We start from the raw sequence: 72,089 nt of genomic DNA, 5'->3' as shown, positions 1-72,089 counted from the left end.
GTGCGCTCTGCACTAATTATTTGACCATAAAATCAGTTAAGGTATAATCGCTGCTCAATACTGAATGACTTCCAGATGTGTGTCTGTGCAGGTGTTACATAAGCTGCTAATCCCACAGATATCCTTACAGTTTGAGCTGTTCTTAGACAAACGTCTGCACTGCAGTCCATCACATTTCACTGAGCACACCCTTTCTCTGTACTTCCTAAACTGCTGTCATAACACCCTGAGCTGCTGGCCTGCTGGTAATTGGTGAGGGTATACCCGCACACTACACCTCTATATGTTTCTGTAGTTGAGGCCTATTGCAGCCGGTTTGTTTAAAGACAGAGAAAGCTGGCGTTGGACTGTGGCGGTCGTGGTCGGCGTTCAGCGACCGGAGAGGTGAAGACAAAACGCTCAGCAGCACGAGAACAAAGTGTTTCAGATTGTGTGTGTGGTGCAGTTTAGGGTACATTTAAGTGTCTTAATACTGAGGTTTGGACTCGGCGCCAGAAAACACCACAGTTAATTCAGTGTCCAACCTCCACAGATACACCTGGATGATGTTTGTACATCTTTTAAAACCCGAATCGCTCAGTTTCTGCTGGTTGTGTTATCTCAGACAGCTGCTCACTGTTTATTTTACTCTCCTGATCTCTGACTACATCTGTGAGATGATATATTTGGATGGTTTTGTAGCCCGTGGTATTTCTTCTTCAACAGATCTAAAAAAAAACTGTTATTGTAGATGTATTAGACAGATTTATGTTTTTATTACCCTCAGCAATAATACCTGGGAATAATATACAGTTATATAAGACCACAGTAGGATGTGTAAATATGTTAAAATCTTTGTAAAGTGATGATTAAGCCCTTTTATATCTAGAAACTGTCCGTAAGCACAATCAGACGCACCGCCTCGAGCTGTGATCCTCCCACAGCTGCAGTGTCCTGACAGCAAATTCAAATTCTCCACCTGCAAAATCCAAACAAAAGCATCATTTAAACTTTTTTACATTTTTTCTATATTTAAAAACTCTCATTTCCTTTGTTTTTTCTTCTATCAGCACACTGAGTTTCAGTGTATTTAGCATTTGTAATAAACCAAAGTTTTTAACCTATTTGTAAATTCAGTGACTTATAATTAAATGATTTCAATGCATTTTTATTTACACACATAAACAGGCGAACTGGCTCCAACTAAAACAAATGTGAACTGCATTTCACATTAGCCTCAAAGAGCTGCTAGAACAGATAAACAGTGACCCTCCAAATCATGCCTGATAGCACCTTTTTTTTTTCTAACAGTTAAGTTGTTATTATTGGGGAAATATTTTAATTATTCATAAATCGATTCTAAGCTAAAGTTCTTCATCTTCAGGTGATCCGAAAGGTCAACAAGCAGCACGCCATCTTAGACGTGGACGAGCCCGTTTCTCAGCTCCACAAGTGCGCCTTTCAGTTCAGAGACAACCCTCACGCCTATCTGTGTCTAACCAACGACGCCATCATAGAGTACCAGGTTCTCTTCTCTTTCCCAGCCTTTGTTTTCGATTCGTCCTCCACCTGCCTGTGTTTATTTCTTCCAGTTGACACCTTCACGTTTGTCCTGTTGACATGTTTCTTCCTTTTAACCATCTCCTCTATCTTTTTCTTCCCTTCAGGCCCCGTTCAGCGTCAGAGATCCCAGCAAAGTGGTGCTGAATGACGGGTCCTGTTGGACCATCATCGGGGTGGAAGTCGTAGAGTTCACCTTCAATCAGGGTCTAGCTTGTATCACGACACCAGTTAGCCCATTTCCTGTTGTCACTGGGTTAGAGGTGAAGTGCCAAGACAAACCATCACATTGTGTGGTTCTCATGTGTTTTATAATATTTTTATAAAAACCTAAATGTGCTGTTAGCTAGAAATGGAGCAAACCACTCAGTCAAAACAAGGAGATCCAGAGTTCCTTTTTTCTTCCTGCAGGTGAACGGTGGAGGGCACGTCGCCATGCTGGAAATTCACGGAGAAAACTTCACTCCTCATCTCAAAGTCTGGTTCGGCAACGGCGAAGCAGAGACCATGTACAAGTGAGCGAGCAATCACGAGTCGTTTTCAGCTTTGAATCATGGAAAGCTGCTTCAGCAGGATCGAAATATAAAGCTGGAAAATAGTGTCACAGGCGCCTTTTACCTAAAAACTTAACCTGTTAAATTTATATGGCCCCTGCAGGGGGCGGAGCTTCTCACAGCTAGAGGGATTTTTCGCAGTTTGTTGAGGATTTTCTAAAACATTTGTTTTTGTTAAAAATAGAAAAATGCACCATATTATTTTCAAGGATAAAATTCAGGACTCTGGGAAAACATGATGGGCATTTTTTTTCAGCAACTTTAACTGGAAGCATTTTTGAAAGTTATGACATCAATGTAAAAAAGTCTCCTCTTTACCCGTATTCATCCGCCCTGATAGTCCGAGCCAAGCCTGGACCAGAGCGATGTATAAAGAGGTTTATGTTATAACCAAACATCAGTAGGAGGAACTCAGCTTGGCTCACAGGGAACAATCCTCCCTCTAACTCTTATGTGGGCGTCTGTAATTTACAGACGGGCATCACAGAAACTTGACATCCAGCCGTGCTCTCACAGAATCTCATGTGACCAAACCGAAGTAAAACAGGCCTCTGAAGTCAGGATCCACCCCAGATCCCACACCTGAAGTGCTGAGGCATCGTAAGTCAGGGTCACAGTGAGAGCGGCTCACCGCGAGGCTCTGCAAACGTCCCGCAGCTCTGCAGCAGCGTGTGTGAAGAACAGCCGTCCACAATGTGCTGTTTGTGCAAGAAGCTGCAGCCAATTAGGAACATGATCCCTCCCTGCCAGGCCAACCAGAGGCGCAATATAGGTTCAAATAAAATATTTTATAAAAGGGCATTCACAGTGTCTGCTGTCTGCTCAGACCTCGTACCAGCCACACGTTTATGTTTAGTTTATACTCAAACTTAAACAGCTTCATTCAAATTCTCAGAAAGGAGAAACTGAAGAAGTATTAGGTATAGAAAAATGTCACATTTGCATTTTTTCTTTCTTTTCTTTTTCTGTCACATTTTTATACCTTTTACTGTATTTATTTTTCTTTTTGCATCTTTCTACAACACAGTTCATACAGATGAGTTACATTTTAAGTTTAATGTCTTTAAAAACTCTTTAAAGGTCTTCACTTTATCTGTTTTATATTTGATCAGATCATTTGGTGCTTCCAGTGACGTCCTGCTCCTTACATCTTTACAGCAGTCAGCAACTTTCGAAGTTTGTCTTCTCATTTATTTTCCAGACCACAGCTCTGACTTTCATGTCCTTGTTTTTCCTCTCAGGTCTCCCAAATCTCTGCTCTGCGTCGTTCCCGATGTTTCGGTTTTCAGCGACGGCTGGCGCTGTCTGCGGCGCGTCATCACCGTCCCTCTGTCTCTCGTCCGACTGGATGGACTGATTTACCGCACCTCCTACAGTTTCACCTACACGCCTGAGCTCCAGCCGCCCCCGTCGGCCCGAATGACAGCCGGAGGAGGGAAGAGAGAAGGAGGGATGGGTGGAGGACAAGACGATGACATCCTGTTGGAGACCATCCATCAGGAGTTCACCAGAGCCAATTTTCACCTCTTCATGCAGAGTTAGTTCGTTTGTTCACAGGAATCACAGAAATCAAAGTGTACAAATAGCTGAACTGGAGACAGGTGTGACATCATAATTACCTTCCTTCCATCTGCTCTGCACATTAAAATTAAAGCGTTTTCTTCAAGCTCAGTAAGAAAGCAAAATCTTATGTTTGCATTGGTACGAGTGCACACGAATGAAAACAGGTTCCTCGGTCACGTGACTGAAACTAACGCGACACTTTTCATATCGGTGATTTCTAATCGAGGCTTCAGCACAAAGTTCTTTGACAGAAATTGTATATTTTAAAAGCCTTAAATAGCTTTAGACAAGTGTTAACAGGAAACAGGAGATGAAATGGAAAAAAAAGAACGGCTGACGCCCCCTGATGTCACTGATGTCTCTCTGTTGAAGCTTCCACGTAAGCAGTTCGACCTCAGCCTCATTTTGGAGCCAGATGTGATCACATCTGTTAATCTGCTTACCTGCTAATTAGTGACAGACTAATAAAAAAAGAGATGTTTCAACACCAAAGCTGAAGCACAGACTTGGATGTACAGCTGTGTTGATCTCAGTGGATCAGCAGTATGATGAAAACACGCTGGCAGGAAGAAGTCTTGACATTAATAAAAATAAATCACTAGATCCTTGCATATGTGAGTTTAAGGAAAATTAGTTTTTTTATACATTTCTTAGGTAATAAAGGCAACCATCCGAAATAAGAACAGATAAAACCTGAGCTTTCATCACATATTTTCATGTGATCATTTAATGATAATGGATTGGATTTATATAGCGCTTTTCAAGGCACCCAAAGCGCTTTACAATGCCACTATTCATTCACTCTCACATTCACACACTGGTGGAGGCAGCTACAGTTGTAGCCACAGCTGCCCTGGGGCAGACTGACAGAAGCGAGGCTGCCATATCGCGCCATCGGCCCCTCTGGCCAACACCAGTAGGCGGTAGGGTAAAGTGTCTTGCCCAAGGACACAACGACCAGGACAGAGAGCCCGGGGATCGAACCGGCGACCTTCCGGTTACAGATACGCTTCCCAACCCCCAGCCCCAAAGAAAAAAAGAAGATCAGCTGCAGCTGCCCACACATCTGAGACAGAGACTGTAGGATGACTTTGTGGTTGGTTGGATTAAAGCTCCTGTGGAACAAAACAGCTGCGTTCTAAAATCAGGTGCTAGTGAAGCTTGACTAACCTTTGACCTCACTGACGGCAGGCCGATAAAGAGACTTTCACCACAGAGTCTACGAAGGACACTGAACATTAAACATCACTTTATCCTTGTTCCTTAAAATCGAATCTCTAAATTCAGTGTTCCTGGTTTTGAAGTACAAATGAGTGCTCAGTGTGAGCAAACACACTGTGAGTTATCACTGAGTTTTGCAGCCACCAGAGAAACACTGTGTGTCCTGTATGATGTGTTCAGGGTCTCTGTGGCAGTAAAACCTTCAATATGATTCAAAAACGAAAAGAAGTGACAGTGAAAGGGAGGATGTGTTTATCTTATGGATGGATGTGAGTTGAGAGCAAAGTAAAACGATGTGCTTCCCATTTTGCCCACTGAGGGAAAGTTTTTGAACCCAATATTCTGTGACAAACAGTCTGGGTGTCAGTGTTTCACTGGTTGTGTGTGAATGTTAATGTTAATATATTAAACCCACGGGAAGAATTACAGTTCAAGTTATCAAAGTGTCAGCAGAGGCGCTGCTCCGGTGAGTGATGGACAAAAGAAATATCTGAGTGTAGAAAAGACAAAACAATAAAACCTGTTGTCAAACTATCAAATAGAACAAGGCCCGTTTGTTCTATAAATCTAAAATCTTGTGAAATATTATTCTGTGTTACATGTCACACACTAGTGATATTTCCAGCATTTTATTCCCAATAGAGCAGCACAAACGGGACTAAGACCAAGGTGGAGGAGAGTGGAGACCCACAGGCAATCAGAATATTAGACAAGAAATCATTTGGTACATTTTTTTACTTCAGTATTTCAAGTTGTTTAGCATTAAAATGTATTATTTTAAATAACTCAAGGAAAGAGTTATACAGAATAATATGCATTTCAATAATGAATTGTATCTTAATGCATAGGTGCAAAATCATTGAGAAATCAAACATGTGGATTATTAAAAATGACATTTCCATATTGGATCAGAAACGTCCAGAGTTAACGGTGATGTGAAACAGCTGGAGATGTTCAGATGTTCACTGGGAGCGAGCAGGATTAGAAATAAGTCCGCCACCTCAGGTCGAGCAAAGTTAGAGGCTGAGATGATTTGGACATGTGCAGAGGAGGGAGGGTGGATACACTGGACTAAACACGCTGGAGATGGAGCTGCCTGCAGGAGGAAAAGACGAAGAACAGAGAGAAGATTCATGAAGGTAGAAAAGGAGGAGCATGCTAAGGGTCGGGTCAGATGGAGGCAGATGATCTGCCGTGGTGATCCCCACAGCAAAAGATGATGATGAGAGAGATGGCCTTTATTTGTCAGTTGCAGGTCTTTTGCCCACGACCGAGATGACAGACCTTGCCGACCGTACATACAATACAAACATCACATTGGGCAGACAGGTCAGGCTAGGTAGCGAGGAAAAAAACATAGAAATGTGTAACACAAAAGGATAATACAGGAATGCACAGATATCAACACACCATAGCCTACCAAAAGAAGAAGAAAGTTAATAATAGACTCTAAGTGGACGTTCATCACACATTCATCATTTATTTTTACCGATTCTGATCCAGTCTGGGGATTTTCTCTGTAAACTCTCCAGCTACTCCACCTCCAATCACACAGATGGGGTAAGGTTCACCGGTGACTCCAAGCTGACCGTAAGTGTGAATGGTTGTCTGGCCCAGCGACAGCCTGTCTGCAGTGTCTCAGCCGGGTATAGGTTCCAGCCCCCCCACGACCCTGACGTGGATAAGCAGACTGGAATTTGACTGTTTTTCAGGGGTAAATGGGTTTATGTGTTCCCTTTTGTAGTTTGAACTGTGTGTGATCTTCTGTTGCACCACACATTAGAGAAGATGTAAGCAGCACGGTGATGACAGCCTCCCTCACACTTTAATCTTCATTCTTATTTTGTTAATCGAGTTAATCAAAGTGTCAGGTTACGACTGAAGTCACCAAACCAGCAAATCTGATTTCACTTGACTTGTTTCTACATTTTGTTCCTGCTGCATGTTTGATTCTTGGAAGTAAAATTACAAGTAATTAAATTTGGGCTGAAAAGAACAACCAAAAGCTCTTTTGTTCCCACCAAATGAAGCAGGTGATCATCATGACAGAGGCATGGCAGGACCTCCCGCATCGCCGTATGGCTCTGTTGAAAACCCTCAGTTCATTCTTTTCAGCCGTCGCATACTTCTCATTCTTAACACGGCGACTTCTCCTCAGTTCGGGCGTTATCTGTGGAAGCTCATTCTTCACTGAGATTAAGCAACAATCCAAAAAACACAAGTCACCTGATTTAATATGCGTGGAAGGGAGATAAGCTGGAGCTTATTCATATTTGTTAAAGCTGCGTCGCTGCAGTGATTTCTCCCCGCCTGCAGTTTCTTTTTATCTGAGTGAAAATGTGACTTCACTGCACCTGTTCTGAAGAACAGCAGGCAGATATTAATCTGATGACCTGAGAGGAACTCAGCAACAATGTGTGTGAGAGAGAGAGCTCCACAAAAACAAGATGTGAAGAGAGGGAGGGTCTGATCGAGAAACTCAGAGACCACCAGACCTTCGTACACGACCAACCGGCCAGTCACAGCGCAGACTGCTCCTACATCATATTCCACTTAAAAATCTGTTTTTATACTAATAATCACCTCATATGTTCCCCTTATAGCTCAGTGTAAATGTCTCCCTGCACTACAGGCAGGAATTAAAAACAATTAAAAAAATTAATTTACTGTTTTTGAATGATTTTCATGCCAAACCTCACAAAACTTTAAAAATTCATCACATAATATTCTCATTTATTTCAATTGGAATTGGAATCAAAGACGTCACATAGGAAAAAATCTTAGTTACACTTTTACTAATCATAAAAACGTATTGCAGGGATGTTAAAGTCATTAACATGGTGGGACACACACAGCCCACTTTGATGTGCAGTGGGCTGGACCAGTGAAAATCATGATAAATGTGTAGAGTTACACAAAAGATTCTGGTAGTCCATTGCTCAGACTATAAATAAATATATTTATAATAAAATATAATTTAAAATATACAATTTATCGTAAAATATTACAATTTTTAATTAATTCACAGAGAATTTGGTGTAGTATGGATGGCAGTGGGTCTTTATCTGTGGGACAAACTGTAAAACTTGTGAAAATTTAGTTAAAAGACCAAAATCTGTGCACTCCTTCACATTAAAGCTGTCCAGTGAGATCACAGTGTTTTCCAGGCTGATTCTGGTCCTCGGGCCTTATGTTTGACACTAGTGTATAAAATGCTGGGACTCATTTTAAGGTAACACCATTGTTTGAAGCTTTTCACAGCTGATGTTACCTAATAACTGGATATTTTTGCGTTAAAATCATTTTTATGTTCAGTAATACCTCAGAATCCAAGCTCGAGACATATTCATTTGTCATGTGAACCTGTTTTATTCAAACTACTTTTTTCATTGTTCAGTCATTGTTGATCTGGCTGTAGTTGTAGTTCTGCTGCTGGTCACACCGACAGGCTGTGTTGTCTTCACAGGGCATCATGTGCAGTGCACACTTTGAGTCTCCCTTCAAAGAGCATTCACGTGCAATATTGTACAGAAAACATTCTTTAATTCAATCAGCCAGGCGAGCGCCAGGCAGCCTTCACCTTCACGCCTCACGTGTCTGATGTTCTGCAGGGAACAGAACGAGTCTTTCATCCTGCACTCTTTTCCCCTTCCTCTCCTCCTCTTCCTCAGCATTAACAACACAAATATGTGTGAGAGAACGAAGGAAGGAGACGGGCAGGAACACAAGACCATACGGTCACTGGCTCCTAATCTCAGTCATGTGGGAGAAACTTCAAACTGAGAGATTCTCGTGCCCAAAACAGTGACGCCCACCACGCTTTCCCTCCATCCTGATGAACTGGAGACTATATGAAAGAGCCCATTTTATGAGTTCCCATCTATAAGAACACCTTTATTCTTCATTCAATGCTCTGTTATATAAAGTTCAGTGACCTTAAACTTTAACACTGAATGAAGCAAAAAGACATCCTGTCATAATATAAAATAAAATTGTAATTAACTATAATTAAGCAGTAGGACAAAAGAAAAGAAAGCCTTTGTTTTTGTGTCAAACTCCTTCAATTAGTGACAGAACGATCAGCCTGTCGGTCACTTTAGCAGCTGGACTTGAGTTATGCTGTTTGCACACGTGCAGAATGCACTGCTGAAATAAGACACAGAAGTCATCTGGATGGTGTGCATGTTGCTCCCTGTTGGCTGATTCACTATCAGAGGCACATAATGCACACAACGTCATTTCTTCCTCAGCTCATTCTGTGATTTCACAGAAACACATCTGTTTGTAATGCAGTGGCCACAGATCGCAGCCACGCAGGGCTGGGCTTCAGCTTTCTTACAGGGACTGACTTCTAATGACCTCTAATGATATACAGTATTACACTTTCTATTGGTTCAATATTTGACAGTTTGCCAATTTTTTAAAATATATAAAGTTTAGCATGCTAACGTGCTAGTATGTGTACATAATAACATTTTTACATAAAAGCTAAAAATAATGTGAATTTCTTTTGTTACTTTCTTTCTATTATTACTAACAGCCCACAAACAGCTCAGGTAACAACAACATCTGTGACCCCAGCAAATAAGATCAGGAGCTCAATTACTAGTTGCTGAATTCACCATGTAATGTAATTTATTCTGCTTATTTAATTCAGGTTCAAGGGTGGCTGGAGACCATCCCTGCCATAGGCTACGCTTTAAATATGCCAACCAATCACAGGGCTCACACACGCAGTTTGTTTTGTAAATCATTGCAGTCATAGAGGACAAACAGCGTTTGATTGACAGCCTATGAGCATGAAGTAGAATCAAAACACCAAGATGAAAACACTCAGCTTGACGCTTCACAGCAGCATATGTGACGAATCTCCCAGCTCAGCTGTTTCGGTCTGGACCAACGTGCTGGGCGAGGACGACCAAGAGGAACAAGTGGAGAGAACTTAAACTTATTTTCATCAGTGCATTTCCAGACTGATTTCCTTATGTTTGAGAAATGTTTGAGAACTGAGGTTCAACATTCAAATTTATCAACGTATACCTTCACATCAGAAACCTCAAAAAGAAATGATTCAAAGTGGCTTTAAGATATTATCTCAGTAAGTAAAGGGGTTAGGATTAGATTAAGTGTCCTGGCTGAGTGTTTAATGTATACATTCATTTCAAGGTGAAAGGTCAGAGAAACAGGATTAGTGGAAAGGTTTGAATCCCCAACAGTAAAACACGTGGCTACAGCAGCAGCATTATAGAGGCTCCTGGACCTTCTCCCAGTTTCAGCATTCATATCCTTCATGCTGTAGCCAAGAGACCCGTATCCCCCTGTTTGTGTATCACAGTGGGATAAAGGAGCCACTGTCTACTTTTACTCTGCTTTAGCACACTCCTCTTCCTGTATGTCATCACCTCCACATCACTGTGATTGACAGGCAGCACAGTGAAAACACAGAGAGAAGATATGGAGAAGAAAAGACAAGCTCATATCAAAATACAAGAGCACATAAAAGACAAGCAAAGATACCAGATGATGCTCATTGTCCAGCCAATACGAGAGACCCTATCAGCGTGTCCTCACAGAAGAAAGAGCTCATCAGTGGACGTCTCCTGCTGCTCACATTTGTTGAGCTGCCCGTGGTGAAAGCAGCTGTCAGGGAGAAATCCTCCTGGAACAGCAACTGGAGAAGTATGAGCAGAATGCTAATTGCTTGAAACTAACAGAGCATGGGAAATATTGGAGGAATGCTAATGATGGTTAATAGAGATTATACCCACAGGGGGCGTGTCCATCGTTTGCTGGATTTAGCACAGATGATAGGATAGCTGTGTGTTTTCAGAGCACCTGTTTTCTCTGTGATTGACTGGAGAGTAAAGACCTGATGTTTGGTATTTAATAATGTTTCAGTTTGTCACAATCTCACACTAAACAATCTTTTAATGCACTTCACCTCTGCTTCAGTTCATATCTGACTGTAGTGTAGTTTACAGTAAAGTGTGGGTAACACTCACGTGCACAAAACACTTACATTTTTTTATTATTTAATGTAATTTATATGTAATTCCTTCAGTGTTTGAGGACTAATTATTATATATAGTGTATATCAGCCCTCGGTACTTCTTGGCTTCTTGTGTTTCTTCATCCTAATTGTGCTCTGACTCAGTGTCGTCTTCAAACTTCAGGAGATTGACAGACTGAGGTGCAGCTTTTAGTATAGAGAAAGAAAAGCAGCCTCGAGGAGAACAAGTGTTGATGGAGAGTCTGAGATATGCCTGCCCAGACTTGCACGTTGCTTCCTGTCAGACAGAAAGTCACTCATCCAGCTGCAGATGGGAGCTGCCTGATCCAGCTGCAGAGCCAGGATGAAGATGTTCAAAGAACAACTAAAATCCACAACAAGTAACTTGGCATAAGTTCCTGCAGAGTCATGATATTGAAGTGCAATGCAATATTAACACAACATCTACAGACATGTTTGCACTTTGTAGGCAAACTGCAGAGTCCAGGAGGGCTCAGTGACAGACCTGAGATGGGACAGTAGGGTGTTTGTTTTGCAGCCACTGCATTTACTCCTCTGTATACCAAAATATTCGACAGGAGGATGAGCCCAAAGGTCAGCTCTTCAGAGGAGCTGTGCATAAACAAATGTTCACAGAAGTCAATAAACTGAAGCAACATTTCCTCTACAACAATGTGAGAAACTGATAAAGTCAGAAAACAGTTACTGGAGCTGATTCTGTGAACTGTGGTGTGTGTTTGGTTTTTCACTGACTACTTCTGCATTTTGGCTTTATGCTAAATAAATGACAACATGTCCACATATGTAAAACCTTAGTATCAATAGAGCGAGTTATGTCTTTTTAACGTGACTGTAAATTATAGAAAGTTACAGGAAAGCTCAGAAATATATCAGATTTCAGATAAATTAGGAAAAAAGTTCTTTTAGTAACTATGTTTTCTCTGAGGATGCTTTCAAATGATTTTCAAAAGGAAAACTTTCTGTTTAGAGTTTTGAACCTTTTTGCTTTTTTCCTTCTATCAGCTGATGCAACTGCTCACTTGTACAAACCCGAGTCAGCCATCAACCTTCAGCCTTCATTGGCCTGTCTATTTAGGTATAACCTTTTATCAGCAAGTAACAGAGAAACTCCAGGAACATCAACAAGTAAGAGAACGACATTCAGCTGTAATAAACTTCCTTTTGGGACAAACCAGAGGTGACCGGGGACCATTTGTCTTGTCTTTTTCTTTCCATGTGGGTCAGCCTGAACATCCGACATACAAACAAGCTTCAGTGCAGATGTGACAAGAACAAATACAGATGTGCATTCCTCCTGTTCACTGCCACGAGGGTAAATGTCTCTGTGTCATCTCAGTTATATAATGAAAAGCTTTATTTGGTGTTTCAGAGACAGTCGAACCATTTAGCTGTGTGTGTTTGTCTAACAGCATCAGAGGGTGATGTCGCTCCCGTGTGTCTACATGTACAGCTGATGTTGTCGGAACATTAATCTGTCATTCTGTGGAGATTCAACATCTTTTTGAGGACAAACACGTCCATCATTTGGAGGATGAGGTTAGGTTTAACAGTTCTAGATCATTGGTTAAATGATCACCAAGCAATATTTGTTTGTGCGGACCTGCCATAACTGTGGGGGACTAGTCCAACCGGAATAGTATGGTGGGGAGAGTTTTGTTCTTCCGGGGCGGTCTGTGTGTTTTGTCATGTGCTGGAGTACGCATTAAAAGTTTTACAGCGGACTAACATCGAGAGTGATTATTAGCTCGTCGCATCACACGAGAGTGCTACAAGTTCAGTTTGGGATGTAGTTTAATATCCTTGGAAAAGGTGAACAGATGTGTGTCGGTTTGTGTCAGAGAAGAAAGGTCCTTCCAAAAACATGTCTCTGCACTTTGCAGCCATATTGGTAATGCCTCCAGTCACTTATTTCAACACCTTATAAAAGCATCCTATGATTTAAATTTCATCACAATAATATTTTTTTTATATTTTAGCAAATAAACAACCTCTACCACCCTGATTTTTCAGCAGATCAGTTTCCCAACAGCATGAACAGGTGAAACAATAGTGCAGTCTGTACATGTACAAATAAGGTTTCACTCACTAAAACTGGGGGACAAACTTTATTGGATGGCCTACATCTCATAGAAAGCCATATTATTAAAATGCTCCCAAAGGTTACGGATACAGCAGTCACCTCCTAACTTTAACTTTTAAAATGGGAGTCTGGGGACTGACCTGCTTTTGAAGCCATCCCATGAGGCTCCTGTCATTTTGTGCACTTCCGGTTTGGCTTAATCTTCCAGCTCTGGAAGTTGATCCTTGTCATGTGTACATAGACTATAACTGCATGCGTTTATGTGTTTGAGTAACTGTGTGCATATCAGAGGAAGTTACCTCAGGTACCCAGACTGTCTGGGGTCGTGTGCAGAGCGAGACTCTGAGCTGACAGTATTTACGAGCCTCTGGAGACATTAAACGCCTCGTACGGTGTTGTGAAAAATGCTTTACGAGCTCACGGCGAATATAATCCATCATCATCATCAAACAGTCAAGTCTCAAACTGCTGCGATTCTGAAAATCCCCAGGATGTGGAAATACCCACTGAGAGTGTTATCCAAGCCTACAACAGCTCGCTGATGGTGAGAGTGACTTCTGCCATTGTTACATAACAGCTGGTTTTGGGGGAGGGTCTGATGTAAAGTTTTGGATGAACAGTTACTGTTGATCACTCAGATCATGTGCATCTTTTTTATTGATACCTTTAACTCTCAGAGTTGCTCTTTTACAAACAGCCAACAGGACTGAAAGATTTAAACATTAACATCTATCAAGAGGAGACTCCTGTCGGTGCCAGGTCAGTTTGCCTCTCGGTGCAGAAGGTGAAAACTGTCATGTGGCAAACAGATGTCACGGGAACATTTATATCTAAGTTGGCAAACTGAGAAGTTTGGATGAATAAACAGAACGATCAAGACAAAGCTCAGTCGTACTGTGTAAGGAAGAACATTTTCATCATATTTTGTTTGTCTTGTTTTGCATTAATGACCCCAAATTTTACTGAGGTCAGCCAAAATCAAAACAGACAAAATCTAAACTAATACTGGAAAAAATACTTTAAAAGAAGCAAAAACACAAACAAACAAAAAGCTGAAAGAATAAAAACATAACTGGGGGAAAAACTCAAAGTGAAATGAAGTCAGTCTTTCCTCTCAGCCATCTCCACCTATATGTGGAGTTATTTTGTAGCCTGGTTAAAACTGCATGAAGACGTCATCAGTCAAATCTGAAAACAACAACAGGATGCAAAAACAAAACAAAACAACAAAACTAACAACTAACATAGAAAAGACTCACTGAAGGACGGAGCTGGACACGTTCAGCAGGTTCAGATGTTACAGCGAGTTTTTAGAAACTCTGGCCTGAACTGTTCGACTGCACAGCAGAGCCGGGGACACAAAGTGCAGGTAACGAGGAACAGGTGGGCACGCCCCGTCATAGGTACAGGTACTGTAGAGCAGAGTAAATCCTAGACACACACACACACACACACACACACACACACACACACACACACACACACACGGTAGGACAAAAGCTCTGCTCCTGGGGGAGGAGGTATCACGACATTTCTCTCTTTTTTCATTTTCTCCTCTGTGTAACCAGAAAAACCTTCAATTTAAACTCAGGAAGCACAAAACTCAACATCAGCCCTTCTGTGAAATACTAACTACTGCTAGACAATATGTGTGTGTGTGCTGTGATGACCTTTGACCTCATGTGAAACCTCCTGACCTTCACATCCTCCCGCAGACTCCTGAAACGAATGGCACAGAAACCCCTCAGAGAACAGACACACACACACACACACACACACACACACACACACACACACACACACACACACACAAACGGGCTCCTGATGCTCTGAATCCGTTTAATTTCATTTTTATTTAGTTATTTTTTACAGCAGTGTTTAGGTCTGCTTTTATAATGAAGGTGTGGTCGACACTGGGATGTATGTCAGGGCTCCAGGTCAGCAGTGTGGAGGTATAGATGTGTTCAAGCAGGACTGTTGATCCTGAAAGTGAAGCCGTTTCCTGTCAGGAAGCATCGACCCACAGGGATACTGCCCAGGAAGGTTAGTCACACACACACACACACACACACACACACACACACACACACACACAGGGCCAAAGTCATTTCACACACATGCTGCTGCTGTTCGTGTGTCTTAAGCTCTTTTGTTCAGACTGTGTTAACTTTATGTGGTTGAGACAAAAAGCACATCAGCTCACACGAGCACACAGCCAACAGTGTCTCACACTAACAGAGCATTTTTGGATTTTAGCTGAAAAACACGTCGCTGCTGTGATCTGCAGCCTGAGAAAGGCTAAAAGAAACTGACGCCTCATTAAACTAAATGTTTAGCAGCTTGTTACAGCACGTTGATACCGTCAGGTGACCTCTGGTGGTCACAGGAAACTGAACCTGTCATTTAAAGATATATTTGAGTCTTAGTGATGGCGCCTTTGTTAGCTACAAAAAATCAGAGATTAGAGAAGAAGAAACTTTCTTTGTTTCCTTTTTTAAATCAGTGTCAAAGTCATTTCTTTAAAGTATTACCATATTTTCATATTCACTATTTGCTTTTTATTGTAATTCTAATGACTAAGGTCCTTTAACCTTATTAAATAATCTGTTTTAACACAAACTGTGGTCTCAGCCTAAACAAACTAACAGTTTGTTTCTTTCCATTCAATGTGCGGGAGCACAGAGGCCAGCAGAGGGCTCGGACTGAGAAAGGGCTGCCAGGAGGCGCCTGTGTGGAGGGTACGAGCTCATACCAGGCTGTAACTGCAGAGCCAGCTGACCTGAGACTGTTGATTCTCTCACTGGGTTTAAATTCAAAACTGCTGCTGTTTTTATTGTGTTGTGTGGTGTTGCTGTATTTTGTGAATGAAATTACAGTGAACTTGTCTGGCCCCACGTCAGGCTGATGCTGCTGCAGCTTTGTGAACAGTTTTTAACCTGCAGTGTCTGATTTTGTCCAATTATTTTCAGCAGGGAGAAACGTGCTCAACATAACAAATAATAATATACTGTAAGAAATCAGCTGCTTATTTAATTCAGTTCAATTTTATTTTATTTATACAGCGCCAAATCACAACAACAGTCGCCTCAAGGTGCTTCATATTGTAAGGTCAACCCTACAATAATATATACAGAGAAAAACCCAACAATCATATGACTCCCTATGAGCAAGCACTTTGGCGACAGTGGGAAGGAAAAACTCCCTTTGAACAGGAAGAAACCTCCAGCAGAACCAGGCTCAGGGAGGGGCGGGGCCATCGGTTAGGGTGAGAGAAGGAATCTACACACCATCATTTATGGATCAACATTAGCATTCGTTGGTTTCAAGTTGTGGTGTCAAACATAATTTCCTCAGGAATTAATAAAGTATTTTGATTCTCATTCTTTTCTGCTGTCTGTCAGACAGAAAGAGAATTTCCATACAGATAATGAACAAAGCTAACTGCATTATTAGTTAGCGACCGTGGCTCAGGGGGGTTGGGAAGCGTATCTGTAACCGGAAGGTTGCCGGTTCGATCCCCGGGCTCTCTGTCCTGGTCGTTGTGTCCTTGGGCAAGACACTTTACCCTACCACCTACTGGTGTTGGCCAGAGGGGCCGATGGCGCGATATGGCAGCCTTGCTTCTGTCAGTCTGCCCCAGGGCAGCTGTAACTACAACCGTAGCTGCCTCCACCAGTGTGTGAATGTGAGAGTGAATGAATAGTGGCGTTGTAAAGCGCTATATAAATCCAATCCATTATTAATTTTTTGTTTATGTCTAGACACTTCCAAAGGGTTGTGATTTTGTGGTTTTTTTGGACACTGCAGCCAGATGTAACGAGCACAGGGTGGAGCTGAAGGAGAAACCGAGGCTCATATGGCCAATTAGTTAAGCCACAGTGAAGCATGTCCTGTATTTCACTCTGATGGGGCCATAATTTACAAAATGAACAACATGTTGTTTTTAATAAGAACTCAAACTTGAGAATGAGACCGTAAACATCAGGAAACTGTTTAATGAGGTCACAGTCCAAGTAGGGTCATTTTCTCAACTTCTATACAGTCAGACTTCTAGAGGAGTCGCCCCCTGCTGGTCTGATAGAGAATTCATGTTTACGGCGCTTCTGCATTGGCATCACTTTTCAGAAGTCTACATCCACCTTTTATACGTTGCCTTTGGCTGACATGAAAAAACAACCTGTTTACAAACAATCACAAAGGTTTAAATAATTCCCATCCAATAAAATAAATGCAGACAGATGCCAACACGATGCAATCAGTCTGAGTGAGTCTGTGTCGATAAGTGCAGCTCGTCTGCGCTGCCTCTCTTTGCAACAGGGACTCGACTCCACTGGTTGTTATACAGAAATAGATCTGATGGTTTTATTTTTTATAAGAATAAAGTTGCCGAGCAACTTTGTCCTGCAAAAACGAGATCTCAAATGTGGAGGAATTTCTGATTTCCTGTTTCAGATCTGTGAGGTTCTGACTCGACGAGTGTGAGTAGTTTATGTGTAAATGTGTATTTAATGTTAAATTCATATCTATGTAGATTTATGATTTCTGCAAAGCAGTGCAAACATGTAACTGTCATCTTGACCCATTCAGCTACAAATTGGTAGCAGATTCATAGCCGATGCACTTATTTCTATTGTTATTATTATTTGTACTAGTTGCAGTAGTAATATTATTAGTATTAGTATTATTGCTCTGTTGCCGACCAAAGTCACACCTGCTCCTGTGTTTGAAGCAAACATGTCAAAGGCAACAAAACTGCAAGTTTACTGCACAATAATTCTGGTTGTGCTTTCATCTCCAACCACTGTTCTTCCTTTAGCATGAGCAGTTTTGATTTTCCTTTCTTTTATTCATTACTGGTGGATGTTTAATATTTATAAGAGCTCTTTTAAAATAAAGCATCTACAGTAAATCTGTTCATAAACACTTTAGATTTTCACCTTAAACCTCTTGTAACATGTTCAGTCTCCGTATCTGTTCGCTGTGTGTTACTATAAAGACAAAGCTGCTTTTCAGTGATTCAGAAATGAAAAATGTTTGATTTTACTTTTCAGAAATGTCCAAGAAATCAGACCTCATCTAGTTTAAATATTTGAATCCATGTACAAATATAGCCTGGCATCTAGCACCGCACAGACCACCTCAGACTCTGTCAGCACCAGGACTAAATGTAAAAAACTCCTCATATATTTGAACTTACTGACTTCACTCAGATTTATTTACCCAGAACTTTAACAGCCACTGACATTTAATCATCAGATCAGTGGAGTCCACACACAAATGAAATTATGTGATGTAAACATGTAATAACACAAGTTTGCATTTTACTCCCAGAAGACATTTTGTCTCATTGTTAGTTTTAATAAATAGTACTTGTTGTTAAAAGCATTATTTCATCCATGCAGAGTCTTTAAACTGACGCCCACCTGACTGACAGCTCCTCATGTGATTCAGTAGACAGCAGATCTCAGGCTGTACCACTTTCTTCCTTTTTCCACCCTGCAGTGAAATCAGAGGTGCAGCAGGGCAGCTGTGAGCGAGCTGCTCACATGAGTTCAGGAAGAACCGGGAATGATTTCAGGTTCTGAGATTAGAAGCGATGCTGTGAGGTGAACCCTGACACCCAACCCACTGCTGACTTTGACCTTTCCCACGGCACACACACACATTTTGCTGTGATAAACACACTCTCTTGATGGCTCTCTGTGGGAGAGTTAGTTCACATGACCACCGGGGTGCTGCTCCACCTGACCGAACTAAAGGGTCAAATAAATGTCTGTGACCGAGCTAAAGGGCCATGTCATTGGTCAATCATGTGTGTGCACGTGAGTGAGCGTGTGCTTGAGATGATGTGTTTCTATTCTCTTCTTCTCAGCAGTGAGCTGCTGCAGAGAAACCACCTTTTAATTAACTCTGACTCCTGACATAGTGAAATAACAGTGCGTGTTATTGGACATCAACAGAAAAATGTAAGATGTAACTGTGGATTTTACAAAAACTGCTCCTTTAGTGCCTGGACAGGTCACATGAGACTAAACAAAGATAAAAAACAAGACACATATCTGATTTCATATTTGTTATTTTTAACTTGCTCTTTAAAGGTGATCTGTAAAGTGTTCCTTTATTGTCATTTTCACCTCAAATTTATTTTAAAAAGATCTAGTTGGTTGTTGGTTTCATGGACAAAAGCAGCCTGTATAACATGGGGACATAAACACTACGTATCGAACAAATTTTCACACTTAACTGTCAGCACGCCTACATCACTGAGGGCCATGTGCATGTGAGTGAACTGGACCTTTAGCTTTCAGCAGCTGGAGTTCTGGAGCCAGGCTGCGTCCTTCGATGTTATTTCTATATCACATTATATCATTAAACAATAATATAAGGTTCAATTTTGTTTGTTTCTATAATGATCTAACCATCTTCACCACTACCTCCCAGTGTGATCAACACTACACGCACACACACTGCATACAGCAGCGAGCACGCCAACAACTCGTGCAATTAAAGAACTTCACAGACAGTATGATCGGTTTAGCTCAGGACATGTGAGCAAAGGTGACACAAATGTGCGTTTTCTTTTACATAAAACAAATACAGGCCACATTTTCACAGGTAAATACAACAGAATACAATCCCAACATATTCACAGTTTTATAACTTATAACTTTTACAGTTTTAGAAATTGTCAAATTTCCATTCATGTGAGAACTATGTAGAAACTCGCAAAAACAAGTACATGAAAATGTTTTTTCGTTCGTTTGTTAATGTTTAAAACTGTCTGTCAGGGAGCGAAATAGAAGAAAAACAATGGACAAGGACATCTGCAGTCAGCACAGGTATCGAATAAAGGCAAACACACCTGGGGTCTGTTCAAATCTTTTAAAGAACCAACAACAACAAAAGAGAACTCAGGAAGAGCAACCCTGCACCAGGCAGCACGATGCGGTAAATCCCACTAGAGGGCGCCAGAGAACAACCAATAAAGTAGCATCATACTCATAATCAACACAACTCTTAGGTGTGCACCTACATCCTGGGAGCATGGGAAGAGGTCGTACCTTGTTTTATTGTTTTACGGTAGGATTAACGTAGCTATGTCAGTTTTAGTCTAAGTGCTTTTTTACATATAGATGAACTGTTGGATTTTCCAGACCAGCAGGTTAAGGGAAGTCGTTTATGGGGCCACACTCTGACCCCCCCCCCCACACACACACACACACAGTGTTCTTTGTTCACATGTATACCTATGTAAGATGTTATATGTTAATGACCCTATGCATATTCATGTAACCACAATAAAAGGAGTGCTATGGGGAACCTGGCTGAGAGTCTGACGGAGGTCAAGTGGTGGGACGACACTTGGCTCCAGGCAGGTCTCCCTCATGCATGAGTAAACCAGAGAACTTTGGTGCCTTGTGTCTTGCTGCGTAGCAAATTGTCCTTAACGTTCCAGCGAATAGGTTTACGTTACAAACCTATCAATGTAGTTTCTACACAGCAGAGTAACAAACTAACTGAAATTGACACTCAGCACAAAGATTAACAACTAGAAATATTCTAACAGTGTTTTAAGGTTTTTATGTGAAGCAGCTTTGCAGATAAACTCGAGTCCTCTCCTGCACCTCCCACCGAGAGCCGCCAGTCTCCGGTGGCGTACAAGTGCTTAAGGAAAAGTATGTGCACCTGCTGTCACAACCCGGCTCATAGGAGGTGACAATCAAGAGGGAGACCACACACAGGCTTTTAAAGACTGTAAGACATATTTAATGAAAATAAGGTAAAGCAACTTAGAGACAATTTAAAGGACATAACAGCCATGACTGAAACTTCCAAATGAACAAAATGGGTGCCAGGCGGCGAGACAGAGCCAAAGCCAGGCACCCTGGTTCAGTCAAGGTGTCGTTATATACACTGGGACTGGCCTCTCAGGTGTGCTGCATCACTAATTGGGTCAGCTCCACCTACCTGCAAGAAACAGGTAAAAGAAAAAGAAAAACACAAGGCCAGCCCACTGGCCGTCACACTGCTGTAAAAGTGTGTAAAATATGTCATAAAAGCGTTTTTGTTCGTATGTTACACTTTAAATATCTGATTCATATAAAACTCATTTTTTGTTCGCTTTTTTAAATAAAGCTTTGTCCAATGTACATGTCATGTGTTTTATTCTTTGGCCTTCGGAAACTGTAATAATTCATTTTGATACATAAAATATTCAAACTTTTTTGAGTATTTGAATAAAAAGATGCATCAAAAATCTTAAGCACTGATGAGCACAGACGGCTGAGAAGTGTTTGATGAAAAACGTTTTTCTTCTATGAGGCTGGATTTTCAGGTTCTGAGGAACCAAATTGAAAGACCATATATACCTAGAGGCACATAATCAATTGTGTGTGATCTTTAGCAGGCTGCAAACCTAATGTGCACTCGAGGAATGCACTGTCCCACTATACCACGGCAGGATCAACGCAGCTATGCCTGTTCCAGTTTAAGTGCCTTCTTTACATATAGATGAACTGTTGGATTTTCCAGACCAGCAGGCCAAGGGAAGTCGCCCATGGGGTCACAGCAAGAGGAGATGAGGTTCAAACAAAGGGCATTGCAGAAACAGGGTCCTTTGTATAATATCATCAAAAACAATATCCTGTAAATGCTAACCGTAGTGCTAAAATTCACAACACAAATGTGTAAATAATGAATTGTATGAATAAATAAAGGAGGCTAAATAGCAAGCAGTGCTAATGCGGAACTGTGTTAGTTTGCTGCTTCAATGAAAGCAGAAGGATCAATTTTAAAATACAGACACACACTGTGTACGCTGTGACTGCAGCTGCCGAACAAAACTGCATCACAATGTTAATATCACAGAATCATCTGTATTTTCCTTAGTTTTTGATCTCTCTCTCTCTCTCAGACTCTCTCACACACACACAAACAATTTTGGGAAATTGAGAACTGCTCCTAATGATAACGAACCTTTTTTTCTTCTTTATAAAACCCCCCAAAACAAAACTGTTTATTTCTACTGCAGTTAGACATTTTAATATGCCAGTGTTAAGGCTAAAATGCGCTGATGCTGTGACAGTTTACTCCGGAAGTGCAGTTATGACCCGCTGCTTTCGCACACTAGAAACCGAAAGTGTTCAAAACTGCGTCAGTGCGCTGAGAGGAGTGGCTGTGAGTCCCGTTATTTTCGAGAGATACTGTATTCACAGTCTTGGGAGATTTCTGCAGACATGGAGCTTCTATCACTTCTCTTTATGAGCTCCTGCTTCCTGACTTTGTCCGGACTGACGTTTGGTGATCAATCCGGTAAGAAAATCGTTAATTTATTATTTATTTACCGATCGTAGGCGCACGCGCAGTTATGGAACAATGGAGTGTCTGTGAACACGCAGCAGCGTGGGGCCTTAAGGCTGTTCAGGCTGATGGTTTCGTGGGTGGATGCCTGCACCATCCGTACCCATCACTTTATCTTTTAACGCAGCTGTCCGCATTGTGTTTTGCGTTATGTGAGTATACTGAGTATTACGGTAAACAAGACAAACCGAAGTCAACATTTTCAGGCGAACGTGTTTTCAACATCATGATTATTTATGGTCATTTATTAGAGAAACTCAGTTTCATTTGGAGATGTCTTTATCTTTAGGTGTGGCCTCATCGACAGCGGTCTGCGCGCTGCTTCCTGAAACGCACATCCTTTTTCTTTCCTGTTGAGACACAAACTGTGTAACATTTGCTTCTGAATATGAAATTTAAGTGTGTGTCCGCTACATGAAGCTTTAAAGACACTATAGCTTTATGTTATACTGACCAACAAAATGAAAACTCAAGACTCACAAAAACTGAACGAGCTGACACACACACACACACACACACACACACACACACACACACACACACACACACACACACACACACACACACACACACACACACACACACACACAGCATAGCTCTTGTTTTTTTTCCTCTCAGGCTGTAGGTAATAATTAAAGTCTGGAATTTTAGCTCGCTAACAGTAGCAGCTGCATTCTCACAGAGGTGGTGCACATGGCTCTGATAAAGAGAAGTAAAAAATAGAAACAAGAAAATACATGAAAATCTGTGTGCACTTTTGGCAGGTACACAGAGATTTTAACTATGTTCAAATGTCTGTGCAGAAACAGATTAAAAACCTGAAACACTTCAGTTGTGTTTGCTTAAAAAATAAAATAAAATAAATGAATAAATCCCAGTTTCATTCCTGAGGAGCAGCAGGAGACTCTGCTCTAAGCACTCAGCGTGAGGACTGAGTGAAGAGTTATAAAGTGTTTAGAATTTGCATGTTTTCAGATATTTAATCAACTTACAGACAGAACAACAACACAGCTCTGCAACACCACTGACCAGAGAGATAATTAATGGGAGCAAAGACCAGAAATTAATTTTTGACTCCTACAGTTTATAATAATGTGCATTACATGGAAAACAGGAAAAGACAGCAGTGTTTACATGTGTAAGGCAACTCAATTATTTTGTAACTGTAGGTGTAACACCCCTTTCTAAACTTGGGATACAGATTTGAATGTTGTGCTGGGCCAACAGTTAATGTTTGACTGCTGGAGCAAATTGAGTGACTAATGAAACGCTCTGAGAACTTGATTTTATCAACTTCACAAAAGAATAATGTCATATACATACAATGGAAACAACAGCATTACATGAAAGGAAAAGCTGGAACAAAAATCATGGAAAATAATAAACAAACCACACCCCAGGGGATTTGGCTCAGTCTCTTGTGTCAGGCCACACCTTGCAGTGGGAGTCCAGCAATGAGCCCCCTCCTTGCAGGATGTGCAAAGGAGCAGTGAGGTGCAATTCTGTCCAAACACTTAAGTAGACTTTGTACAGTTTGAGGCTCGTCCAAAGAATTTAACTTCCTTCTCAGAACAATCATCTCAAGGAATCCTGGAGGGGTGGCTCACCATCTTTGGACTTTTCTTCAATGAACCGTACACCCAAAATACCTGACCTGTATAACACAGAGTAACATTCAGGAACCTACATTTAGACATTCATGCAAACTACAAAAACAAAACATATCCCCTTTTCTGTAAACTGCATTTACTTCACAATGAACACAACGAGGGTTTGACACAGGAACATACAGTCTCTACAGCATAAATATAACCTGCAGTCTTTGCATACAGCGTTATAGGAAGCTAACAAAATGTAATGTAATCAAGCTGAATGGGTGGATGACTGGTTGTGTAAAGTGCTTTGGGGTCCTTAGGGACTAGAAAAGCGCTATATAAATACAGGCCATTTACAGGCCATTTGTGGAGAATTTGTGGGTCCTTCTAAAACAGCAGAATTATGTTGAAGTAAAACCGTACACCTCTCTGAAGAGTGTCCAGGAGCTGTTGCCTAATAATTATACACACACACATTCTCATATTTTTCCTTTCTTAAATATTCAGTTTTGACTTAAGATAATATTATTGGACTGACCAAGATCTCTGTAGACATTCAACAATAACAATAACCTTCAAAAATAAAATATAAGATGCTTAATAATTGTGCACACAGTGTGTAGCTAAAGGGTAAAATAAATTATTATAATCCAAATGATGCTGTGCTGAGGAAATGTGCACTATAATATAAGGTGTGTGTGTGTGTGTGTGTGTGTGTGTGTGTGTGTGTGTGTGTGTGTGTGTGTGTGTGTGTGTGTGTGCGTGCGTGTGAGAGAGAGAGAGAGAAACTGAGACTGGCCTTAACCTTTGACCCTGCTGATTCTGGAGATAGGAGTGGATCCTCTGTTTCTACCTCAGCCTCTACACAAAGAGTTTTACCATAACCAGTCATTTCTGGTCGTGAATCGTTTTCCTGTCACCTCTTCTGTGTAACTGTCACTGAAAAGTGGTGACAGATTACACCGGAAGTGTAGGCTTACTGCTTTTAGGGAACAGAAACTCTAAGAGGAGTGGCTGCGAGCTTCGTTATATTAGAAAGATGCTATTTTTGATCCCCAGCAGATTTCTGCAGACATGGAGCTTCTACCACTTCTCTTTATGTGCTTCTGTTTCATGACTCTGTCCGGACTGACGATTGGTGATCAATCCTTTAGGAAAATCGTTCAATAGACTGATCATAGGTGGAAGGGGAGTTATGGAACAATGGAGTGTCTGTGAACACGCAGCAGTGTGGGGCCTTAAGGCTGTTCGGGGGATGGTTTCGTGCCCGTCACTTTATCTTTTAACACAGCTGTCCGCATTCTGTTTTGCGTCATGTGTATACTGAGTATTAAACGAGTAAACGAAACAAAGACCTGAAGTCAACATGTTTTTCACCATAATTAATATAATAATACAGAAAAATACAAGATGTTAAAAAAAATCAAATTATTAACAGACGCAAAATCTAAATATAACAAACTTACTAATAACCACATTTGTAAGTTACTAATTTGACTTTAGATCAGCAATATTCACCCTCACAGGGCCAATATCAAATCAGTATAATACTCATAAGACATTTGTTGCCGGATACTCGATGGTCGGTTGCGTCGTGTGTCTGGCGACACTCTCAATGGAGGACTTTGAACGACATCTACCAATTCGGAACCACGATAACAGAGTTCAGGCTGATTGGAGCCGGCTTATCGAAGAACAAGAAGTGGCTACAGCTGTTCAAAATCCCACAAGGCTGGCCGACATGATAGACGATGGGCAGGGCTGTGAGTACTCAGACTGTGTTTCTTTGAACGCTATATGGATAAAATCTTGGAGAAGAACAATGGGAATTGAGAGATTTGGTGACCACTGACGGAAATTAGACCAGTTGTAAAAATTGGAAGCAGTTTGTTCGCACTAACCAAAACAACTACCATCTTCATCTCAAGTGGCCCCCTGGCGCCAGCTGGATGCTCAAGGCAAAAGCTAACGGGAATAACAAATTCTCCCTTAGATAACAAGACTGTTTGTTGTGACTCTTCGACCTCCTTCAAGGCCACCCGTGTCAACCGATGATTGCTGACTTTTGCCTAACCGGGTGAAGGGACACTTTCTCTCGGCTGAACATGGAACACACACACACTCACACATACGCATGTACATGGACACAGACCTGCACTCGAACTACTACTACTGTGTGACTGTCACTGAAAAAACAGTGACAGATTAAACCGGAAGTGTAGGCTTACTGCTTTTAGAAACAGAACTCGATCAGTGCCTTAAGAGGAGTGGCTCTGAGTCTGTTATATTAGAGAGATACTATTTTTGAACCTCAGCAGATTTCTGCAGACATGGAGTTTCTACCACTTCTCTTTATGTGCTTCTGTTTCATGACTTTGTCCTGACTGACGTTTGGTGATCAATCCGGTAAGAAACGTATTGATGTAGAGGCTGAGTACGTTTTGTTAAGATTCATTATTGAGGAAGGGTACAAGAGGTGATCGAAGAATAACCACACCGATCCGGCCGGGTGAAGTCAAACGATGATTTTAATGAATACACGCGTGGGAAGACACTCTGTACGCAGACAGCCAGTAGTCTTCAACTTAATCAAAGCATGAACAGATATTTTATAGCATCAGGGTTTGTTTACTGACGCCCCTTCATACGTCACAGACACATTTTATACATAGATCAGATCAACATCATCATGACTTTTCACCTAGAAAATCATCTATTTTCATGGCTAGCCCTTCCTGTCTACCTTTCAGTTCTTGTCTTGTTCCTCTTTCTTGCCGAGACACCAAGAAACGGTTCCTCTTTTACCAAGACAATTTTGCAGTTACAGCCAAACATAACTAACCTCTTCCTCTAAATAAATCTAATTTAAAGTGTGTGTGTGTGTGTGTGTGTGTGTGTGTTGACCTCACATGCTCTTTGTGTCACCTCTTCACCTACTGTCTGTGTCTCGTCCTCAAATGCTCTTTCTCAATTCACCTGTTGCACTTCTGACCTTTTACCAGACCAGAAGCTCACTGAGACTATGTGTATGTCTTCTACTAAATAAATGTTTTAATCAAGAACCTCTACTAAAACCTTAATATAAAATGATCTGATATATAAGTGTTTTGTAAGCATGTATTGCGATTCCTTCTATGGCTCCAAGTCACTTGCACAATAGATTGTCCGAACATCGCGCCGAACAAAGCTTCCGACCCCCAATTAATTGACCGAGCTCCAACTCTTTAATAAGCACAGATATGCATTGTGTATAAAATAGTCATAGCTGCTTAAGGCCTTCTTAAAGCTATCTGTTACATTGTTAAAGCCTCGTCTTAGCCTGCGGCTCAAAATAACTTCCTGCTTCTTTCTGCATACAACTTCCTGTCAGCCTGCAACTCAGTCTTTCTGAAAGAGACACTGTTTAAACCTTGGAATGCAATATCCATGCTGCAGATTATATTATTAATGCAGTGACAATTATTTAACAATAGCAGTAAAATAATTTCCCTCCTCGACACTCCCCCTTTTGACCTCTGGAACACCAGAGGTCACAATACATTGTGTCCTCACGCAGACCCTTCTCTGGTGGTCTCGAACCTCGAGATCTCCAGGATCCTCGCCCCTCCTGTGGTCGCCGAGATCTTCTGCAAAGGAAACAAAACACCTTTCCTGCATCTCCCTAACTTATCCTATCTGGGACTCTTTAATCAAAAGCCTGATCCTAATTATCTTCTTAACTTATTGACTTGTATTTATGTATACTCTTCAACGTTACTCATCACTTTAAAATTCTTTTAAGCGCTGGTTTCACGTCCAGTTGCTCGCTCTATTTTCCCTTATCTGATCATCAACATCCTGTGCACAAGTTGTCGCTGCTGCAAGTTAATCTACTCCAAAAGAAAACAACCACTTTAATCAATTAAGTTCAAGCATATAAGCAATTACTCCTGTATACATTTCATCATAGCTAAATGCTGCCTTGAAACAACTCCTATGTGTTAACACTAACTTCATTTTAAAACCTCACATTTCCTATGTTATCACCTGTTTTTGGTATAGCCTTTTTATTTCATTTTGCTCCCTTTAATGTAACAATACCTCCTAATTCTAATGTATCAGACTTAACCAAAATATATGCTTTCCTTCCTCTTTGGTCCTTCTTTAAGTTCAGTTAAAAGCTAAATGAATTTAAGGCCTTTTGCCTGGAATCAATACTGTCATGTGTGTTTCTTAACTCTGTGTCTGTAAGCGTGTGCAATCCTTCATGAACTCATATTATCCTTACAGTAGATTGGCTAATCATAGCGCTAGCCAAAGGCTCGTGACCCTCCAGAGACAAATTTGAGCCACAACTCCTTTAAAAGCACAAAATGCAATATGTATAAAAATCATTTCTACGTAGAAGCTCCCCCTTTATCCTAAAGATAAACCTATGTAATATCTGTATGTGTAAGCCTACATTATAACCACTACTTCTAGAAATCAAAAAGAAATCAAAGCTGTTCTACCCCTTCAACCCTCACTAATTTTCCCTCTAAGAATTATTCACAGCTTTGAAAAACCGGCATTGTATCTTCTAAACAGGATTCAGTTCTGTCATGGTCCTGGGCCATGTTGGCCCAGTATTCTTGGTTCCTTGTATTTTCGCTCCTTATTTAGGCCAGGTTTTCTGAGGTGTCCTGTTGTGGTGTTCCCTAAGTGTTTTTTCCCTTTGTGACTCTTACCCCCTTGTGCCCCTCTGTGTATTTATGAGCTCTCGTCTCTCTTTGTGTTTATTCCATGTTTTCCCCCAGCCTGTTATGTCTGTGTTCTCCTCGTGCTCTGGGTGTATTTAAGTTGTGTCTTCTGTTATGGTAGTTGCTGGTTTGTCTGTGTTGTTTCCCCTCGGTCTCCCTGCATCCTCGTTTCTGGTTTGTGTTATTAGCTTACCCAGTTTAGGTTGTTTTTCCACCAGTGCTGTTTTGTGCCCACCGTTGTAAATAAATATTCACCTGCACCAGAGCTGCCGCCTTTTGGGTCCTTTTCTACAACTCCACACGGCTTGCCTCGCAAACCGTGACAAGTTCACTTTTAATCCTTTAACCTTAACTTAAAAATAACAGTTTCAGTTTTACCATATCCAAATGATCAAAAACCCAAAAGTTCCTAAAATGATCCTAAATTATTAAACAATTAAATTATTAAACCCTAAACCCCCCTTTATCTTGATACATTTCATGTGTCAAGATACTATACAAAACTTAAAACTGCTCAGTTTTCCCCACTCATGATCCAATCTATGTCATAAAAATAAACTTAAAACAGAACAGTTATCAGTCATGTGTTTCTACAATTAATGGTAACTGAGTTACATCAAAAAATATTTCCCCTTTAGCATTTGGCATTCTCCCAACAATATACTATAATCCCATAATCTAACCCCACCTAATAAAACAAAACAGAAATTTTCTCTGGTAAAAACAAATTGTTTGTCCACATTTATTCATCCTCACCTTCATCCAGTCACACATTCACTCACATGCAGTCACACCATGTATTTGCTGATAGTGGAGCCTCCCGCACGATCAGATACTCCACCCTCAGCAAAATGAGCTCAGTCATTTTTTATTTTCCATAGGAAAATATTTCTTTATGCTTTTGGACTGGATTGACTCGCATAAAATCCTTTTTACAGGGACTTACGACCTGAATTGTCCCCAGGTAGCTCTCCTCAGCCAATTGTAATCTGGAAAGCCCCCTTATATTTGCTCTTCCCGAGAATTTTCAGCGCTGTTATTCACTGTTGCAGGCCTGCTTAAAACAGAAATGAAAAAAAAATAGAGCTGATTGTTAGCTCATAAAAACAAAACAAAATCACCTGACAGGTTTTCTTTAAGTGCACTGTTACAAAATAATGGGCCCAAATTTTATCATGTCCAATTTGGCACACTTTGGAAATAATTCAACAGGTAGTGCCTTACCTTTTGGATAAGCCGGCTTATGCCCACTCACTTAGACCACTGGAATTCATGTCTGCCCGTCAGACCACCTAAGACCCCGGATTTCTCCGTCCAAACCTCCAACTCTCCCTCCTCAATAACCGGACGAAGCCCCCAAATGTTAAGATTCATTATTGAGGAAGGGTACAAGAGGTGATCGAAGAATAACCACACCGATCCGGCCGGGTGAAGTCAAACGATGATTTTAATGAATACACGCGTGGGAAGACACTCTGTACGCAGACAGCCAGTAGTCTTCAACTTAATCAAAGCATGAACAGATATTTTATAGCATCAGGGTTTGTTTACTGACGCCCCTTCATACGTCACAGACACATTTTATACATAGATCAGATCAACATCATCATGACTTTTCACCTAGAAAATCATCTATTTTCATGGCTAGCCCTTCCTGTCTACCTTTCAGTTCTTGTCTTGTTCCTCTTTCTTGCCGAGACACCAAGAAACGGTTCCTCTTTTACCAAGACAATTTTGCAGTTACAGCCAAACATAACTAACCTCTTCCTCTAAATAAATCTAATTTAAAGTGTGTGTGTGTGTGTGTGTGTGTGTGTGTTGACCTCACATGCTCTTTGTGTCACCTCTTCACCTACTGTCTGTGTCTCGTCCTCAAATGCTCTTTCTCAATTCACCTGTTGCACTTCTGACCTTTTACCAGACCAGAAGCTCACTGAGACTATGTGTATGTCTTCTACTAAATAAATGTTTTAATCAAGAACCTCTACTAAAACCTTAATATAAAATGATCTGATATATAAGTGTTTTGTAAGCATGTATTGCGATTCCTTCTATGGCTCCAAGTCACTTGCACAATAGATTGTCCGAACATCGCGCCGAACAAAGCTTCCGACCCCCAATTAATTGACCGAGCTCCAACTCTTTAATAAGCACAGATATGCATTGTGTATAAAATAGTCATAGCTGCTTAAGGCCTTCTTAAAGCTATCTGTTACATTGTTAAAGCCTCGTCTTAGCCTGCGGCTCAAAATAACTTCCTGCTTCTTTCTGCATACAACTTCCTGTCAGCCTGCAACTCAGTCTTTCTGAAAGAGACAATTATTTAACAATAGCAGTAAAATAATTTCCCTCCTCGACAGTTTGAAGGTGGTTGATGGGTGGAATAAAGCAATGCCACTGTTACGAATAAAACTTATGGTGTTGAGTAAGTCCAGTATCTCTAGCTGTACTTATCTTGTCCGTTTATTGCTCACCATTGGTTGCATTTGTTGTTCCACACTTCATCATAGTATCCAACATCATTCAGAATAAATCACAACAGTGCAGCGGCTACAAAAGGTTTGCTCCCTCAGACCAAAAACATGTGACACTAATTTTATGTGTCTGTGAGCGCGAGGGAGAAAAAGGAGAGTCGAAAAGTACGAGCTGTCACCGACCAGAAACAGGAGCTGGAAGCATGTAAATATGTTAACCACTACAGCCAAGAAGAGTGCCTGACAGCCCAGCTGTAAGTCAGCTATTAAGACTCGACTGTACACTGTGTTCGTGTTTTCCTCTGAAACAATAAGTTCCGTTGCAGCAGCCTTTCAATGCCTCTCTCTGTCTCTCGCTAGCAAAGTTGACCCAGACAACAAAGTAAAGCTAGTTTTCAGCTACGAGCCCAACACGAACCCGACGTATCAGCCAGAGGTCCCTTTACTACGGTTCGGAGCCGCGAACCTGTTTTATATACGCGTGGAATAGTTTTCTATACGAGGTCGCTGCAAAAAGTGCAGCCTTACCTAATGTCCACCTACTGTTACTCATTTATATTAAGGTTTTTAATTAATAGTAATTAATAGTAATAAATCACACAGCAATAGTACATTCATGTAGTTGTAAAAAGCATGATAATATATTAAGTAATCCAAAGTATTCAGAATACGTTACTTTCATTGAGTAACATAATGGAATACGTTACAAAATACATTTTGGAGCATGTAATCTGTAATCTGTAGTGGAATACATTTTAAAAGTAACCTTCCCAACACTGATGTAACAGTCTGCTTCTAAACTCAAAGTTACTGAAGATCTCTGGTGTGTAACCAGTTACTTATTCTGGATGGCATTACCTTGGTCCCCAGGATTACTGTGAGGAATCCTGTGGTCATTTTTTAACAAGGTTATGTCCTTCAACAGCCCCAGTTTGGATTCAAACACTGTATTGTTCATTTGTTTAAATAGACTTTCTTTGTGATAAAGCTTACGGTTAGGTTGGGTCAGGTGACCCTGAATCCTCCCTTAAACTTTCCATGGTACACAGAGCACTCGTCTCCAGTCCCCTTTCTTTCACTATACGTTTACAGGTATAGACCAATAAAAACTTAAATTGTGGCATAAATTGAAATCTTAGTCCGTATCCATCAGAAGTGAAATTAATTTGTGAAGACACTAAATTTCCTCACAACCCATTCTAAATTTGGATTTAAAATCAGATAAGAAAATAAATATTTTAGAACTTTGTGGAATTTTATTATTATTTTGAAAAACTGAGCTCTGACACCATAAAGAAGCTACTTTGGCTGCTCCATTATTCACAAGAGGTCTTCACAGCAGGCAGCTCTGCACATTTGGGCTCCTTTGGTGACGCCTCCTCATCAGAGCAGGGAACTTTCTCTTGTTAGGTGAATGTGTATACCACTGGAGCTGTTAATATTGATCATAATGATATGTGTCGATGTGAGCATTAATGGTTGACTGTCTCCCTGTGATAGATTTTCACAATTATATGAAGTTGTACCTTCAGAATGAAGTCAGAATGATAATATAATTGAAAACAATGAACTCCATCATAGGGTATGCTGGAGTTTAATACTAATAACAGTTAACCAGCCATAATAATAGCAATAGTTCCAGTCTTTGTGATAATCATTGTAGCAATAACAGTAGCAAAAATAATTATAAAAATTGTTAAACTAAAGTAATATCTTTATTATGATAGTAATGTATAACAATTCAAATGAATGTGTCAACAAAGCATAGTAAATTTGTTTTTATATGTAGTATCTACAATTTGAACACCTTTGACAACAATTTCTATATTTTTATGTATTTCATGATTTATTATATCATTAATGACTGGATACATGCTGTTTAATGATGAAATCACATTCACCTTAAAAACTGCTTTTAGTTTGAAATCCGAGCTCAGTTTCTCTTACCGTAATACCTAGTATACACGCGTAACGCAGGACATAGTGAGGAGCTGGTTTGATCACTGTAGCAGATCAAGAAAATGAAAGTATCCTCTTGATTATTTCTGATAGTTGGTTCATTTGGAGACGTCTTTAGATGTAACGTTGGTGTCAGCGGTTTGTGTGTTGCTTCCTGAAAACCCACAAAAAGCCCTTCGATTTGTCAGTTTTTAAGATTTCTTCATCATTAAAGTAATCCAGTAATAGTCACCAGTATAAGTGTTGACAGTTAATTCGGCAAACTTTCATTTTCGAAATTATAAACACAGAGTGTGTGTCCCTGATGTTTCCCCCGCCTCCTCGCTTACAGCGCTGTTGCTGCCATCATGTACCCCGGTTTAACCGCAGTAACTGGGCCTGTCAATCACAGAGGCTGTGGCGTGGCTGCTTTGAAAGTGACCAATCACATGAGTGCCTTCTTCCTTCGTGTTCCGCCTCCAAACTGTCAGCTTCGGGAGCAGAGCTGCTACAGGGTTTGCAAAGCAGAGACCTTCGACTGTGTTCTGGCTTCTTTGTGCACTTAGCTGCTGGTTGTTGTTGCGTTGACTGGCTGCATGTGACTTTATTTTATTGATGTTGTGTAATTCCACACATATGTTCTTGTTTTAACATATGATATAGAAACTGAACAACAGTGTTTCCTGAAAACCCTCTCCTGTCTGATCATTTCATAATAACATTTAAATTTACAATAATTGATTACACAGCAGTGGGGAGTAGACTTCATCACAGTAGATGTCTTTCTGAAAGTGCTGTAACTGAGTTTAAGAATATAATTCTCCCACTGATATCATCTTCAGAGCAGCTACTACAAAAGGAGTCGACATCTATTTAGTAATTTTACCTCTTTACTGCGTATGACTCTGGATACTGTAGCTCCTGTTGTACTTGGCTTTCTGGTATAACTCTCAAATGTGCAGATTAAAGCAGATAACTGTGATAAGATTGCTTTCAGAGCTGTTGCCCAAGCAAAGGGGGAGGGTGCATCTGACCCCCTCGGCTGTAATTGGTCCAGCCCAGAGTCAATCATGACCAATTCAGAGACTGACTGACTTCTGAAAACATAAATGTAATAAATAGAGTAAAGGTGAGCTATCATACTCATTTCCAGCTCCATGTTTTATTCTTGGACACTACTGGAACAGTTTAACATGATTCACAGTTCACAATGATCCTTGTGGTATTTCAGGAAGAGCTAGGACCCCAAATCCAGACTCATTGGCAGGTCTGAAACTTACAACAAACAAACTACCCACAGCGTTTTTGATGTGAAAAAGGCTGAGGATAGACAAGGGCTGTAAACCCACAGCAGGTAATTAGAGACAGTAGACACACCTGGCAACACAACTGAAACTCATCAGGGAAAATAAAACTGAGGAAAGTAAAACTGAACACTAAACACACTGAACAAGGATCACTAAAATAAAACAGTAAATCACTAACACAGAGACAAGAACTCAAACATATGAAATGTCCACAGAAAGACAAACATGGAAAAAAGAGACAAAACAAGACTGAGTGCAGAGAAAGGAAATACAAAGAGGAAGTAATAAACCGAAAGTCATCAATAACTAACAAGGATTAAAGGCACAAATAATAAAATCAGAAACCAATGCCAGAGGCCAAAATAACTATAAAACACAAAATACTATTTATCTAATTTATATTAGAAAACTCTTCAGCTTCTTTGCCCTCCATTTAAACCTGTCATTCAAACTGTGCAGTGGGGCGTGGACCACAGAAAAATGTGAAGAGGAACTAAACTGAAGAGTGAACTAACTGTTTAATTCATGTTTTGTCTTTCAGGGACATCTGTGATTGTGAGAGAAGGTGATTATGCCATTTTACCCTGTTCCCTCGGCACCAATGAGAACATTGAGGATGTGCGGTTTGTGTGGACGAAGAATGGAACTGAAAAGGAGGTGTATATACATGATACTGGGGTGAATCATAGTCCTGCCCTCCCAGGTCGAGTCTTACATTTTCGAGATGATCTGAAGCACGGCAACGCCTCCATAAAAATAAATTATGTTCAGCTGGAGGACAGAGGAATCTACACCTGTAACTTTCCAACCAGAGGAAAAACATTCAGGATTAAGCTTGTTGTTGGTGAGTGCTGTTATCAGCTGATTATTTACAGATGAAACAGTCAGCATGCACATCTGGGTCTCACCCCTACAGCACACCTGTAGTGATATTTGCAATATTTGGTGGACAAACTGAGACCGTCCCATGTGCATGCTGGTCCTGCTCCTGTCTACTTATCAGAAATCTGACGCACTCACAGAGACATCCTAAACAAAATAAAATCTCTGTGACGTCTCAACTCTGTGAGGAACTTTACATCACACAGACCTCAGTGGACCTGTGGATGTAGAAGCTATGATCCAGTCTGATGCTCACATGTGTTTCTACAGCAAACTGAGATAATCCGGCTAAACCCCAAACATACACTGTATATAAAAGCTGGACATAGCCACCATGACATCACTATCTGGTTAATGACGTCCTGTTATGGTATCTCAAGCTGACTGTCCCCATTTTGGTGTTTTGAATTATCTTTGCTTTATCCTAATTTTCCTAATTATCCTAAAACTACTGATAACTTATTTAAACAGGTTTTTCACATTTGTGAAAGATTTCCCAAAACTAAATAGAATTTAACATATAATATAAATAAATATAAGTGACTAATTCTGTTGCCTAAATCTGATTAAACTGTAACTGAAAACTATTGCTCAAATAAAACAAAACCACATTGGTTCTCAGCACCTGTGTTCAATTTAAACATGTTTCTCAAGTCTTCCTGGACTTCCTGAAACGTGTACCTGCAGTTCTCTGGATGCAGCTGCAGTTCTCTTATAATTTATTTACAAAGATTCAGCAGAGAGAAATCAGTTCAGTTCATTTCTGCTCTGTTTGGGGGAACTCCCTGTATTATTGAAGTGGGGGTCGCCTTCACTCAGCATGACTGAAGAGTTTTAGGACAGAGAGTTTTGGTACTGCACCATCTGATCTCATAATGTCTCCCCCCAAAAAGAAAACACAACAGGCAGAAGACATGATTTTGTGCAATTTGCAAAGTAAATTGTGTGCTGCAGATTTTATAATTCACATTTGTGTGATTTGTTTAAATATTTTCTTCCTAAAAAGTAAAATCTTACAATTACAAATGCTGTAAGGCCACAAAACCACATCTGTTCACAACAGTTACAAAACTAACAGCAACTTCAAAAGAAGATTTTGTGCTGCTGCAGATGTTTGTAAATCTGACCCTAAATGTTCCTTCTTTAAAATTCTAATCCTTGTAATGAAGGGATTTTTTTACAGGCTGTTCTTGCTTATATGACCAAACATCAGAGTTAGGACAAATTGTGCTACATCATTAAGGACAGATTAATGTAAGGTCGTTCCCACTGTCAGCGCACGCCTCCTCTCTTTTCCTAACTCCGTGTCAATTCCCCACCTTTCCTTGAAAAAGAAGTTAAAAATAGCAGCTATAAGGTGCTTTTGGAACTTAACCTCCTATGTGCATGCATTTTCCTGTATATGTCAATTTATCTAAAATTTGAGGAGTCTTCAAAAAAAAGGCAGAAAGAAAAGAAAATCTCTGCAAATGAAACTTTAAACACTGAATAAATATTAATTTCTCCTTATAGTTCAGACACACAGCTGTTCAAAGTGTGACTCACTGTGTGATTATCACCCATCCACCAGGATAAACCAGCCTCCAGTTTAAATGTTTAAGGATTTTTTTAATCTGTGACTGTGCTTTCTTTGGGGATTATAAAAAAAAAACATGTCTAATATAGCAGGATAACACTTCTGAGTTTATTTTCATCAGTTTTATCTGTCTGCCAAGTTGATGATAACACAGTCACCTCTAACATGTGTGTTTTTTCTCCTTTCAGAGCCCGTATTAAAGGTCCGGAACGACCCAGGTGAGTTCCGTTTGTGGTGAGGCTCAGTTAAAAATTGATCCATCACGACTTTACTGTCTTTTGGTTGGAACCCTGCAAAGCATTTACTGATTATTTTTTTTATAAACAGTTCAGGGAAATAAAACTGTTTTAATTGTATTTGTAAATGTATATGTAAATATTTGGTGTGGGTTTTTGCTACATTATCTAATTAATTATTAGTTCAGTAACCAAAAATCTGTTATTGATCCGGGCACTGTGTTCGTTAGACGTAGCTGTTCAGTCCAGTAGAAACTACCTGATGAGATTTTGCTCAAACTGTATCGCATCCCTCTCAGTGTAATTAAAAATTTAAAGTATGTAGAGAAATGTGGATTCAAATGTATTTTTTATTTTGGAGAGCTTTTGTTGATGATATTTTTTGTAACGTCCACAGTTATTACATTATTAAATGCCTGAAACTTTTTTTAAAATCTTTTATATAACTCTTAGACAAACTCTGGGACGTCCAAGCTTTTTCTGTGTAAAATTTTCTTTATGTGAGTCAGAAATATTGTTTAGAGTAAAAACTAAATTTGTCCTCAAACATCAGAGCTGTGATGTTAGAAAAGTTAATGCAGTACTCCGGTCTTTGTTCTCAAACACATTATAACCCACATCTGCACTTAGAGTAGCTGAACAGGAACAAATAACCAATTAACTGTGATTGTTCTTACATAATCTGTCTGTTATGTGTTCACAGAAGCAGCAGAGCCTCATGTCACAAGTCATGATCAAACAAATGTCGGGGTGCTGCTTCAGTGTGATGTTAAGAATGCTCATCCCAAACCTACAGTGGAGTGGTGGGACAGTAACAATCAAATTCCTTCTGAGAAGCCACAGGTCTCTGAACAAGGAGGTCGCTTCAACATCACCCTCAAAGCTACTGTGGAAAAAAGTGGCCGCTATCGCTGTGTCGCCACACAGAAGGAAATCAACCATCAGGCACAAAAGGAAATCAATGTACATATTTATGGTGAGTGGCATTTTGATCCTTAAATGTTTCTTATTGCTTTTGAAAAACGTGAATAATATTCTCAGATTAAATGCAAAGACTGACGTCTTCAAGGAAACAAAAGATTAAATAATGAACTCATAAAAACGTTAAATATCTGGAAAATGTCAGACTCACTGACACTGAAGCAAAAAGCAACTTTAGTCTGAATTCAACTCATAAATGATTTTGTTTGTATATAAGACTTCTTACAGGTGTCATTATGTCCTGTTGTGGTCCCTGAATCCAGAGATGGGAGTTGCCCAACATACGAAGTGCCTAATTGTTGCTGCAAACCACAGAAGACTTAATGATACAAACACAGCAGCAAATTTAAAATAACATATAATAGAGAGAAGTCTGAGCAGTCTTTCTATATTGATGTTAATAAATTAAACAATAAAACCAAGAAAGAAACAAACTGTTTCCTGTAGATGTGGTGAGTGTAGGATAATCCGTTAAAACGACTCGACTGAACTGACTTATTAGTCAAAGTAGGCTCGCACTGCTTTATCATCCTTTTTTATTCTAATAGGACCATAATTTATATAATAAACATCTTGTTGTGTCTTGATGCTCAATCGTCCAGGTAAGTAAATCCCCAAGGCCAGGGGCCCAGGCCCATCCTCACTGGGCGTGAGAGGGAGAGCGGTACCTATTCTCTGTGTGATGCTGGGATCTTCCAGGTCTTTGAAGCAGCTTTTGATGTTTGCAGTCACAGCAGCATAGCAGTAAACTCAAACCTACTCCAGGTCAGGTTCATTCAGTGCAAACATGATAAAATAAGACTTTGACTCAACACCAACCAGGACTGCAGCGTTGCTGTTCGAGGAACTGACATTAAACAGTGCATCGATGTTAAGACCATTTCAAGTGAACCGAATATTTTGAGATCTGTTAGTGCGCCTTGACTTATTACTTTTATACAGGTATAACACTTCAGTCAGGAGGGAGTAATTCACACATGTTAATGATTCCCAAAGTGTTGACTTCACCAATTAAAGAATCTGATCAAGGAACTGACCTCCCAGCCTGTTGTACTGTTGTATAATGTACTGCTTATAAGACTGGGGAAACCTGCAGTCAGCTGAGACTCAAGAAGTCACTTGGATGAGCGATGAAACGTTTCTCCCACTGAAAACGCTACGTCCAGGTGAACAGAATCAGCTTTGGGGGATTTACTTACTTGTATGATTGAGCACGCATCAAGAAATTAAAGAATCTGCTTTCAACAAGAAAAGCATCAACATATAGACAGAGAGACTGTAACTTAGTCTAATGTGACTTGTAAGGGCTGCAGAAAGGTTCCAGATTTTACATTTGGCTGCAGGGTTCTTGAGTTTGAAAGTAGCTGAAATGTCATTTATTAGCACCTACTTTAACCTCCAAGGACCTGGTGTCCACATAAGTGGACATCACATTTTGGGATGTCTAGACCAAAATACAAACTTTTGCTCTACAAGGACCTGATTTCCACTCACGAGGACATTATACTGCCACTGTTCTATCAAAATTTAAAGCGAATATCCTCATATGTGGATCTCGTTCCTCTCAGAAACAAAAATCAGGTAAAAAAAAAAATTCTGGTAATTCTTTGTTTTTACATTAATCAGATCCCAAAATAGCAAAGAGCTTTTAAAAATGCATGCCATGAAAGAGTTCGGGTCTTAGGAGGTTAAGAGAGAAATGTGGATTTTCCTCTCAACAGCTGACTAATATTTTTTCTGGTTCTGTCCTCTCCCATTTTCTTTGAAAAAACAGAAAACACCACCGATGTTATTCTGTGGCCTATTTGTTCCTTGGTGTTCTGTTGCTGTCTTTGGATAGTAAGAATCTTATTGTTGAAGCAAACAAACAAAAGTTGCTACTAGAGATGCACTGATTGACCAGCCATCTGTTATCCAGTGCTCTCAGCCCTGTCCGGTGTACAGATTAACTTGTAAGGGTTAAACAGTGTTGTAGGAGTTGCTGATCGCAGTCTTCAGTATTGCTGTGTTTCCTCTACACTGGGATCAGAAAAGCATAAATTCATATCAGGTGATTAAATCCATCTTGGTTAATTTAAATCTTGTGAGGCTTTAAAGAACAGAAAACCTGATGAATATAACCAGGATGAGTTAATCCTGGATCTGAAAGTTGATCTCAGGAGGCCTTTTAAGAGATTAATGAATGACCTTTTGATCAATACATAAATAAATGAAACAAATATGTGGAGTGCAAATGTTATGGCATACAGTGGCATGTACACTGCACAGCGGGGAAAAAAGTCACACACTCTAACATGTCGGACCACAGCTAGCTTTGATGATGGCACTTTTTCGCCATATTTATTTTCATGCAGAGTTTCAATAATTTTGAGAGTTTTGATGATGGGAGAATCGTACTGCTGTGTAAAGTCTTCTCCATCGGAAAGATTCAGAGTGGGGTTGACGTCTCGACTCTGTAGAGGCCAATGTGAATATGATCCCTTGAGCTCCCTGTTCAGGGAGTCACTCTTTCATAATTTGAGTCCATTGAACCTGCAATTTAATAGAGGACATTTGCCACACCTGCGCCGTTAAATCCAGATGGTGACTTGTTTGTTTTCCTGTGGGCCAGGCAGTATGTATATATATTAGTGCTTTCAGTGTTAATCTAATTAAAACAATGTTAACGCCATAGCTGCATTAACGCAGCATTAATGCGTTAACAAGCTAACCGCGCTAATGTGTTGACACCGTGCAGCCCTTGCACGGTGCAATCCGCGTTAACAAGCTAACGGGGATTCATAGTCATGTGCGAAATATGGCTGTATAAATGTCTCGCAGCCCCTTGGCGTGCGCACTCACGACAATGGCTGAGCGTAATTGTGTGGATGTATTTTACCTCCACAAACAGCTGAGACGTGGTTTGGATACATGTGGCAAAAAAGTGCTCCAAGAGTGAGGAGTTGTGGCCATACTTGCCAACCTTGAGACCTCAGAATTAGGGAGACATTCAAAATGTCCAAATTCAGAGGCTGCTTCCACCTGAGGACCCGGCCTTCGCGGTCTAAAGAAAGCCGGGTAGTACGTCACGAGCTCCCTCGGTGGAGTGAAACTCTGCCGTCTGCTCCTTGCTGTCTAAAATATAACCGGGCCTGACGTAAACTCTTCTGTTTAATCAGTTTTCTGTTTGACGTTTGTTCAGCTGTGTGAAAACCCCGGAGGAACCCACCCGAGGGAATAATAAAGTTTAATTTAATTTAATCTAATCTAATAACTTTAATCTCAGCCAAACCGATTTACTCACGAACAAATAAAACACTGAAAAAGCCAAACAATAACATTTTTAAGTTATCAAAGTGACTTGTACATCATGTTTAACCCGAGTGGTGAAAGACCGCGGGGGTTTGAAAACGATGTGTTGGTCGGCTCAGATGTTTGAAGTTTACACAGCTACATTCTCACCTGAAAATATGTAAAAAGTTTTTTTGCGACCCAGAAAGAGAAATAAGAGTGATATTAAAACTAAGTCGCTGCCGTCATTGTTGGAAACTGGAATTGGCTGGGCCATGCTAGGAATTCTGCGATATGGTTTTTCAACTTTGTTGTCCGGGTGGAAAATCTGGAGAAAAGTGGGATTCTGCCGGAAAAATCAGGAGGGTTGGCATGTATGGTTGTGGCAACATCACTAACCTTGTCAAACACCTCAGAGTAAATCATATCACAGAATATGATGAGCGTATGTTGAGGCGAATTGAAGAGGAGGACAGGGACAGGTGCTGCTAGGGCGAGACAGACGTCTCTCATGGAGGCCTTTAGTCCTGCAGGCAGGCAAGCTGTTCAAATAGTGCACAACTTTAGTTTTTTTATTTCTATGTGATGAATTCTGCATTATTAAGTGATAAGAACAAGTAATCTTATGTCCTGTAATCATTATGACGCTATAATTTGAGATACAATAAATAAAATACGTTTTTGTACAAAGTATCGTATCGGATCAGTATCGTCGATACCACCCTGAATATTACTTGGTATCGGATCGGAAAGGAAATCAGTGGTATCGCACATCACTAAACACAGCTTATACTGCGCTACTGCGATAGTGCATGTTGATGATGTCATCAGGTTGCGCCTGTTTTGGTTGAAAGCATTGCAGCAGCTGCAAGCATGGAGCTTACGTGTGGGGAGGAGGAGGTGAAGAAGACCGGTGTGACGTTGATCATATTGACCTGGTTTGGTTTTAAGCAGTCGGAAGTTGAGCTGAAAAATATCATCTGCAAATTACGCCGGCCGACAGTAATAGTGAAGAGAAGGAATACAAGTAATTTGTTTTATCACCTCAAAATGAAGCATGTTTTGGAATATGAGCAAAGCCAAAAACTGCGCCTTCCACAAACACCCAGTCAGTAAAGTGGAAAGAAAAGAGGTGGCCCTACACACCAGCAGACTGATATTTTCCAAGCCTTTTCCAAAGACACATTTTGACTTTATTTTAAACAATTTAGAATTTTGTGTTTTTACCAATATTTTACTTGTATTTAATTATTCAAAAAGAAATAATATGTAGACCTAAATTAACCTTGTATTTTCAGATCTCAGGAGTAAAATGGAACTTTTGAGCTCATCACAGTTTATTCTAGGAGTGTTTATATTGAAGGAGAGAGGGAGATTTTATAAGAACCGACTCAGTGTTGTTAGAGCAGTGTTGAAACTTTGCTTTAGGACCTTTCATGAAACTGAGCAGAGCAGAACTGAGCTGTGTTTTTCTCAGCAGGGCACACACAGCGAACTTCTTTCTGTTGACTCTGTAACAAACCAAAATTTAAATATCTGTCAAATTCAGTTGTAAATAGGACTGAATGTGAGGCACCCTGAGGATTTTAAGCATTAAAAACAAGTTTCAGAGTTCTTGTCAAAGTAGTTTTAAGGTGGTCGACCCCCACACCACATCACCTTTTTTGTTTTTGTTGTGACAGTAGTTTGACACAGTACAGAGCGAAAAAGCTCATTTACTCTCACCTGATGTGGCACTAAAGCAATATTGAGTTTTGCCAGTAGGTGGCAGTGTTGGCTTAGACAAACGAGTGCTTCCAAAGTAATCTCACACAAAAGTAACACAGGCCAGTCATGGTAATGGAAGGCGACAGTAAAACAGAACTGGTGTTTCTGTATTCTCTATTTACCGGAGCAATCGCACATTTACCGATGTGACACAGTAACTAAGTCGTGTTTGGTGTTCATCCAACATCATACAGGTCAGGTGTGAAGATTTCAGGTGGAATATTTTGTAATATTGCAGCTCTTCACTGGATAAATTCTGAGCTCCATCTGAGCCTCAATCCTCAGCACTTCACACACAGGGACCAGAGATCTCTATCATTACAGTTAGCCCTGATATTGATTCTCCTCAGCCTCCCCATATGGAAAAGATACATATAAATCTTATAAAGTTTGTATCTGTCTTGTGTGAAACTTGTATGAAAAGCATACAAGAGTGAAAACAGATATAAGATCCCTTGAAAAATTATATAATGAAACTTGTATGTTTTGGATACTTACTAAAACTATGTATGAAAGTAATGAGAAAGTGGCCACTTTCATGAGTAAATCATATGAGCCTTATATGATTTACTATATGAAGTAGGCCACATCTTATGCAAGTCTTTTATAAGGTTTTTCTATTTCTTTTCCATATGGGTGAGTTTAGAGCTGAGGCCCAATTATTTCTACTACTCAAAAACTGAGCAGCAATTTAATAAACTGAGTGACCCTAAGGTTTGAGAAATATGTACAGAGTAATTGACTTCCCTCTGTTGAATCTGTAACAAACAAAGTGAAATGTGTCTGAGAATACAACTACTAATGAAAAATTATTAGTCTTGGGGATCATAAAGATTTTTTTTTGGCATACATAAAAAATAGATCCTAACAGTCCAAAATTCTGCAGTGCAGAGAGTCATCTGTTGGCAGTGCAGCAGGCGGTCATTACACTGACAGATTCATATTCCTTGTTTTCTGGAATCATCAGTCTGAAGAGATTCACTTTAATGATGTGTGTAGCTAAGAAGCTCAGGGTGGAGGAAACCTCGATTACACACAGACTCGCACATGTTTTCAGATGTGAGGCTCAGTAAAAGGAAAGCAGGAGTCTGTGAGCAGCAGCACAGATTCAAACATCTTTCATACAAGACAAAACTCCAACATCATCTTTACAGCTGAGAGCAGAACCAGAGCCAGCCTGTGAGCTGTGGAGACGAGCAGGAGGAAACAGGAAGTTGGATCCATGCTGACATCACTGAGCTCGCTGTTTAAACCTGCTGTTTGTTCCTGACATGCAGTCACAGTCTGAGTTACACCAATGTTTTCTCTTCAGTTCCAGAACCAAACACTGGATTGATTGTAGCTGTTGCTGTTCTTGCTGTTGTTCTTGCTGTTGTAGTAGTTGGGATTCTTGTCAGGTATTACTTCATGAATTAAAAAGGTAAGTTTAATGTACCGTATTTCCCGGACTACAAAGCGCACCTGAATATTAGCCGCACAAGCTAAAATCAGGGGAAAATCCTGTTTTGTACATACATTAGCCGCACCTGACTAAAAGCCGCAGGTGTTTCAATGTTGACTTATCATATGTAAGAGAATATGCACAAAGCGAATTGTCAGGAAAGAGATGGCTGTTTGGAGACACACCCCTTTTATTAATATTTTGAAAAACAAGTTATGGGTACATATTTGCATAACTTTTTAGGTATATGTACAAGTAGCGGTAATTACAAGTACGAAACATGTGCTGTGCTTCATAAACGAGTAACAAATGTAGTACATAACAATAACCTACAGCACACCAGAAAAATAGATTCAGACTACCTTTTAGGCTCAGGTGGATGGATGGATGTTTTCACACTTTTCCATGCTGTCAGATTCCACCGGTGGAGTTGAGCATAACTTGCTTTTCGCAAGTTTATTGCCGCACACCATCCACGACTCCCGCTGAACGTGTAGCGCTACTTTGAAGTTTGTTTTTCGTGCTACTTGTACAGCACTATGTTGCCTGGCGGATGGACATGTGACCAACATACCACTCTTGAACACCGATACTGTGTGTCTGATCACATGCCCTTCCGCCAGGCAACGTAGTGCCGTACAACAGCGGAACAAACAAAACAAATCGTCTTACGATATGACAAAAATCATGGACAATCCATAGAAAAGCCGCACCTGACTAAAAGCCACAGGGTTCAAAGCTTGTGCAAAAAGTAGCGGCTTATAGCCCGATAATTACGGTATTTATGAACATTCTCATATTTTTGTGTGACCGTCATTTTTACAATCTTGCTTATTTCACTTTATTTTTGAATATATTAATGAAACAAACTGAAATGAACTAAAGCTTATTGTGAGTAAAGAGGAGGAACACTGCAGAGGCTGATGAAGATGGTTAAACAGCAAACATCACGATTTATTCATAAAGACGGTTTAGTGTTTTGTCTGTAATCATAATAAAAGTGGGCGAATCTGCCCGCTGTAGTTATGTTGCCATATCAGCAAGTATAATTCAAACACACTCATGTGTCATCGTGCACTCCGCTACTCAAACACATAGCACTGCATTTCTGCTCAGTTATGACTTTTTAACACAGTTTGTTTTCCAATCTGCAGAAACAAACAAGAAGGAGTCCTCTGAACCCTCAGCCCAGGAACTGAAACCCAATGCTGAACAAAGTGTGTGAAGTACAGTGTGTGTGTTGCTTATGTTTGTTTTATGAGAACCAAATTAAGTTTTGGAGCACAGCAGCTTGGACATGTTGGATTATTTTTGATATTTTCAGCAGTTTAAAAGTTCAGAACAGCTTTTAATCCTGTGGTTTAGCACATGGTTAAAAGTCAGGATGGAGGGGTGTAGTTTCTGCTGCATTTGTGCAAAATAAATATTTCCTGTTCGGCCACCAAAGCCATTTTTCTAATACTTTGATCATCATCACTTCACATATATCTGTGTAAAAAATAAAAGTATAAATGTTTATCTCAAAGTCCTCAGTACTTGATAAAAAATACTTTCAAATACCGTCTAACACCATCTTTTCAACACTGGGCATTTGGGGGTTTTTTTCTATTTGAATGAAAACAGATGCAGCACATCAATGTTTTTCTTTATCCCACACATGAACTGTCATCCTGTCACCTGAAATAGGTTTAAAATATTAAATTACTGTTGTATTTATTCCATGAGAGGTCTGAGGTCATTGTCCTGTGCTTTCCTCTTCTGCAGCAGTTTAATAGGACGGAGTAGAGAAATGGCTTTAGACAGTTTTTCAACTCTCAGTAATGCCACAGTGATCGTTTGATATATGGACCTGCAGCGGAGTTTAGGCTCAGACACGGCTAGTGACGTCAGACTGAACAATCGGATAGGACGGAGCAGAGAAATGGCTCCACCTGCTCTTGGTGCATTTGCCCACTCTGGATGGATTTGTGTTTCCAGCTGGACTCATATTTCAGTAAATATCTAAATAACATTTGAAAGGAAATTTGTCTGATAACAGCAGGTTTGTCAAACAACTGTCTCAAGTTAATTCTTTCCTTTAGAATGCTCCAAACAAGGGAAATAAGTTTTCTTTGTTTTCTAACACTAAACATACATTAACTTAATGTAATTAACTATAACCCTGAGCTGTTCTGCTGTAAATAAATGTGAATATTTTGCAGTCTGAAAAGAAAGTGCCTTTTTAAATACGCTTTTGTGTTTTATCTTTTTATTTTTGCTAAAGAAAACTGTCAGGATACACACACTGCAGATGAAATGTTGTTGATGTTTGATATTGAAAATTATGTTCATGCTTTTAATTATGTCCTCATACTTATATAATTATAATTAATAATTATAATTATTATAATTAACATAATTATGTCCATCATTTTTCACACAGCTCAAGATTCTCAGAATAAAATATCAAAAATTAAACTATTGTGACTATTTTTTTTGTTTTGTTTTCTGTGTGTGTTTTCAAACTTTCGTGTATCCAACTTGGGAAGACTCAAGGAGAGGGGCAGGTTATACTTTTCTGAAAACATCTAAGATTTTACCAGAATGATGGGAAGAGAAAAGTATGAAGGAGAGAAATGAATTATGACCTGAAGCACACCACATCATCTGTCAAAGTGGAGCCAGTATTATTGCAGGGCTTTGTAAAAACTGGGTCACTACTGTTTACTGATGATGTGACTGTGATCGATCCAGCAAAATGAATTCTAAGTTTTCTGATTTGATTCATTCTTCAGTCGCCAAGCCAGTCACCGTGGTTTTCAGTTGTACTAATATACAGCTTAAAAACTTAAAGGGACACTTTAAAAGCAGATCGGATCTAAATGGGACGGAATCACGGTAGATATCTACACTGATATGCAAATAATTCAAACAACTCCACTATCTAGCCTTTCTGTGTAGAGACTTGCAGTTAGTCAGGTTAGGTTCATTGGTGAGTCTAAATTGTCCATAGGTGTGGATGTGAGTGCAAATGGTTGTCTGTCTCTCTGTGTTAGAGAGACGCAGACCTGCCTCTCGCCCTATGGCAGCTGTGATAGGCTCCAGCGACCCTGATTTGGATAAGTAAAAAAGAATGGATGGATGGATTTATCTTTTTAGAAGGAATATAAAATTCCAAAGTATTTGCAGTCGCCAAAGGCATCTGCTAAAGACATTATGACCAGATGGTACAAACAAGGCAGATTCAAACAACAGGACACCTAACATGGAAACGGAGGACACAGCAAAATTAACTCAACATTACCACAAATAACAAAAATAAGCACACAAAAGAAATAAAACAAAAGCTCTAAAATAGTTCATAAAAACCAAACTAAATGTTTGGGAATATTTAATAAATATTTGAACTGAAAAACACCAGGTCAAACCCCCGTGAAGATGTGGTTGATGTTTGGTGGTGGATGGGATGTAGCTCCTTCTGGTGCAGCTGCAGCACCACTTTGGGTCTGTGTTTGTCAGTTAGTGAACATCACTAACTAAATATCACACACACCTGCCTGGAGTTGTTGGTGTGGAGGTGGTCCTCAGTTTTATTTTGAAGCTGGACTTTGTGATGTTCTTTTTCAGGCTGAAATTTAAAGGGTCTGCACATAACTGACAAATACTCTACGTGTGGTGATCAGTGACTGTCTACAGTCTTAGTTTATTAGCACATTTTTGGCTAATATATTGGGGGTGTAGGATGTGACCTGTTACCCTGTTAACACAGCACAGCAAATCCAGCATGGCCAAATTAACACGGTCAGATTTGATTTTAACACTGTTAAAGTGTCCATACGAGTCCACTCCAGAGAGTGTTAATTTAACTCTTTTTGGAGAGTTAGTACGTTAACTCTGATTTAGCGTTAAATACCAAATCTGTCTGGAATGTTGACTGTTCGGATCTTTTAGAAAGTCCTTGGGAAATAAACATTTATTAAAAAGAGCCGATGTTTTTCTGAAAAAAAAAAACATTTATTTTGAACTATACACCACAATTGCTCGTATGTTTATTTCTGTAACTGAAATAAACATATGATTACAGTAACTTTCTGTAAATACAACAGCCTCCAAATCCTGTACTCCCCATGACATCACATTTAGCAAAATTAGTAATATTAACCCTGCTGATCTTTCATCTGCCATTTATGACCTTTCATTTATTCACAGCTCCTCATTTCCTGATAAATATGAATATTTGCTCTCTTTAAACACTGAACTGTCTAATTTTTCCACTCAGCACCATGGTTTACTCTAAACCTGCGCCATCTTAAAGCTAAAGAATGCCAACTGGACTTACCATACACAAACAAACGTATAATGATCATATCTTGTTTTATAAGGACTTGTTTTATATGCTTTCAACAGCAATAGTTACATTATTTATATAATCAAAATAAAATTTATTTATTGTGCTGTCTCTAGATCAAACAACACATTTGTTTTGTATTCAAACACAGAAACTTGGTATGTTGTAATATTTTAAGGATGGCTTGTTTCCAGTCCAGGCATTACTGCCTGAATGACTGCCATGGATCGAGGTGATCCAAATGTAAGTGTAGAAGAAAGTCTTTAACTTCCCTTAAGTCCAGTGGCAGTGGATGTGGGTTGGAGATGCAATGAGCTTGAACCTGAAGGCGACCATCTTCACTGACCAACCATCTGTGACAGAGGACTCTTCTGTCCTGGTGTCCTGCAAGCAAACAATCATATTTTTTAGAACACCAACTATTTGCTTTCTTAAAACATTTTTTCAATCATTTGCTACAGAACAAACCCCAATTTAGACAATCTCAGGCTCCCTGCCCACTGGAGAGGTGACATTCAATGTCCCACTTGTCAGTCTGGATAGCCCCGACCACCACCTGACACACAATAATGTCATGAAAGCATTATTTTAAAAAAGGCTATGCAAACATGGCCAATAACTTTTCATACTGATAATCTGCAAAATGATTTGTTCACTATTCAAAAACTTGCAGACTTCACTATATACAGTGTAGACAGTGTAGACCAGGGGTCGGCAACCTTTCTGATGACGAGTGACATTTAAAATTTCCTAAGAAGTCAGTGTGCCGTATGACTGCATTAGCAATAAATTTAATAACGCTCTATATGAACAGTTACACAATATATAGAACCACTTAACAGTATTATATTTGTTTGCAGATGTTTGCAGCCATCAGCGAATAGTTATCAGCTGTTTTGAAACAAAAAAAAAAAAGATAAACTAAGCCAATATGGCATGTTTGCTAATATTCAACCCAACCCTTCAACTCATTCATGTCACCTAAAAGGTAAACCTGTTTCTCCATCATCTGTTCAGCTCTGATGATTCAGTAAGGACATCCGCTGGTTTCCTCTTTCTGGCGCAAAGTGGGCGATAAATAAACAAGAGAGAAAAGCTGATCAGCTGATCATGGATCAGTTTCATGATTGAAGAAGCAACAGGAAAGAGAGGGGAGAGGATGAGAGAAGAAGAGACAGCTGTGCAGCGTAAAGACACAAAATAACTCCAGCTTTGTGTCTTTTTCATTGTAGCTGAACTACAGGACAAACTGTGTTCCTTCTCAGCTCAACACGAAACTCGTAATATTTTCTCTGAATACGGGACGATTCCGTTTTTTACGGGACCGTTGGCAACTCTACTAACTAACCTTATGAATAAAATAAAGTTCACTATCAGTAACATCATAGCACCCACCCAGCTGTATAGAAACTCCATCATGCTAGCTAGCACGCAGTACGAGTTATTGTAACTGACTGTAAAAAGTCAGCACAACGAAAATGAACTCCACCTAAACTTGGTTTATATCTGACCCAGATAGACTGCAGGTCATAACTTCTTACCTGAAGTTCAGTTCACCTGACACTCGGACCGGGGGCCGCCTCGGGTCTCCCCTCTTGCCTCCCCTCTTGCCTCCCCTCTTGCCTCCCCTCTCCCTCATCCACCTGCTGGCATCCACCACTTATTAATGTTACTGAATCTGTGGAAGCTCCGCCATAGCCACCACCAAACAACTGAGTTATTTTTACACACCGACCAGCATCTGACCAATCCACCACTTTCATTGTTTAAACTGTTACGAAAAAAAAAAAAAAATAAATCATCGGGCCACCGAGCAAATGCCCGGTATGCCCAATGGCCAGTCCAGCTATGGTCGTGCCATCACTTAACCCTTCGCGTGTCATCTGTGGGATATGTTTGTGGGATATGATTTTTCAAGAAATACAGACCAAACTGTTGCTGTTTGTATTAACTTACACAGCATGTCTTGTAAAATTAACTGGAGTCATCAGCAACAGCGTAGAGCAGTGATATAGAATAGAATAGAATAGAATAGAATAGAATAGAATAGAATAGAATAGAATGGAATAATCCTTTAATTGTCCCACAAGCGGAAATTTGGTTGTATGAGCAGCAAAAAAACTCCACACATATACAAAAAGAACAGGACACAGAACAGAAAACAAAAAACACAATTTTTACATATTTACATCATGGACAATAATTACCAGAGCAGAGTACAGTACAGTTGTTAAAATTAGCATACAGATAGTGTGCAAACAGAGCAGGATACTGAACGATGTTTAAATAGTTAAGAATATTTAGAATAATTAGAAAAGTGCAGATTGTGTATTGTACCTGTGCATTAAAAAGTAGACATGTAACTTACAATAGGTTAGTGTATATATAATATCTCAAGTCTAATAAGAGAAGACAGGAAAAAATCAGTAAAGAAACAATTTCCCCGAACCAAAGCACAAATGAAGCAACAAGTAAATCAGGTTGAAGTTCAGCCTGATTAATATAAATGTCACTGACAATTACTAATATACTGGAAAGCCAAAATACTTACCACTCAGTCTTTCTGTCCAACAGCTCCTTTTCTAGACTTGTAAGAATTTGATGTCATGTGGGAAGTGCTGGTCCAAGCCTCAAAGACAGTAAGAAGCAAGCAGAGGGAGAAAAACCATAAAATTATTTAGAAGCTGTTTTGATCTTTAATGACTGTGCAGTCGTTATAACTTACAACACAGAAGGTCAATGTAGACCCCATACAACCAAATTAGACTAGTACATATAGTATTAAAGACACCATCTACTACTGTGTCTGAATGTGTGGTATTGGCACTGTCAGTTTAGGCCTAAAGAGATATGTGTTTAAAAAAAGACCACCTAATTTAAATATCATCATTACATGCTTGTTAAAAGTTAACTTCCAACATATAAAGTTTCTAATAAGCACAATGACCAGATAAAACATGAGGCGGTGTTTATATGTAATATAGGCAAGCCCAAAATGTTTCTTATGATTCAACTGTGGAATTTAACTTAATTCTTTAGAAGAATATAGAAGAAATTATAAAGCCAACCTAAACTTTAACCATTTAACAGAACACTAATCTGGTTTATACGGTGGCCCTGAGAGGCCAAACGGACAGCAACTTCAGAAAACACTTGCAAAAAGAAAAATGCTGCTAAAAGGAAAACGCTGCAAAAAGAAAAGCGCTGCAAAAACACACAAAGCACAACGGAAATAGGAAAAAAGACAACGGAAATGTTCCTGGGGAGACAATAACCCGACGGACCAGTTGCACGAACCAAAACATGCTAACCAGTGCGCTAGGACTGGGACACACTTCAAAGAAGTGGAGGAGAGGTAAATGTGTTGTAATCTCATGATTCTAATAATACTACAGATATCTGGAATATATATTCAAAGATAATTCTAACAAAGATAATGTTTAATGTAGCCTTAGAAATGAAGCTTTTTTTAAACTCGAGAACAAATACTAATAAGTCAAAGTCATTAAGGAATATTGCAGTTAATGTGTTCAGGTTTTAATTTGGCATTGTCTTCATCAGGCAATGTATTGTCCATATTGTGGAATCCAGCTAGTGGGGCAAATTGGAGTTTTTTGTGGGTCCTGTGGAACTAACATTCAAGTTTTAGCACCTTTTATAGAGAATGGTAAGCACTTCACTTTCCTAAGTTCTAGTATTTATTGCTCACCTTTTAATTGCTTCATAATGACTTATATACACCACAGTAGCTTCAGTAGTGCGTGTTAAACTTTTTTTGGGGGGGGATTATTATTGATGTGCCATTCCAAAGTACTACCGGTATATTCATTTGCTTATTCTAAGGTTTTTGTATTGTTAAAGACTCTGTATGCAAAGATAAATCAGAATTCCAAAAACGCAAAGGCATGAACTGGTAGGTACTAAGAACTGTATTCTGGTTTAAGCCTGCCACCGGTTCTACGGCATAATTTTAAAAACTAGTTTATGACTTAATAGGGCATATGTACACAGTGACGAAATTCTTCTAACTTCTTTAATTTTGCTCATTTTGAGTTGTCAGCATAGAGGTCTTAATGACAGTGATAAGTCCTGAATCCTGGTCCATGTTCTTTGAGCTTTTGCTGGCCTTTATTTAAGCACACATCAAGAAGATTAAATACTTGAGTCATGTTTATTGAGACTTGTTTCAGATGTGGTATTTTTTTAAAAAACACTTATTAAGTGCATTTGTGGATTCCTGCGGTCGTAATTATCTTTTCATGTTTTCTCTTCAACCTTAGGCCCAGTCTCAGTCACAGACATCATCAATAAGTATTTCTCTGAGGGCCATACATATGAAGTGATCCTGGATTTTCTTGAAAACAAGCATAATATTTGTATGAGTCTGAGAACATTAAAGAGGAGGCTAAAAGATGCTGGAATGACTAGAAGGACAGACTTTACTCCCACTGACATTGTCATTTCCACTGTTACACAAGAACTGAGAGGCTCAGGTCAGCTTCTGGGTTACAGATCCATGTGTCAGACACTGCGACAAAAGTATAATCTGAAAGTTAAAAGAAATGATGTAATGCACATACTCTCAAGACTAGATCCATATGGTGTTAAGCGTCGCTGTAAACGCAGGTTTGTTCGAAGAGGATATTTTTCAGAAGGACCAAATCAAGTGTGGCATGTGGATGGTTATGATAAGCTGAAGCCCTTTGGTGTTGCTATTAGTGCATGTGTCGATGGATTTTCAAGGAAAGTTATGTGGCTCAGCTGTGGCAGCTCAAATAATGACCCAGGTATCATTGCAAAATATTATATGGAGTGCTTGTCACGGTTTGGTCAACTTCCAGCATGCCTTCGTACAGACTGTGGCACAGAAAATGGCACAATGGCAGCCATTCACTGTGCTTTAAGATCAGACCATGGAGATGAACTTGCAGGAGCCCACAGTCATATGTATGGTACCTCAACTACAAATCAACGGATTGAAAGTTGGTGGTCTTCGTTCAGAAAGCAAAGGTACATGGCTTTTAAAATATATTCTGAAACTAAAATTGAATGGTTCTGAAGGTGTTTCGTGGTCAGCGATATACTTTTTTTTGTGGGTGGGGTTTTATACTCAAATATTAAATTACAGTCACAAACAAAGAAAGAAAAACATAGTCACCTACACATTTTTCTCATGTGATGCACAACTGCTTCAAAAAATATAATAAATGGTTTGGTATACCAGTGACATTTGTTTGTATTAAAACAACACACTCAAAAAGAAAATCCTACTCAGACATTCCACCTAAAAAGGAACTATAAAAAACAACAAACAAACTGACATTCAACATTTTAATAAATTATTATGAATCCTAGAGGCAATAGCATCAGTAAAGATTGATGTATTTAAAACTGAGTAAAATTTATTCAAATTTGTGTGCCTACGTAGTACCAAACTAACATCTAGATCAAATAGTTTACCTGTAGGGAGTCATATAAATAAAAGAACAAGGGTTTCTTCAAATTTGAGAACTGTAATATGAGTAATATAAGAACATTGATCCAACATGACAGAAATTTGTTAGAGGAGGTCATTCGTTTCAGACATTTCTTCAACTTTGTGTGCCAAAAAAAAATACTGATGTTTTCACTAGCTTTTGGATTTCTGTGTGGTATCTAACAAGTGATAACAGCTTCAGTGTTCATGGAGAAACAAAATAGTACATTTATATGGACAGACCTGTATATTACAACTTTTCTTAAGTTCAACCGCCAAATGCAGGAATAACAGAAGGATTAATCATTTTGTTAAATTTTGTTATTTGTGTGAAGTTGCTTTTTTTTTCCTGCAGTGCATTGATGAAACACTTCAGAACATGTGAATAAGCTTTTCTTTGAACGAAATTGCGCACATTTCAATATTCTTAAGATTACGACTTTTTTTTTAAAGAGGACAATTACATTGAATTACTTGTGTTATTAAATTTTATATGCCTTGTCATTCCACCATTAGAACTCAGTTCTGGATTGAACTCTTCAGTGACCTGAGGGAGAGGCATCTTTTCAACGGCAGTCATGAACATAAATGCCTTCTACGATATGTCTTCCTCAATGTCTTGCAAAAAGAGCTTGACGAGTACAGAGATCTCTGGAACACTCACACCATCCGACCTGTGCGCCAATCTTGTTGTCCATCTGGTAAACCAGAAGCCATGTATCACCTGCCTCATAGGTATGTATTTAGTCCATGTATTTTATTTCATAGTTTTACTAAAATTTTTCTTCCTCAGTATAGTGTATTGTATGTGCAGGATACCTGTCCAGCTTGCTGTTATTAAACCTGTTGTTCATTTATAAAATGGTTCAGGAACAGTCCATCCCTTATGTGCACTCTTTTTTTTCTTGACCTAACCACTTGAGTTAAGTAAGCAGTATGCCATTTAGGTTTAACAATTTGCCCTAACTGTTACTCACAGCAGGTATTACACACACTTTTGCAATTGAATAGTATTTTTTGTTGTTTTCACCTTTTTGCTGAATAGAAATTAAAGCTGCCACTTGTGTTTTGCCATTAGTTCTGTTCTCTGACTTCATGCACATACGTTTTATTTTTATATTTTTTTCCAAAAAAAAAAAAGTTAGACAATCATATTTTAACTTTGGATCACATCTTGGCTAAAAATGACAAATGTAGATATATGCATAATTAAGATTCTTTAAAATCACAATTTCCAGAACTGACTTTTAATTATAAGATTGACTTTGCGCTTTTGCTGTAACCTTGAAGGATAGTACCTGGAGAAGTGACTGAATTTGTTCATTTTTCTGACTGACCTAAGGTATGGTGGAAGAGAGTGTGGATTCCAAGTGCCTCAAGACATCCTGCACCAGTTTGATGACATTCTACCTGCTCAGTACAGTCTATGTGGGGACGACAATCTCCAGGTTCATTTCACAAACTTGGAAAGACAGAGTGAGCTCCCTCGACCAGTCAACTGGACTACTGCAGTTGAAAATTATATAACACTCAAAAATATGACTGGACTTTAGAAGTCAATGTAAAATCATCTGCTAGATGTGGGTACAATTACCACTGACACTAATTGTCACAAACCAACTTTAATGAGTATTTAAAAAAAAAAAAAAAAAAATAGTACCATAGTTTTTATATACAGTGGGGCAAAAAAGTATTTAGTCAGCCACCGATTGTGCAAGTTCCCCCACCTAAAATGATGACAGAGGTCAGTAATTTGCACCAGAGGTACACTTCAACTGTGAGAGACAGAATGTGAAAGAAAAATCCATGAATCCACATGGTAGGATTTGTAAAGAATTTATTGGTAAATCAGGGTGGAAAATAAGTATTTGGTCAATAACAAAAATACAACTCAATACTTTGTAACATAACCTTTGTTGGCAATAACAGAGGTCAAACGTTTACTATAGGTCTTTACCAGGTTTGCACACACAGTAGCTGGTATTTTGGCCCATTCCTCCATGCAGATCTTCTCGAGAGCAGTGATGTTTTGGGGCTGTCGCCGAGCAACACGGACTTTCAACTCCCGCCACAGATTTTCTATGGGGTTGAGGTCTGGAGACTGGCTAGGCCACTCCAGGACTTTCAAATGCTTCTTACGGAGCCACTCCTTTGTTGCCCGGGCGGTGTGTTTTGGATCATTGTCATGTTGGAAGACCCAGCCTCGTTTCATCTTCAAAGTTCTCACTGATGGTAGGAGGTTTTGGCTCAAAATCTCACGATACATGGCCCCATTCATTCTGTCCTTAACACGGATCAGTCGTCCTGTCCCCTTGGCAGAAAAACAGCCCCATAACATGATGTTTCCACCCCCATGCTTCACAGTAGGTATGGTGTTCTTGGGATGCAACTCAGTATTCTTCTTCCTCCAAACACGACGAGTTGAGTTTATACCAAAAAGTTCTACTTTGGTTTCATCTGACCACATGACATTCTCCAATCCTCTGCTGTATCATCCATGTGCTCTCTGGCAAACTTCAGACGGGCCTGGACATGCACTGGCTTCAGCAGCGGAACACGTCTGGCACTGCGGGATTTGATTCCCTGCCGTTGTAGTGTGTTACTGATGGTGACCTTTGTTACTTTGGTCCCAGCTCTCTGCAGGTCATTCACCAGGTCCCCCCGTGTGGTTCTGGGATCTTTGCTCACCGTTCTCATGATCATTTTGACCCCACGGGATGAGATCTTGCGTGGAGCCCCAGATCGAGGGAGACTATCAGTGGTCTTGTATGTCTTCCATTTTCTGATGATTGCTCCCACAGTTGATTTTTTCACACCAAGCTGCTTGCCTATTGTAGATTCACTCTTCCCAGTCTGGTGCAGGTCTACAATACTTTTCCTGGTGTCCTTCGAAAGCTCTTTGGTCTTGGCCATGGCGGAGTTTGGAGTCTGACTGTTTGAGGCTGTGGACAGGTGTCTTTTATACAGATGATGAGTTCAAACAGGTGCCATTCATACAGGTAACGAGTGGGGGACAGAAAAGCTTCTTACAGAAGACGTTACAGGTGTGTGAGAGCCAGAGATTTTCCTTGTTTGAGGTGACCAAATACTTATTTTCCACCCTGATTTACGAATAAATTCTTTACAAATCCTACCATGTGGATTCATGGATTTTTTTTTCACATTCTGTCTCTCACAGTTGAAGTGTACCTCTGGTGCAAATTACTGACCTCTGTCATCATTTTAAGTGGGGGAACTTGCACAATCGGTGGCTGACTAAATACTTTTTTGCCCCACTGTAAATAGTTTCACTACCATCAACTTTTCAGTGTGTACGCTTTCGACCTGAAGAAATCAAAAGACCATACTGTACAAAATAACTTGTTCCTTTTAATTAGGTGTTGTAACAAATACGTTGATTAATTTGGAGATCTGTTTTACAAACAAAGGTTTACAAAAGCATTCAGCGAGACCTGTATTTATGTGGGTTTTTCCTATTTCTTTTTTTAACTCCAAGAACAACTTGCATATCTTACAAAAAAACGTAATCAAACACAGAAGTGTTTGATTAAATAAAGCCTTTTAACTGAATTTATCAGATTTTTTCCCCTGTGTTATTATACTAGCGTGTCTCAGTACATTAGAATACTTCAGAAATGTTTTATTTTGTTACATTGGCAATTTCTTAATACAGTGAAATATGTCTAACTTGTTCAGCTGTCCCACTATGATACTATGCTTTTGAAATTCCAAAACCTGATTGAACTTTCTGCAATGCATTAAACTTTATGTGATTTACACAAATTATAACTTATTAGAAAAAAATTTTCAGAGTTTAAAATCACAAACTTCAAATGTTTGCTAAAACCATAAATGTGGCTTAAAAGCAAAAGGACTTGGACCTTAGGGAAGCCCAAACCCAGGAGAGTTCTGGATGCCATAATCTATGGCTTCTTGGAAGTCCTCATAACTGTGTAGCACTGGGATTTTGATAGTATTTGCACAGACATCTACTACAGGGAAGCGTGAAGTGGTCTGGAAAAGAAGTTGTGGCTTTGGCTGAATTGCTGCAGGAGGAATTTCTCTCAGTCCAGTTGCAAACATAAGGATGTCTTCAAGAGACAGACTTCCATTTCTCTCTGAAAATGTAAAGAGAATAAAAGTTATTTCTAATGATAATAAACAGGAAAAAGGTGCCATTACACTTTGCTGACATAAATGTACTCATTTCAACATTTTCAACCAAATTTAATACCTTCTACAGAAAGCAGATAGTCTTGCCAGTAGCTTAGTACTCGTCTCCTCTTGACGCCTAGAGCTGCCAGGTGGACCAAATTGCACATGGAAGATGTTCTCAAGAAGATCAGCTGTCAGCCTGGTCTCATTGTAGCACATGAATGAGAAGAAGAGTGAAGGATGCTGTTCCAGAGCGTTTAGAAAAATACATGACTACATGAGGGCACATCCTTTATCGCTATGCCTGTAATACTCTGCCTATTGCCTTAATATTAAAAAAATCTTTGAACAATAATTATTGAAAATATTTTGTCATGTCATTATACTGCCGCAAGTAGAGGTGGCATGGGCCGCGAAACTGAGACACAGGCATTAGAGCCTCTTAATGCTTGTTTTGTTTGGGTTTCCACCAGAGTGGAATTAACAAAAAATAGAGAGGGCATAGCCTAACATACGAAATAGGAAAATAATGATGTGTAATCTATTTATTTCAACAAAAAAACTGTATTCTGAATACCACCTATTTACACAGTAACTGTAACGGAATACAGTTACTCGTATTTTAAATACGTGACAGTGTTACTTGTATTTCGTTACTCCCAAACACTGCAAACATATCTGTAGTATTATTAGAATCATGAGATTACAACACATTTACCTCTCCTCCACTTCTTTGAAGTGTGTCCCAGTCCTAGCGCACTGGTTAGCATGTTTTGGTTCGTGCAACTGGTCCGTCGGGTTGTCTCCCCAGGAACATTTCCGTTGTCTTTTTTCCTATTTCCGTTGTGCTTTGTGTGCTTTTGCAGCGTTTTTCTTTTTGCAACATTTTTCTTTTTGCAAGTGTTTTCTGAAGTTGCAGTGCGTTTGGCCTCTCAGGGCCACCGTAGGGTTTATGCCTTTGGACTTTCAAAACAAAACTTGTGTCTAAACACATTTTAATAGCAAAACAAATACTATTGTTATTATTATTATTATTACTATTATTTAAAATGAAATTAAACAGAAAATGTCAGTAAATGTAAATGCAGTTTGTTGTTAAAGAAAGGCTAGATTTGACATTAATAGATGCCACAGATGTCCAAAAGCAACCACAAAGCATTAAAATAAATACAGGGATTAAGAATATACAGTTCTTATGTTAGAAAAGTTCATATGGATTGAAAACAAGCCCCGCCCCCTAACGGCTGCACCTTCCGAAAAAGTTTCGTCTGGGCTCTTATCCAGTACAGGGGTCGGCAACCTTTCTCAATGTACCATATCAACCATTGCATTAACAATAAACGTAATAACGCTCTATATCAGCAGTTACACACTATATAGAACAACTTCATAGAAATATATTTGTTCGCAGATGTTGGCAGAGTGCAGATCAGCTATTGGGGAAAAAAAGAGACACGTTTTATCCATAACAAAAACACCAGCAAATGAATTGTACAACAGAAAATGCAAATGCTATGTATGGTCTCCTCACAACAATGATAAGAAAAAATAAACTGGGCCAATATGGCATGTTTGTTAATACAAGGCTTCAGTCCAAGTGGTAGCAGCTTTAATTTTCCGCTCAACCATAAATCGATGGTTTTTCAACGTGATTGTTGTCACCTTGTCAACTATAAATAGATCAACAATCAACGATGACAGAACAACAGTGAATCAATGTTATTTCAATGTCAGTGTCAGGTTTCATCAGTATTTCAATGTTGTTTCAACATTGGTTTTGTGTTGACATTTCAATCCTGACGATTCTGATGGTTCAGATGGAAAATCAACATCTGTTCAATGTCTCCTTGCTATCTGGGATATTAACTAAAGTGAGTTTGGCAATAAGATGCCCCACAAATGATGTGTGCCAGTAAAAACAGGAGAACAACACAGGGACAAACCTGCAGGCCTGACAACAGGAGGTGTATCACTCCGCTGGTTTTCTACTTAGTGACAGTGTTTACGTTGCAAATGTGCCTTAGTGACATTCATTAGTGCCCTCACTGACACGCAAAACAAAACAACTACACAACAGAACAATTACACAAGACAACACAAGACACTAAGTAAACACTCCACACTAAACATCACAAATCTCTCGCATCTAAAAACTCTCTCTCTCTCTCTCTCTCTCTCTCTCTCTCACTCGCTCGGTCTGTCTCGCTGACGTTACCGTCACTCCCAAAACTCTCCCCTCTTCATAAACAAACAAATCCCACATGTTAACTTTTTTTTTTTTAATTGGTCGACATGGTGCATTTTTCCACCGATAGGAAAGCGGTGACTTTTCCCCCCTTTCTTTACTGTTTTCGCGCTGTCCTTCGAAAACGCTTAAAACACACACACACACAAAATCGTGAGGACAGTATTCAGAATAAAGCGTGGCTTATATATATTATCATAACTCTGGATTTACTGGCCTGTAATTAAAATTTAAAAACTTTGAAGTCTGAACTTTCAATGTGGGCTGAAATAGAGACTCAGCGTGGCTGCAGCTTGTTGCTATGTCAGTGATTTGGAGGTGCAGCGTGTCCGTGGACCACAGAGGGTTAATAACACTCACCTTCCTTCCATTTCCAGAGTGTAACATCCAACCACCTGTGTAAAAAGCGAAATTTCAATGGTGTTGTTCAAAATGTGTTCTGGCACAATGATAGGCATCGCTGGCTACTGAAAACAAGGAAAAAGCTGCTGCTATGGGCTGAACCATTTGTTAATGGTGGAGGGGGGGAACACTATGCAATATATTCAGTTTTACCATTTATATTTACTGTTGACTGTAACTATGCTCAAACTGTTAATGCTATCTTATTTTAATAAACAACACTGCAAAACTGGGATGGCAAGGGATCATTTTAGGGTGGCACTTGCCACCCCATGCCACCCTTCTAGATCCGCCCCTGGTTTCAGAAGCTGCTACCGACAAACCAGCAAAAAAAACAAAACAAAAAAACGCCAAATGTGTCACCTGTGACACTTGTGAGGTTATCTCAAACACACTCTGTCAGTCTTGATGCTGATGAACAACAAAATGTTTAAAAATGTGGCGAGTTTACCTGGTGATGTCCTCATGCGCGACGCGATCACGAAAACAGCAAACAATTAACACCACGCCGATGTTGTTCACAGGACAGCAAGAGTAAACGATCAGGAAACTCTTGTCATCGTTATCGTTCCCCTCGCACGTTTTATTTCTCCGGTTTCAGCGTTTTTGCTTCACAACTAAAGCGAGCAGTTTACTTTGTGCACTAACATGGACTCGAATCAACCAGCGCCACATCTGGCCAAGTGCCACAGCCTACAGCCAGATCAACCTGTGATAATGTGAGTGAAGTTGCCCCCCCACCTTCTTCAAATCCAACAAAAGTGGTATCAAACGTTTGGGCTACGTTTGTGCTGCAAAAATTTTCATTTGTGCTGCTATCATTTTAAAGATATTAATAAAAATTTCTAGAGGTCATCAGAGGTCAACCAGCCCCCCCACATTAATTAAATCAAACAAAATGGGTGTCAGTCAACTGTGCTACATTTGTGCTGCTAAAATTGTCATTTGTGCTGCTTCTGTTTTAAAGATATTAATGAAAATGTAAAGGTCAAAAGGTCAACCCCCCCCCCCCCCCCCCCCCCCCCACATTACCCGAACCAAACAAAATTGATGTCAAACGTTTGTGCTACGTTTGTGCTGCAAACATTTTCGTTTGTGCTGCTATAATTTTAAAAATATTAATAAAATAACATCTTGATGCGTGCTTAATCATCCAGGTAAGTAAATCCCAAAAGGTTGATTCTGTTCATCTGGACATTTTCAGTTGGAGAAACATTTCGTCACTCATCCAAGTGACTTCTTCAGTCTCAGCTGACTGCAGGTTTCCCCAACCTTATAAACACACGTGAGTGAAGTTGCCCCCCTATACCTTCTTTAAATCGAACAAAATTGTTGTCAAACATTTGTCCTGCAAATTATTTTGTTTGTGCAGGTTACGTTTCCCTAGTTTTATAAACAGTACATGTACAGTGAGAGAGATGTTACATCTGTCTTCACTTGCATCCCAGTCACGGAAGCGTTGGAGGTCGTTCATAAGAGATTACAGGATCATCCCAACCTCAGGAACAGGACCACTCTCAGCACTGATCAGTTGTGCTTGCTTTTGGTCTTAATTCCACCTATTTTGCACAAGGGTCAGTACAGGCAGAAACCTAAGTGTGCCATGGGTTCCCCCAGGCCCCTGGTCAAAGTCACCAAACCAGTTCGTCTACAAGCCCACTCTACAGACTGTGGTGACACAATCCCCAGACAGTGTGTGGAGATCCCTTGCCAAAATCAATACACGCAAAGCTCCAGGTCCTGATAACATCCTTGGACGAGCACTGACGGACTATGCTGTGGAACTCACAAATGTCTTCACAGACATCTTTAACACATCACTAGGGTCAGGCCGTCGTTCCCACATGCCTCAAAGCCTCCACCATCATTACTGTACCCAAGAAGTCATCTACCTCCTGCTTTAAGGACTACCGTCCTGTCAAACTCACCTCCATCATTATTAAGTTAAGTGCTTTGAACGGTTAGTCATGCATCAAATGAAATTATCGCTTTCCCCCAACCTGGATCCATTTCAGTTCGCATACCGGTCAAAACACTCAACCAATGATGGAATTTCAACTGCCCCTCACTCAGCCCTCACACATCTGAACACTAGAGACTCATATGTCAGAGTGCTGTTCATAGACTTCAGTTCAGCATTCAACACCATCATTCCCCAGCAACTCATTCACAAACTGGATCTGCTGGGGATCAGCACCTTGCTGTATAACGGGCTGCTAGATTTCTTGACAGGAAGACAGCAGACAGTACGGGTCAGCAGCAACACCTCCAGCCCAAGAACACTGAATACGGGGGCTCCCCAAGGATGTGTGTTGAGCTCCCTTCTCTTCACTCTGCTGACCCACAACGAGATCTACTACAGGGGTGAAGTTAACCATCTGGCAGAGTGGTACAGCAACAACAACCTGTCCCTGAATGTGGAGAAGACCAACAGCGACTCTACTTCCTCTGCAAACTGAGAAGCACAAGAGATTCAACCCCCATTATGAGCACCTTTTACAGAGGCACAGTTGAGAGTATCCTCACCAGCTGCATCACTGTGTGGTATGACTCCTGCACTGGGTTCTGCAGGAAAAAATGACAACGGGTAGTGAGAGCAGCCGAGAGCATTGTGGGGACCTCTCTTGCCTCCCTCCCCAGGAGATCTACTGCACCTGCCTCATCTGGAAGGTCCTCTCCTTTACAGGTGACTCCACTCATCCCTTCAGCAGCGTCTTCAGTTTGCTGCCATCAGGAAGGATACTGAAGAGCCTCCAGGCCAGAACACGCAGACTGAGAGACAGCTTCGTCCATCAGGCTGTCAGGATGCTGACCATCTTTGATTAGTTGTCACTGATTAATGGTCATAAGAATTTGCATACTAACAATCATGGAAGTAACCCCCCCAGCACATTGTTCATTCAGTGGCGCTAGTTTCCTTCACTATGCAAATGTACTGTTTATAAGGTTGGGGAAACCTGCAGTCAGCTGAGACTGAAGAAGTCACTTGGATGAGTGACGAAACGTTTCTCCCACTGAAAATGTCCAGATGAACAGAATCAACCTTTTGGGATTTACTTACCTGGATGATTAAGCACACATCAAGACGTTATTTTATTAATATTTTTAAAATGATAGCAGCACACACAAAAATTTTTGCAGCACAAACCAGCACAAAAGTAGCACAAACATTTGACGTCAATTTCCTTTGACTTGGGTAATGTGGGGGGGCTGGTTGACCTTTTGACCTTTACATTTTCATTAATATCTTTAAAACAGAAGCAGCACAAATGACAATTTTAGCAGCACAAACCAGCACAAACGTTTGATACCACTTTTGTTGGATTTGAAGAAGGTGGGGGGGGGCAACTTCACTCACATGTGAAGGCCAGATGAAGCTTGTAAAAAGGGTTCATTACTCTTTGGTGACATCTGGTGGACAACAATACGAAGAGCAGCTTAAATCAACAAGTAAAAATGAAGTTCTTTGTTATGATGGCCCACTCTATGAGACGAGTCTGTGCGTCCGCTGTGGTGCTTTGAACATGTGAAAAAATAATGTTTATTTGATTAATAAATAAATTCGATGAATAAACCTTCATTGTTTAAACTTACTTTGTGACTTCTCCTTGTTTGTAAACATAACAAATAAAAGATATATTATGTATAATTATGTAAACACAATCTTATAATCTTAATAGGTTGGGAGTATGCTTGTACTGTGACGTCCTGCCTCTACACTCTAACTGTAACCCTAACCAGTGAACAGTTACATTTATGTATAAAATACTGTCAATTATATGTATATTTTATTTGACCTCGATGACGTTTTCATGGAGGTCAAGGAAAAGTGAGTAGGAGAGTAGATGAGGACTTAGGAAACAGAAGAGCTGTGTGCTGAGAACTGGACCAACCTTACGCTCGTCTCTGTCAAATATGATGATGGATGTCTGCAGTGTTGAAACTACAATATGCAGAAAATGGACTACAAAATGCACATCTTACACTGCCACCACATGTCCTAACCCCATTTTCTATGGAGGTCAAATAAACGAGAACAGTCTGTGAAATATTTTTAGAAAAAGAACATTTAGGGCCAGATTAACGTCTCCAGCAGCAGAAATCCTTCTTTGGATGTTAAAAATCTGCTGGATTTACTGATGGCTCAGTGTTTTGTGACTAACTTCTTCTTCGGCTGGCCTTATGGTAAATGGACTGATTCTTATACAGCGCTTTTCTACTCTCCAGAAGTGCTCAAAACACTGTCTACAACATGCCTCGTTCACCCAATCATACAAGCACTTTCTTCTGCTGTAGTGCTGTTTAGTTAACATTCACACGGATGCATCGGAGAGCAAACTGGGGTTATTATCTTGTATCTGTTGTATTCGGGGGGAGCCACGGATCAAACCACTAACCATCCAATCAGCAGCTGACCTGCTCTACCACCTGAGCCTTATGTGTTTGTAAGGACCTAAAACAAAACTGTTAGAGCATTCAGGAGCAGCAATCTGACACCAGGCAGCACAAAGCAGCAACAGACACTAGAGGACACCAAAGGAACATCATTAACTTTAAAGCTGATATATATAATCAGCACAATCAGACTTTTAATATTCATAGTTTGTACACAACTAATAAACACACTTGCTGCTTTGAATTTATAGAAATTCAGCACAAAGATCAGCAACCACTAACTACTACTACTTTTTCTCTCTCTCTTTTGGTGAGACAGACAGATGAACCCGGTTGAGCTCATAAAAAAAACAAAGATGAGGGAGTTAGAGACTGAAAAGAGGTAAGTGCCAGTTGGAAATTAGGTCAGTCTAAAACAGGAGCTGAAACAGAAACAGCATGTTTTACATTGTTGGAGCTCAGGATCAGCGTCAGTGTGAAGTTTGTGTCAAGTTTTTTAAATACTGCTGCCTGATGCTTGAGGTTCTATTTAAATCAAATCACTTTTATTGTCACATCACATGTGCAGGTAAACTGGTACAGCACATACGAGTGAAATTCTTGTGCACAAGCGTCACAAGCAAACTACAATTATGCAAAATACAACAATAACATAAGAACAAACAAAGTATAAGAATGGGTAAATCTGAGGATTATAACAATAAATATATTTACAAATATAATAGTGAATGTGCATTACTGAATATGTATTGTTGTAAAGGCTCACCTTTCAGCACATTCACTTCACCAGATGCACCTTGTTTCTTTTCTTCACCTTTGATTGGGTGTGGTGCTTGCCCTTAATTGCACTCACCTCTCACCCGTTATATAAGGACTGCACTCACCTACAGCTCACTCTTTCTTCACTCCCACATGGGGCGGCAGCTGAGGTGAGTTTCTGTTTGAGTCTCTTGAGTTCATGTATTATTTTGAGTTGCTTTATTTCCTTTCAGAGACAGCAGTCCATGTGTGTCTTTCCTTTACTCATTATTCAATAAAACAAGCCTACAAGTGATGACTGATTGTTCATTCTCATCCTGACCGGATGAGCCATGATGGTAACAATCTCCAACATCCTCTGAACCTTCCTCCAAAACATGGTCCTTTGAGCTGGAACAGTGTTATCGTCATGGATTCACAGCCCTCAACAGTAGATTTGAGACATTTTGGTCGTGAAAGGCGACCTCCTGCTTACCTGCAGCAGTATGACGTTCAGTACCCTGGAGCTAGAAGTAGAAGTGCTAGATGTGATACAGAGAGTCCAACTGAATGCCAGCACAGTGACACAGACACACATGGGCTGCAGGATCCTGATGGAGAGTCAGAAAGCCAACCAGAGACACACCCTGCTCCTTTACTCTCCAATCAAGATGAGGTTGTGAGGGAACTCCTGATGACAATGAGGGAGATTAGGCAATTCATGATTCAGTTATCTCCTCCCCATTCTCGCAGTTCCCCCAGATCTTCAATTCACACTGTCTCATCTGATAAAGCAAGTCCTCTGTATGCAGTTTACAAGCCATTCCTCAAACACACCAGCAACATGAACAGTTCCCAGTGATTGATCGAGCAACATGTCAATCACCCTCTCAGCCCCCACAGGTTAGCCGTCCCTCTGGTGCAGTTCCTGCTGCTAGCCCTCCTTCACCAAATTCATCAATATTAGATGCTGCAGTTCCTTCAAGCGGTTTGCCTAGACCAGTTTTTCCTACACCAGATGAGACTCCTTTTAATTTCCTGGCCACACCACTGCAGGTTCCCCACCAGATTTCCTTTTGTTCAACTTGCTGTTCCTCTAGATGAAGACCCCGCTAAACCTCTCATTTGCATTCAAGAACCAAGGCAGCGCCCCCCTGTAAAGCAGCAACCGGCTACATCTGATGGTCTGCATGCACGGAAACCTTCGGGACTCATTCCTGCTAGTTCTAGTCACCCTGTTAGCACTAGAACACATGTATGCAAGCTTGAGGGTCCTTCTTTCCCAGACCTTACCAGAGAAGATGAAATCCAGTATAGGCTGTTACGAATGGCCCTTACTAACCTTCTTGACCCTTATGAGACGGAGCACTTTAAATATCATGTCCTTCTCGATCATCTGAAAGTAGACCAAGGTAAACGATTAGCTCTTGCCTTTTTTCTATGCTCCTAACCCATACACTCAAGCCATCAAAGCCCTTGATGAACGTTATGGGCAACCAAGACAGCTAGCATTGAAAGACCACCCAACATAGAAACTGAGAGTTAATAACACGGATAACAGAGGGCAGGAGAACTGAGAGAAGAAAATCAATACCTGCAAACTACAAGCTAGAACACAAACTACACTGCAAAATTATTTGACCTTAAAAATGCAAAATTACTATTAATGACATAACTAATCCTACAAAAAATACATTAGTAAATAATTCATGGGTGTCAAACTCCAGGCCTCAAGGGCTGGTGTCCTGCAGGTTTTAGATGTCCTTGATCTAAAACAGCTGATTCAAATGGCTAAATGACCTTCCCAGCGTATCTTGAAGTTCTCCAGAAGCCTGGTAATGAACTAATCATCTGATTCAGGTGTGTTGACCCAGGGTGTTATCTAAAACCTGCAGGACACCAGCCCTCGAGACCCGGAGTTGGACACCCCTGTAATAAATGAAAGCTCTAAAACAGAACATGAAAGGCAAACTAAGAATCCACAGAATACTTGATAACAATTACGAATAGAAAGTCCCAACTCATCACATCACACCAGATCCATGACAGGTTAGGAACCATCGAACTCACAACATTCCATGTTCACATCACTACTAAAAATTACACAGAGTAATTGTTCTTTTATTTTTATTTTTTGCCTGTCCCGTTTGGTTCTTCAGCCATCAGAATTGTTGTCTGAAGGCCAAGAAAGATGCCCAACCGATTTACTTTACTAAGTAAATCTGAGATGATCCTTGAGAAAGGACACTTTAAAAAAATCACCTGGATCACCTGTTGAGAGAAGAAGAGAAAAGAAGCAAAACAAGAGAGCAGCATAAAAACACAACACCATTGCAATAATCTAGCTAAGTGTAAAAAACAGTAAATATTAAATGTTATTGTGCAGCACGCAAGACCGACAGGGCACAAAGTGCTTTGAGGTAGCAGCCAAGAAAGGTGTGGTTTGTGTCTGTGCACACCTGTGTGGATCAGCGCGCTTGTATTAAAAAAGTTTCTCCATGTAACGATCTGCTAGGGGGTGTGGGGAGTAATAGCCCCGTCCCCCAAGAGCATGCAGGTATGGAGGAGATCCAGGCCCCAGACTTCCAGAGGCCCCAGAGTGCGAGAGCCCAAGAAGGACCATTGGAGGGTCAACCGTGCCACCCTCCTGGGAAGAGGTGAAAAGAGCCTCAGATGAGGGGTCACCCAGCAGCCGTGGTGCAGAAGCCACAGGGGGCTGCAGTGACGTGCCCGTGGGCTCTGCCAATCCACCAGAGTGGCGCGAGCCCCAGGCTCAGAGGCCAGAGGCCTGATGGCCCCCCTAACTTTTGTTATGTTCCAGCATTTTGTTGTTAAACACTTTATTTAGGACCTTTGAAGATAAACAAATAACATATTACTGTAATTGTCGGGCTATAAGCCGCTACTTTTTGCACAAGCTTTGAACCCTGCGGCTTTTAGTCAGGTGCGGCTTTTCTATGGATTGTCCATGATTTTTGTCATATCGTAAGACGATGTTCCGCTATTGTACGGCACTACGTTGCCTGGCGGAAGGGCATGTGATCGGACACACATCGGGGTTCAAGAGTAGTATGTTGGTCACATGTCCATCCGCCAGGCAACATAGTGCCGTACAAGTAGCGAAAAACAAACTTCAAAGTAGCGCTACACGTTCAGCGGGAGGCGTGGATGACAAGCGGCCATAAACTTGCGAAAAGCAAGTTATGCTCAATTCCACCGGTGGATTCTGACAGCGTGGAAAAGTGTGAAAACATCCACGATCACCAACGGATTTCAAAGGGCTGGACTGCTGCATGATGGAGAGGAGGACACCGCCACGGCCCTTCTGAGGGTGTTCAACTCTGACACTGACAACGAGGATTTCTTTGGTTTTGAAAGTGACAGCGAAGGAAAGGAGCTGAGAGTGGATGACGTATCTGTTTTGTTTTTGTCTATATACCGAGCTTCTTACTAACTGCACGCACACACCAATCTCTGCTCCGATTCCACTTTATTTCGTCTACTTCTCCATTTCCTCTGGAGCTTCTTGCTCGCGAGTGAATTACACACATTGCAGCAACACAGTGCCATCTAGTGGCTGATACACACATGAGTCAACATGTTACATCTCCCTTCTTAAAAACAAACACAACACAACTCAGGCTTGTAAAATTCCTAAGGCAACTGAAATTACAGGAATAACATCCTGACCAACATCCATTACTAACGTAGCATTCGTCTCAATACTGGCTACATCATTAACATAATAAACAGATGCATATAATGACATCATTGGAACAACAAACATGTAAACAGCTTTTGTTTTGTTTTTTTAGGGCAGCGATCCGCCTGCACCCTTTACAATATTACAGGTCCAAGACCTGTCTTGGTTTGGTAACACGCCCATAACGAGTCGTGTATCCAGGTGTTGTAATGTCTTTATCAGGGGGCTCCACAGGCGGGGGCTGAGATACCACAGGGCTGTCATCGCTGATGCCTGTTGGTTGAATGAACTCCTCACCTCCTACGCTGTTCCTGCTTCTGCGGAGGTGTCGGCGGTTACGCCGGTAAACTTGTCCTGTATCTGTGGTTATGTTGTAGCTTCTGGACGTGTCGGCACAACTTGTGACCACAGCTGGCTTCCAGGAACCGTCTTGTTGCCGGAACCGGACCGGTGTGCCAGGACATAGTTGAGGCAGAGGTCGGGCGGCTTTGTTGAAATAAGTCTGCTGGCGCTGCTGGCAGACCTCTCTCCTCTCACGCACTGTTTGCTGGCAAACTACTTGGGGTGCCAGCTGTTTTGGTGTTGCAGGGAGGATGGAGCGAAGTCTCCGGCTCATGAGTAGTTGTGCAGGCGACTTTAAGTTGTCCACAGGGGTGTTCCGGTATTCTAATAGGCTCAAGTAGGGATCCTTATGTTCCGCTTTGGCCTTGTCCAGAAGTTTCTTTGCTGTCTGGACTGTTTTCTCGGCTAGGCCGTTGCTCTGTGGGTAATGGGGACTAGTAGTGGTGTGGGTGAAACTCCATGACTTTGCGAACTGTTGAAACTTACTGGAAGCATAGCACGGACCGTTATCACTAATCACCGACTCTGGAATACCATGCCTAGCCATGGCTGACTTTAGTTTGTGGATCACTGCTTCTGCAGTGCAGCTGCGCAGTCTTTCCAACTCGAAGAATCTACTGTAGTAATCTACCATGATGATGTAGTCTTCCGAGTTCCAAGTGAACAGATCGGTGGCTATGACCTGCCACGGTCGTTCTGGTATTGCATGTGACAACAGGGGTTCCTTGGGGTTAGCAGCTTGTCTCTCCTGGCATGTGCTGCAGGCTCCGACTGCTTCCTCAATCTGCTTTCCCATGCCTGGCCAAAACAGAAGGTCTCTGACTCTGTTTTTGCTCTTTTCTATACCCATATGGCTGGAATGAATCCGCTCTATCATGTCCTTTCTGAGCCTTTTTGGGATGATCATTTTCTCTCCTTTAAACATGATCCCGTCTATCAGTGAGATCTCATCCCTGTGGTTCCAAAACTCCTGAATGTCAGGCGGGCATTGAGACCTTTTATCTGGCCATCCACTCAATGTGGTCCGTCTCAGGCTGTTGAGCTGAGGATCTTGGGCTGTTTCGTTTCTTATCTCTGAGAGTCTCTGATCACTGACAGGCATGTTGCTGAGGACTGAGTGGATCTGCGCATCCATCCCGTCACATAGTGATTTGTCGTGAAACTCTATGGATTTCCGGGAGAGCGTGTCGGCTACCGGGATGTCTTTCCCTGGCTTGTGGATGATGCTGATGTCGTACTTTTGCAGCTGTATTATCATCCTCTGTAGCCGTGGTGGTGCTGATGCTAGTGTTTTTTTGAGTATGGACTCAAGTGGCTTGTGGTCCGACTCAATGGTCACATGTCGACCGTACATGTACTCGTGGAACCGCTTGCAACCAAAGAGAACAGCATACAGCTCTTTTTCTATTTGGGCATAGTTCTGCTCAGTGCTGTTAAGTGACTTGGATGCGTAGGCAACTGGCTTGCCGTCCTGCAGCATCACAGCACCGAGGCCACTTTTGGATGCATCGACCTGGAGTCGTAGCGCTTTCTTGGGGTCGAAGGAGGAGAGAACTGGGCCTGGTTCTTTAGTGATCAGCTCCTTCATTCGTTGAAAGGCTCTGTCATGGTTCTTGTCCCATACAAACTCACTGTCCTGCTTTAACAGCTGGCGGAGCGGAGCATTTATCTCTGACAGGTGTGGGGCAAATCTTGCTAGATAATTAACCATCCCCAGCACTGTTTCCAATTCCGCCCTGTTCTGTGGGGGCGCCATGTCTTGGACTGCTTTTA

At 40.4% G+C, this 72,089-nt stretch overlaps 3 protein-coding genes across 13 annotated transcripts in view; all 3 read left to right on the top strand.

Annotated features, from left to right (window-relative positions):
* LOC113021859 (recombining binding protein suppressor of hairless-like protein) overlaps nucleotides 1-3,764 on the top strand; it is a 23,887-nt gene extending 20,123 nt beyond the window's left edge. For all 9 annotated transcript variants that reach the window (XM_026166661.1, XM_026166662.1, XM_026166659.1 and 6 more), the window contains 4 exons: nucleotides 1,364-1,504; nucleotides 1,647-1,802; nucleotides 1,951-2,054; nucleotides 3,335-3,764. In XM_026166661.1, the coding sequence (XP_026022446.1) occupies nucleotides 1,364-1,504; nucleotides 1,647-1,802; nucleotides 1,951-2,054; nucleotides 3,335-3,635 (702 nt within the window). In that variant the 3' untranslated portion in view covers nucleotides 3,636-3,764. The remainder of the gene's footprint in view (nucleotides 1-1,363; nucleotides 1,505-1,646; nucleotides 1,803-1,950; nucleotides 2,055-3,334) is intronic.
* Nucleotides 3,765-22,111: 18,347 nt separating this feature from the next.
* Nucleotides 22,112-46,378, top strand: LOC113021857 (butyrophilin subfamily 1 member A1-like). 2 transcript variants are annotated; one of them, XM_026166653.1, is made up of 6 exons: nucleotides 22,112-22,300; nucleotides 34,922-35,224; nucleotides 37,027-37,056; nucleotides 37,778-38,050; nucleotides 45,688-45,750; nucleotides 46,298-46,378. In XM_026166653.1, exons 1-6 carry the CDS (start codon nucleotides 22,225-22,227, stop codon nucleotides 46,303-46,305), a joined length of 753 nt encoding a protein of 250 aa, XP_026022438.1. In that variant the 5' UTR covers nucleotides 22,112-22,224; the 3' UTR covers nucleotides 46,306-46,378. The 2 variants fall into 2 exon arrangements, with proteins under 2 accessions (XP_026022438.1, XP_026022437.1); XM_026166652.1 differs by lacking the exons at nucleotides 45,688-45,750; nucleotides 46,298-46,378 and adding an exon at nucleotides 44,405-44,512.
* Nucleotides 46,379-52,103: 5,725 nt separating this feature from the next.
* LOC113021624 (uncharacterized) lies at nucleotides 52,104-55,993 on the top strand. Of its 2 annotated transcripts, XM_026166323.1 has the most exons (5): nucleotides 52,104-52,215; nucleotides 52,422-52,527; nucleotides 53,141-53,870; nucleotides 54,853-55,071; nucleotides 55,679-55,993. In XM_026166323.1, the coding sequence occupies exons 2-5, from the start codon at nucleotides 52,425-52,427 to the stop codon at nucleotides 55,887-55,889; spliced, it is 1,263 nt and encodes a 420-aa protein (XP_026022108.1). In that variant the 5' UTR covers nucleotides 52,104-52,215; nucleotides 52,422-52,424; the 3' UTR covers nucleotides 55,890-55,993. The 2 variants fall into 2 exon arrangements, with proteins under 2 accessions (XP_026022108.1, XP_026022109.1); XM_026166324.1 differs by lacking the exon at nucleotides 52,422-52,527.
* Nucleotides 55,994-72,089: the final 16,096 nt, after the last annotated feature.

Source organism: Astatotilapia calliptera, chromosome 5 (genome assembly GCF_900246225.1).
Source record: "Astatotilapia calliptera chromosome 5, fAstCal1.2, whole genome shotgun sequence".
In the NCBI taxonomy this organism is placed as follows: Eukaryota; Metazoa; Chordata; class Actinopteri; order Cichliformes; family Cichlidae; genus Astatotilapia; species Astatotilapia calliptera.
Note: the sequence above shows the minus strand (reverse complement) of the source record. Positions and strands in the feature narration are given on the sequence as shown.

Coding starts and splice junctions, on each gene's coding strand:
- LOC113021857 (XM_026166652.1), top strand. CDS start 22,225: ATGGAGCTTCTATCACTTCTCTTTATGAGCTCCTGCTTCCTGACTTTG. Junction 22,301..34,921: donor GACGTTTGGTGATCAATCCG/GTAAGAAAATCG, acceptor TTTGTCTTTCAG/GGACATCTGTGATTGTGAGA. Junction 37,057..37,777: donor AAAGGTCCGGAACGACCCAG/GTGAGTTCCGTT, acceptor ATGTGTTCACAG/AAGCAGCAGAGCCTCATGTC.
- LOC113021624 (XM_026166323.1), top strand. CDS start 52,425: ATGTATTGTCCATATTGTGGAATCCAGCTAGTGGGGCAAATTGGAGTT. Junction 53,871..54,852: donor TCTTCGTTCAGAAAGCAAAG/GTACATGGCTTT, acceptor TTCCACCATTAG/AACTCAGTTCTGGATTGAAC. Junction 55,072..55,678: donor ATGTATCACCTGCCTCATAG/GTATGTATTTAG, acceptor GACTGACCTAAG/GTATGGTGGAAGAGAGTGTG.